Consider the following 72089-nt stretch of genomic DNA (forward strand, 5'->3'; position numbering starts at 1 on the left):
GGAGCTGCATGTAAGGGTGAACCCAAAGCCCTACAGAATCCCGGAAGCACACCGGGAGATAATCTCACAAGAGGTGAAGGGGATGCTGGAACTTGGGATAATAGAGGAATTAAAAAGTGGCTGGTCCAGTCCCATCGTCCTCGTACCGAAGCCCAGTGGCGAGTGGCGGTTTTGCAACAACTACAGCAAGCTCAATGAGGTCTTCAGTGTTGACGCGTACCCGATGCCCCGTGTGGATGAACTTATTGATCGACTGGGGCCCGCTAGGTATATCACAATCACTATCTAACGAAGGGATACTGGCAGTTTCCCATGTCACAGAGCTCCAAAGAAATGACGTTCTAATGGACTGGTTCCATTGCACCAGGATGCCGTTTGGTCTGCAGGGGGCCCCAGCCACCTTCCAGAGGGCAATGGATCGGATCTTGGTGCCACATAGGAAGTATGCCGCAGCTTATTTGGATGACATTGTCATCTTCAGCCATGAATGGAGTTTGCATCTCCCAAAAGTACAGGCCATCCTCGAGGCCTGGAGGAAAACGGGTTTTACAATAAACCTGAAGAAATGTGCCATAGAGAAGGAGGAGGCCATCTACTTGGGCTACATCGTTGGGAGAGGTGTAATCAAGCCAAAATTGAATAAAATAGAGGCGATTCAGGAGTGGCCACAACCGCTTTCCAACAAGTAAGTTAGGGCATTTCTTGGGAGTGTGGGGTATTACTGGCGGCTTATCCAGAACTTCGCCATGATTGCCGCATCGTTAACGGACCTCCTCGGGGGCACCAGGCCAACTGTGGTAAAATGGGCTCCTGACACAGAGAGGGCATTTCAGGAACTCAAGTAGGCTCTGTGTAGGCATCTGGTTCTAGTCGCACCAGACTATAAGAATTTGTGTTCCAGACCGATGCTTCAGAGGCTGGTTTAGGAGCGTTGTTCTCACAGGAAATAAAGAAGAGAAGATCATCCCATCCTATATCTGAGCCAAAAACTCTCTTCTTGCGATAAGAATTATGCAATTGTAGAGGAGTACTTGGTCATAAAATGGGGTGTAAAAACACTAAAGTACTACCTTCTGGACCGTAGATTCAAATTAGTGTCAGACCATGCCCCGCTGAGATGGTTGAGTGAGAAAAAGGGTAAGAACGCCAGGGTGACTAGGGGTTTCTTAGCCCTTCAGGGCTTCTCATTTCATGTAGAACACAGGCCAGGGATGTTACATGGTAATGCGGATGCCCTCCCGAATTCCATGTCTAGTGTCTGATGGTGCCAAAACCCCGACTTTTGGCAGAGGGAGGAATATGTGACATAGTCAATGGTTTTGTAGAGGAAGGGAGGTAGGTGTCACTGCGCATGCAGCAATCAGTGATGTGAAACCAGAGTGTTTTGTGTTTCCAGAACACTAGGTGCTGAAAGGCCATGTACAGAGTTTAATGGGCCGGTTTCATGTGAGCACCCGCAGTGCGGGAGGGAGGGTGTTCATTGTACCCCTTTTCCCTGCAGGCGTTTGAGGACTTGCAGTGATGTCATGAATGACCACATGACTAGCACATGACATGATATACCTGAACCTGTGGTTCAGTCTGTATGTGGCTGTCGGGAGAAGCTGTACTTCCCACAGAAGTGAGGACTGAGAGTGGGTTTCCCTAACAGGGTACGAGAGGACCCCGCACCAAGGAGGACTGAACTGTATGCTATTATTTTTGTTTTGTTCTTCTGTTGTGCCCGGAGGGCTGTGTTTTGTTTTCAACACCGTGGCTTATGTTGCATACAATAAACTCACTGGTGTTTTATGTGCACGTGCTCCTGAGTCTACCTGAAGGCTTCCTCCAAGCATGACAATCCCTCACAGGTGGTATTATTCAGTCACTATATGATGATATTATTCAGCCACTATTTGCTTGTGACGGTGTAAGTCGGTCAGTATGGCTTTATTCAGTCCTTGCCCAATTCTATAAGAGAACTTTAACGTAGAGGTGTTGTGTGTACCCATAGGGATGCGATTATCCTGGCTCGGTCCGCCGCTGTCTTGGGTGTTCGGAGTTTAGTGATTATCCTGGCCTGGTCGGACGCTGTCTTGCGTGTTTGGAGTTTAGCGATTATCCTAGCCCGATCTGATGCTGTCTTGGGTGTTTGGAGTTTAGCGATTATCCTGGCCCGGTCCGACGCTGTCTTGGGTGTTTGGAGTTTAGCGATTACCCTGGCCTGGTCTGACGCTGTCTTGGGTGTTCTGAGTTTAGCGATTAGCCTGGCCTGATCTGACGCTGTCTTGGGTGTTTGGAGTTTAGCGATTATCTTGGTCCGGTCCGCTGCTGTCTCGGGGGTTCTGAGTTTAGCGATTATCCTGGCTTGGTCCGCTGCTGTCTCGGGGGTTAAGCTTAGCGATTATCCTGGCCCGTCCCACTGCTGTCTCGGGTGTTTGGAGTTTAGCGATTATCCTGGCCCAGTCTGCCACTGTCTCGGGGTTCAGAGTTTAGCGATTATCCTGGCCCAGTCTGCCGCTGTCTTGGGTGTTTAGAGTTTAGCGATTATCCTGGCCTGGTCTGACGCTGTCTTGGGTGTTCGGAGTTTAGTGATTATCCTGGCCCAGTCTGCCACTGTCTCGGGGGTTCAGAGTTTAGCAATTATCCTGGCCCAGTCTGCCGCTGTCTCGGGGTTCAGAGTTTAGCAATTATCCTGGCTCGGTCTGCCGCTGTCTAGTGTGTTCGGAGTATAACGATTATCCTGGCTCAGTCCGCTGCTGTTTCAGGAGTTTAGCGATTATCCTGGCCGGGTCCGCTGCTGTTTCGGGTGTTCTGGGTTTAGCGATCATCCTGGCCTGGTCCGCTGCTGTCTCGGGGGTTCTGAGTTTAGGGATTATCCTGGCTTGGTCCGCCGCTGTTTCAGGTGTTCGGAATTTAGGGATTATCCTGGCTCGGTCCGCCTCTGTTTCGGGGGTTCTGAGTAGTGATGAGCGAATATACTCGTTACTCAAGATTTCCTGAGCATGCTCGGGTGTCCTCCGAGAATTTTTTAGTGCTCGGAGATTTAGTTTTCATTGCCTCAGCTGAATGATTTACATCTGTTAGCCAGCATAAGTACATCTGGGGGTTGCCTGGTTGCTAGGGAATCCCCACATGTAATCAAACAGGCTAACAGATGTAAATCATTCAGCTGCGGCGAAAAAACGAAATCTCCGAGCACTAAAAAATACTCGGAGGACACCCGAGCGTGCTCGGAAATCTCGAATAACGAGTATATTCGCTCATCACTAGTTCTGAGTTTAGCGATTATCCTGGCCCGGTCCGCCGCTGTCTCGGGTGTTCGGAGTTTAGCGATTATCCTGGCTCGGTCCGCCACTGTCTCGGGTGTTCGGAGTTTAGCCTCTGAACCATAAACTTTTGATTACAATCACAAAAACCTGAGCGCTCACTGACACGCTGCTGTAACCACTGGATAAAAGTTCATGCCAATTACAGACTGTGCCTGGAGCATGGACACAACACGCTGCTGCCAGATTTACGATTTCACGTATGTAGCGTTAATTCCACAGCACTGTACAGACATCATCATCGCTGTCCCCATTGGGGCTCACATTCTAAATCCCCCATCAGTGAGTCCTTAGTGTGGGAGGAAACCCACGCAAACCCAGGAAGAACATACACTCCTGGCAGATGTTGTGTTGGTATTGCACCCAGGACCCCAGCACTGCAGGATAATAGTGCTAATCACTGAACCCCCTGCTGCATAATTATGGCTCTCAGTCAACAATCACTGGCTGCAAGAAGCAGCAGGTGACCCCTGGAGGAACTCTTGGTGGACATTATACCTCTAGCGTGCTCCAAGAGCTGCAGGCTGGAGTCTGCTCTACTATATGAATCCAGCAACATCCCAAGCCACTCACATCAGCAGTGACCAAGACACTACGACTTGCGCCCTGGGGGAGATACGTGCATGATCGGCAGGTGTAGTGCATGTGCTCTATTCTCAGTCATTGGACAGGCATCTCAGTAGGTGTGCGGGTCGTAACCGCATCAGCAACGGTCACTTCTGAGGCTGAAGAGAGGCTATGGATGATAACCCCTTGGTCATCCAGTCTGCACACAGGTAATGCAGGCCTGTCTTTCTGTACAGGGCTGGCTGCAGGACAGCCAGGTGTTATAGAAGCCCAACATCTGCAGGCCAAGCTTCTCAGGAGCTACAAGACACCCATCACCCTCCCCTGGGATCTGGACATCTCCTAAAAAAACTGGCAGAGCTGCACAGACTGCTCATTCAGTGATTCCCACTTCTGGCAATATTCCATGGAAGGAGTGGAAGTCAGAACAATGTTATATACATTCCAAGACAATTCTTCTGGCCAGGCCAACCAATGGCAACCGCAGCCCACATCAGCATACCCTGAGCACAGGAAACTGGTCACTGGCTGCGCGGGATACTGGGGTCCCATTGGTTGGTGCCGGGAGGCAGTGGCGGGGTGTGAGATGCTGCTACATTGTTTTGTGTATTGGTAAACAGATGTGGAGTATTAACCCTAAACTGGCGCCAATCTGTGTCGAAGTGTGGAGATGCTTCCAAGCAGCCAGGATGACCATGTGCAATGGGAAATCGGGGCGTCTGTACCCCTGTATTAGGATATTTCCTCCTCACTATCCAGTACAACCTTCTCCTAGGGAACACTACAAGTAGCAGGCAACTCAATGCATTCAATAGTTAAAAGTGACAGATCATGCAATGTTAGACCTACATGTGAGGTTACCAACACCTTCAGCCATTATCCTGGGAAAGAAGTAGACGACTGTTGGCATTTGCTGGTCTGCCAGTCCTTCCGGTCCATGCTTGGATGATGGTAATTTCTTCTGAACTCTAGAAGTCAGCTGACCCAGCCAAGAGCGACTGAGAATTCACAGAAGAATCTTTAAGTTCATCAAAGCATGTACTCAAGAGTTCTTATGAATCCTGGCATGGATTTCCAAGTTATACTTCTTGTGCAAAACTTCTCATCAGGATTGGCTTAAACTCACTGCTCCTTAGATTTCCTCAGTCCACAAAGTCCTAATAATGGTCGTAGTCTGGGACAACGGGCTGATAAAGTCACCGCGAGGTTCATGTCTCAGTCTGTTCCAGATTATCAGGAAAGTCAGTGTAGATCATTAGAACTATTGTAGTAGTCATGAAAACCAAGAAGGTGCTTAGATGTTTAGGACTTGTACTTAGAGGTGGCTACTTCTAGTTCACACCAGTTTTCCGATTTGGAAGTGCCAGTCAGTATTTTATTTGTAGATTAACCCTCTGATCTCCAGCGTGTGGCGGTTTCCATTACAGTAGGATCCTACCTACCTATAAATTCAGGCTTTAGCCTATGAGAGGTATTCACACTAGATACGTAGGTTCCCAACAAACCGGAGATTGCCTTGTCGTTGGCTGCTGGGCATGCATGAATCGGCCAAATTATGTGCCAAGTATCTCCATTGTTTCTTATTCTCTAGAGCAGTAATGCTATTCATATATTACATATTTACGTGCTTTAGCACTACAGAGTGCAACTATTTGAATGCTTATTTTGACCACAATAAAATGAGACTTATTCAGGAATGGGATCTGCTTTGATCATCTGAATATCCATCACATCAATGATATAGGAATAATGCATTAAATGGAGTTTTATAACAGGAAGATGTTGCTCTGTCCGCTCCACACAGTGACCTGGTATGGCAGACCCTCTAGGAGGGATGCACAATGGAAAGATAAAACCACCCACCTGACTGTCCTGTAATCCAACATTATGTTAGTGTGACGTTTACTGTTACAAAACATCCTGATGGCATTGTTACAAAGGAATTTCTAAACTACTGAAAATTCCAGGGAGCACTGTTGGGGGGATAATCCAGAAGTGGAAAGAACATCATTTCACCATAAACCAGCCCTGACCAGAGGCTTCCAACAAGAATTCAGAGGAGTGAAAGGAATTATCAGAAGAGTTGTACAAGAGCCAATGACCACCTGTGGAGAGATACAGAAAGGCCTGGAATCAGCAGGTACAATTGTTATAAGGGTAGGTGCACACGGTCAGTAATCGGCAGCGCTTTGGACGCAGCACAATTCCGCTGTCGGCTTTTGAACGCAGGTGACGCTGCATGTGTTCATTGAACCGTGCTGATTCACCGCGTCCAATACATTTTACGGGTGACATTTATCTTGCGGAGACTGAGCTTCTCCACAAGATAAATAGACATGCTGCAGTCTGGGAAGAAGCACCGCATGTCCGTCTCTGCAGGGAAGCCGCGGGCGTCTGTGTATGTATAGTGGGCATGGAATTTCTTGAAATCCCATCCACTATGCTGTAACATCTAGACGCTGAGGGTTGGACACTGCAGATGTACCATGTGCACGTACCCTAAGTAATGCACTCAACCTCCATGGCCTGTATGAACATGCAAAACTCTGCAGCGGCGCAAAAAGGATGTTCAAGAATGTTTAACGTTTGTTCAACATTTAGACAAGCCTGTGAAATAATGAGAGAATATAGTCTGGTCAGATGAGACCAAAATTGAACTCTTTGGATGCCTTAATATACACCATGTTAAAACACCAAACCTGCAGTGAAGTTTGTAGGTGGGAACATCATGGTGTGGGGCTTTTTTTTCTGAATACGGCACTGGCAAACTTCATATAATTGAAAGCAGGATGAACGCATATGTATGTAACAAGGCATTCTTGATAAAAATCTGCTGCCATCTTCCAGGTGGATGAAGATGAAACGTGGGTGCACATTTCAGAAAGACAATGATCCCAAACACACAGCCAAGGAAACTCTCAATTGGTTTAAAAAAAGAGAAACTAAATCTGCTAGAATGGCCGAGTCGATCACCGGACCTGAATCCAAGAGAAAATGTATGGAAGGAACTAAAGGTCAAAGCTCATAGCAGCCACAGACGTTTCAGGATATGAAGAATGTTTGGGTGACAGAATGAGCAAGAATCACACCTGAGCAATGCCTGCGACCAGTTTCTCCATTTACAGCAGGTGTATTGTATTTGTCTCCAACAAAGGCTTTTGTATGAATTAAATTTCAGTAAGTGTGTTCAATACTTAGTCATTTCTCATTATTACACAATTTATGGACATCTATGGTGATTTCTGTCCAGTGTGGATTGGCTGGGTTGGTACCAACATCGGTGAGAATTTCATGTCAATAGCACCTTTAGAAATATATTTATATAGAAAATGGACATGTTCGATATTTATATTTTACTATTTACTTCACTATTCAGGATCAGGGAAAACAAATAGCAACCAGTATGTGGTTATTACACAACAAATAAATGAAAAAAGTAAAATCTCCTGTGAAAAGGTAATTATTATAGCGCCATTTATTCCATGGCGCTTTACATGTGAGGAGGGGTATACATAATAAAAACAGGTAAAATAATCTTGAACAATACAAGTCACAACTGGTACAGGAGGAGAGAGGACCCTGTCCGCGAGGGCTCACAATCTACAAGGGATGGGTGAGGATACAGGAGAGAGGACCCTGCCCGCGAGGGCTCACAATCTACAAGGGATGGGTGAGGATACAGTAGGAGAGAGGACCCTGCCCGCGAAGGCTCACAGTCTACAAGGGATGGGTGAGAATACAGGAGGAGAGAGGACCCTGCCCGCGAGGGCTCACAATCTACAAGGGATGGGTGAGGATACAGGAGAGAGGACCCTGCCCGCGAGGGCTCACAATCTACAAGGGATGGGTGAGGATACAGTAGGAGAGAGGACCCTGCCCGCGAAGGCTCACAGTCTACAAGGGATGGGTGAGAATACAGGAGGAGAGGATAGAGCTGGTCATGCAGCGGTTTGGTCAATCGGTGGTTACTGCAGGTTATAGGCTTGTCGGAAGAGGTGGGTCTTCAGGTTTTTTTTGAAGGTTTCGATGGTAGGCGAGAGTCTGATGTGTTGTGGTAGAGAGTTCCAGAGTAGGGGGGATACGCGAGAGAAATCTTGTATGCGATTGTGGGAAGAGGAGATAAGATGGGAGTAGAGAAGGAGATCTTGTGAGGATCAGAGGTTGCGTGTAGATAAGTACCGGGAGACGAGGTCACAGATGTTTGGAGGAGACAGGATGTGGATGGCTTTGTACGTCATGGTTGGGGTTTTGTACTGGAGTCTCTGGGTAATGGGGAGCCAGTGAAGGGATTGACAGAGGGGAGAGGCCGGGGAATAGCGGGGGGACAGGTGGATTAGTCGGGCAGCAGAGTTTAGAATAGATTGGAGGGGTGCGAGAGTGTTCGAGGGGAGGCCACAGAGCAGGTAATGAAAAGTATCGGGGGATGAATACAAAGCAAAAATCAGGAGGCAGTTAAAGCTTCTTTCAAAAAAATCTGAAAAGTTATAAATTATGAACACCTCTTGCAGTTTGCAAAGGACTTGGAAGAAAACGTCTAGAAAGACGATGTGTGGTAGACAACGTACAGTAGGTGCCGTATCCTGTGACTGTCCGGCCCAATGCAGAACGTTAGATGCCGTATCCTGTGACTGTCCGGCCCAATGGAGAACGTTCAGCTGAAATAGAGAAGAGCCATTCACCTCCGGCCTCCACTGATAGAACCGTCCTCAGATTACAGCGCTCACATGTCTGGGGCCTGCAGACCATCACAGACGAGGCTGGGAAGGGTGAAGTCAATGCAGCGAGCGATCACTTTTACTGTCGATCGCCTATTATGCTGATCCCATCATGATACTTGTGGGAATCACGTCCACTTGTATAAGTCGGCTCTGCTAGAGGGAACAAAACACAATTGTACCACATCAATGCATTTATTGCAACCATTGAAGACTTTATGGCCTGGTTTTCCCGGAGCGTAAATGCTGCGTTTTCAACTACAGTATTAGTGTTGAAAGTCTGCTGCATTTAATAGTGCAAATTGGATGTGATTTCATGAACACTAGCTCGAGCCCCGTGTGTCTGAATTATGTTTTTTGAAGACTATGTATAAAAAAAATAATAAATAATAAAAAAAGCTGCCTGTGCTTTGCTATTAGAAAGGTTCCCATATAACAGAATTTGTAACTTTTGCTGATCGGCCCCCTGTGCATACAAGGGATGACTATGGCCTGCGGGTCTCGGTGCTTACTAACAGTAAAACTTCATTTACGTGTCTCACTAAGGACACCGGGTGCATTTATCTGCAGTGTACGCTGGTAATTACATGTATTATTCATTGTAATATTGCAAAGAGGTAAGAGAAAAAAACCACAGTAGACACACACCATATGTCACGCCATAGGCCTTATAGACAGTCTATACACAGAGGGAGGGTGCAGCAAGCGTGTATAGGCATATAGAGAGATCGTAGTATGACAGAACCAGTCAACAGAAAGGAACATTCCTTTAAATTCATCAAAATTCACACAATTTTACCAAGAAATTTGAACTCATAGGAAGCTTCCAATTGCCGACAGCTTCTCCTCTCTCCCGAGCCATTAAATCTTTATTATTCTCTTTTCCTCACTGCTCGGTCACACAGCATCTGCAGTTTATTCAGTGTTTTTGGTTGTAGGGTGAATCTGCGACGTCCTCTCTCTATCCAGCTTCGCCAGCAAATGACAGCTACATTTCCCACTTCTGCTTTTATACTGGCTCCGACATTCTCTGCTGATTGGCTGTGATGAGATTGCTGCAAGGCATGATGGGGAAGCTCCCAACGTCACGTGACCCATCATCTGGTGCAATCTTCTGCAATGTGTAAAATGGCATTGCCTGTTTTAGGTGATTCACACAAAGCAAACCTATAGTTTCAGGAAGAATTTGCTTTGCACCTCCGTACCCGTCCCCTCTAGGACACAAGCCATGAGCGAGCTCCCATGTAGGATACATATTTGGGTTCTCTCCTGGCTTCTATAGACAGGGAACAGCAGATAAACTGAGAGTTCACAGCCTTGTGGGAATGTTTAGGTAGAGGAAGGGCTGCCGGCCAAGTCCCGGCTCTTCTATACACAACAACTTTATCTTTGATTTATGGAATATAAATTACAAGGATTCTTTGAAGGCAGCGTCTTCATTACATGAGCAGAGCACATAAAGGAGACGGACACAGTCAATGTGGGAAAGCTGCTCGCGAGCCATTTCAATAACGTGGTTGTCATAACAATTCAATTACAACAGATGTTCCCTGCTCCGATCTACACGCAGCTTCACATTAGATCTGGCGAAACGTCGCTCCCACTGGGGCCAATCCACGACACTTGTGTTTAAATAAAATCTTATGGATATTAATCATCCAGCGCCTAAAATGAAGATGTGAACAAAAGTCCTGAAAATTCAATACTCTTCAGGTTCCAGCAAATTATTTACATCCAGAGCAAAACCCTTCATGACCTTGTCCTATTACACAGTCTGCAGATACCCCGGCGATCCTGCTGGGACTGAGGCACAAGTCACGGTGCACTGATCCGTCCCCCCAGACTGGAGAGCGGTCTGATGGGGTCACCTCAGGGTTCATCGCACAAGATTAATAAAAACAAAGGAAACAAGGGTATTTTTAACATTATCTTTATACTTTCTTTTAAAAAATAAATATGTTTCTACATAATATTTAATCTGCAAAGAAAGAAGTGTTAATGACTGCGTCTCACAACGATAACAAATGATAGCACCAATAAATAAAACACATTACAATTAAAAAAAAAAATGTTAGGCAGAATTAACTTTTTTGTGTTTTTGAATTTATTTACAAAAAGAAGGAAACCTGTAGTGTGTATGCGTAATGCTCGATATACAGATGTGAACCCTGGGCTGGCAGAGGCCGTGTGTACAGACGTCATGGTCACTAATGGCTTATACTGGTGACCGACGCCACGCTAAATGGTCAACGTGCAGCTTCACAGTCAGCGGAGGAAGCACGCAGGGGGCGCCTGATGGAAACTAAAGCTGGGATATGGGGTCTTCAGCCAAACTACGGTACACAAGGCAGCACAATGGAGATCTATGGTAAGAACGGTCGGGTTCATCGTTTTGCTCTATGAAACATGACTTTTTATTGAAGTGGACCAGCCACCCGAGCACAGGATGGAGGAACAAATATCGAACCGAAATGGGAAAAAAAAACAAAAAAAACCAAACACTAGAGTTACCAAAGGTATCACGTGCCTCGGTGACGAGAGCACCCCCATCGTGTAGTCGATGCCACCACTTTTAGGGGACATGGATCTACTTTAAAGCTCTGGATGGTTGTGGCCGTCCCCTCTGTATTCCAGTGCCTGTGACCGCCCTGCTTTACACTGCACATGACCATTTATCTTTGCCCACAGTAATGCAGGGCAGTGTCCTGCTCACCTGCACTTGAAAGCAATTACCTAAATGGAACAACACAGAGCAAGGGACTACAGAAAACGCACACCCTCATTGTATGCACTACTGTTCATCGTCACACTCCAGTGGAAAGACTAAGAAGTCAGCATTAAATATTACATCCGATAATCTGACCCTGCGCCCCTGCAGAGCGATGCACAGAGGATGGTTCTGCAGTGCAGCGCGCGCCGCTCTGGAGGGTCAGCCTGGACACCTTCCTTTCACCAATTCTGAGATTGAATCACGACAAAGCTCCGCATCTCAAATACGGGACAAAGGGATAAACCCAACACGTCCGGAAGGGCAAGGCTTTCTATGTGCACAGGAGAGTCAACAAAACCCATGAATATGTTGGATTCACATGTGCAAAATAGTAAAATCATGATCACCACTGCCCCAATATACACAGTCCACACAATAAATACTTAGACAGGCCAAGATACCTATACAGCAGGGGCAACACAGACTGGAAGCTGGACTAGAAATTCTGACTGAGGGCAACTGCACAGCGAGAGCAGAGCCCCCCACAGCGAGAGAAGAGCTCCCCCCACAGGGAAAGCAGAGCCCCACCCACAGCAAGAACAGAGCCCCCACAGCGAGAGCAGAGCCCCCCACAGCGAGAGCAAAGCCCCCCACAGCTCGAGCAGAGGCCCCCCACAGCGAGAGCAGTGCCCCACACAGCGAGAGCAGTGCCCCCACAGCGAGAGCAGTGCCCCAACCACAGCGAGAGCAAAGGCCTGCACAGCGAGAGCAGTGCCCCCACAGCGAGAGCAGTGCCCCCCACAGCGAGAGCAAAGCCCCACCCACAGCGAGAGCAAAGCCCCCACAGCGAGAGCAAAGCCCCCACAGCGAGAGCAAAGCCCCCACAGCGAGAGCAAAGCCCCCACAGCGAGAGCAAAGCCCCCACAGCGAGAGCAGAGCCCCCACAGCGAGAGCAGAGCCCCCACAGCGAGAGCAGAGCCCCCACAGCGAGAGCAGAGCCCCCGATGCTTGGACAGACATCCGTTTGCTACATGTGATTTGTTTTGCAGTTGTGTGCACGGTCACATAACAGTATGCAATAAATACAAAAAATACTGCCATACAAACGTTACTGCTGCATACAGCTGGTTTTGCAGTCATGGGGACACGTCCGGGCGAGGGACTAACAAGACATTGCCCTATATCATGGGTTCCACAGAACAGGCAGCCGAGACAAGGAAGAGATCTGGACAAGCAGCTATTGTGAGCAGAGGGCCTTCACCGCAGGCCAGATGGGAGCCTTCATCTAGAGGGTAGATGGCTCCGGAGCGGTGGTGCATCTCCAGCACTTTCAGTCTACCCGTCTCCACCCTAGAGAAGGATGCGTGACTAGGACTATCCTTCTGATCCCATAGCCTCTAAACACCCATTATAAAAGCATGAACCCAGATCCAGCAGACTCCAATATCTGAGCAGAAGGGTGATGGACAGGAGGAGGCCTCATCATGACAAGTGATGTCCTCTGTCCCACCCTCCATGCCCAACAACTCGCCTCCTGCACCAGTGAAGGTAGCAATGGCCTGAAAAGAACATATTAAAGAAAACCACCAAGGAGAACAGATAAAAACATTGGACAATTAATGTATTTGTAATTGTATAAATTATCTTAAATAGAACAAAAGAAATACTGTACCCTCCTCCGCTGTCTGAATACAGGGGGCATTAAATAAGTGGACGAGCGGCTCTGCATCCATGTATACACATACACACACTACAGGGCTCCCCTGTCCAAGCTGTGGCTCATTACAGACCCTTGCCCCCACCCATGATCCACCTAGCCAGGGCCATCAGATGACTTGCCATGTGCTTTAGGTCCTACAAAGGCACTTATTGTACGTGCGAGTCCATGTCTGAATTTGGCACTAGAGTAAGGGCCCCGCTCTATGCGTCGTCTTCATACGAGATGACCAGCATCCGAGATGCTCTGCCTTACACTGGATAATGGCACCGACCACCGCGCATATTCATCCACACAGGTAACTTTACGGCAACCCCCTACCCCCCAGTGAAAAGGCTTCCTAGACATCATTGCAGTGTACACAGGGATTTCATCTAACACAGTCTAGCAGCAAAGGAGCCAAGTCCCTCATGCAGGGATCAACCCTTTATTTGTGTCATGCGCTGATCAGTTAATCTTTCATCGGCACTGAAGTCCTTTAACCAGAAAACAGCTCAGGGTCTCGGGGTGAAGGAGCAAGAGCCTCAGTCACTTCTAGGCTGCAAGGCACGTGGAACCTTAGAACAGGTGTGTGTGTGTCTGTATACATGAGATACATAGGCAAGGCTACAGTGAACGCGCTTCTACAGATTCTAGTGACTCCACCAGCTCCAGGACTCACGGTGTTAGGAGGACATACTGGGTTTCTCAGACATGCTAAGCCAGTCCTGGTTCGAGGAGTTGGGTGGGGAAACCATTCACCCACTGGAAGGCAGTCTCACTCAACATATACAAGTCCAAGTCATATAACAGCAAGCTGCACTCATTGAGCGATTCATACTCTTAATATAGTCATTTCCACTCATTATGAGTGAGTCTTCCTCACTGGGGTGAGTAATTAACTCAATGTACAAGAGTTCACGTCATTTGCCGACTGCTCACTGGGAGAATACAAGTCCCAATGGATTCTAGTGATTACCGCCAGGTCTGCACACCGTCTGGAAGCATTCCTCTCTTGTGACCTCCTTGATTTTGGTCCAGACTCAGAAAAAAAAAATCAAGATCTCGCAAAAGTCTTTTAGTGTTGTATTAAGACCACAGAGATACAACTGGCACCGGCTCAGAATAGGCCTGACAAAACGGAGCCAATGGGTCACATCATTTGGGAAGGGCATAGAGTAAAAATGTCCATAGGAAATAGACTGTTTTTCCTTTTCCCAAAAGCCTTTCCATTTCTGAATAGAGAACATACCAAAAATCAATACACACACACCAGCCGACAGTAGATGCCAAAAGATAAAGTTCCTCCAGGGCAGAAACTGTGCACGATGGGCAATGACGCCGTCTCTGGCCAACCTCTGGCACCGGTTAGTCTCCGACCCCTCAATGAGTCTATCTGCAGAGGGCACAGGGAAAGTTTGGTGAAGGATCGAGTTTTGCAGCTGTAGGACTCCAGAACATCTCAGCGGGGCTTCTTTGACCTTTGATCTGATTTTGTTTTGTTTTTTTGCCTCTTGTGTACTGGTTCAGCAGAAACTTATAATAGAATATGATCCAGAATAATTATTAGAGGTTAGCATCAGCTGAGTAGCCATCCCTCACGTACGTAAGTGAAAAAAAAAAAAAGTTTCGGTTGGCGTTTAAAGTCCGGTAAATTGTTATTTTGTTAAGAAAAATCCAATATATATATATATATACATACACAAATATATGTATATATTTATATATCTATAGTTAATTATAATATATAAGAATCCAAAAGAGTTATGACCCCGCTGTTCTGGCTCTCGATGTGTAGCAGCATCAATTTTGAAAAAGGAGAAGGAGAAATGGCGTTTACTGAATAATACGGCTATTCTTTCCCTCCGGGGGGACGCGGAATGCATGAGAACCAAAGTGCTGTGCCGAGTTTCGATCCTTCATTTTCACTCCATTTTGTCTCTTTCTAGAGACGCTCTCCTCGTTTCACCGCCGCGGTTTTTCACATCTTTGGGAGAAACAAAATAAGAGTTTAATTTTCAGCAACAACACAGAAATATTGAAAAACTTTAGGAATTACATTCAGAGAGGACAAGAAGCCACATCTACACCACGACATACATCTAGCTACTTGTGGTACACTTCTGCTCTGACGTTACTCGAAAAATATCATGGGGCAACACAGAAACATTAATCATTTTTGCACAAGGTGTAGCCAGTGTTGCATAAAGGAGAGACGAGAAGCCATTAGTCACGGTGGAGACGTAACCAAGTAAGCACTAGTAGAAGTGACTCGTCTGAAGAGAGGGCTCCAGAAAGCCAAGGCAGCCACTCAGAGGTTCCCACGTTACGCCGATGCTTCCTGGCCGACATGTAGACATATGACGTAACCTTACCCTCATCCTAAAAGCTGGACGGACAACACAGAAGCATTCAGGTGACATATACAGTTGTTATTTGGGGTCACTTACTTTGCTGTAAGGGGTGGCAGAGCGCATGTTAGTGAGCGAGGTCAGCAGAATAGGGGGCCGCATATGGCTGGTGGGCGCTAGGCTTCTTGCCTCTCCTAGTGAAAGACAACAAACTGCTCTAAATGGCTCCTCAGGGAAAACGGTGTCAAGATTTAGCTAGACATTGAAGGAGCAGATGCTGCACATCAATGCCCTACACTACGATGTACATGGGTAGGGGTACAGTGGGTAATTGATGGACACGGACGTACAGCAGGGAGGAGAAGGTCACGTCTTCCCCTTCATACCACATGACCTTGCATGGCGGCTCTATTATCCACCCTTAATATCTTGAGAGGCCGCCGGCTGCACACAAGTAGGGAGGCTTGCTCCAGGAATGGTCCATGAAGCTACAAGAACATGCCGTCACATACATGGGGGGCTCAGGGTTACTGCTGCGAGCCCCCCGAGAGATTAACTGAGCAGGCATTAAGCCTCCCTGCAGGTATGGCAGCCGTCATGGGGGCGCATGTGTGACTGATGTGCACAGATAGGAAGCAAACACAGAAAAGAACAGTGAAGGCAGCACTGTCCTCCAGGACGTCAGCCAGCGATGAGCAGAAGAAGCAGCTCTAACTTTACAGATTTCTCCCACATGTAAGATGAACCAACCTGCAAGTCCTTTCGTTTAACTCAAGCTGCTTCGTTTTGCAACGTGAGTCTGTGTTTTTACAGGAGCATTTACAGGTCTGGGGGTCTTGGATAAACAAGTGTTTTCTCCTCTCTGTGTCTGTGCAAGGCTCACAATGACTGCAAAAAGCAAAAGGAAAAAGAGTTCTAAGCTACAGCGCAACAGCAAGAGAAACGTCAACATGCAAAACTCCTGAACACATTACAAGCAATCCCTCCATCCCCGCAGACCTCTAGAGCGACCACCAGCCCCCGGCATGTCCACGTTCAGGAGAAGGTGGTCGCCCTGACTTGTGACAGTACGGAGCGGTGCCACCATAGCATATGGTAACACAACCCAACAGGTTCAGTGTAGACATCTGGCCGCCCTCAGAAATACAGATACAGCTGGTGGGGTCCGCGTCTCCACCTCATGGTCGCTCACCCGCCACCTTCCTGCGTTAGGATCATTATTCAGGGTAAGAGCAAGCAGACAGCACAGCGTTAGGAAGCCACACGCTGCATTTGGAAGGAGACAAGGGCATTTAGGGTGTAATGTACGGTGTTAGCAGCGGTAAGGAACCATCTTCAGGATTAGGCTAAATGAAGAAAGAAGTTTGGGTACAAATTATCTGTAATTAATTCTGCCCTCCAAATGCAGGACGTTAGTGTTAAGAGTATAAAGAAGACAAGCAAAGAGAGTAAGCAGCCGCGAGTGATGACCCCACACAGTACGGTATATATCTCTCCATGTGAGCAGGAGATGAACACAAATGGCTGCCCACCTGCGGCATGCCGCCCCCCTCTGCCCACCTGCGGCATGCCGCCCCCCTCTGCCCACCTGCGGCATGCCACCCCCTTCTGCCCACCTGTGGCATGCCGCCCCCCTCTGCCCAATATTAACGGTAAGCATAGGGTTGTGTGTGCCAGATGAACAGTTTTAGTGTCATTTTCCTGTGGGGCAATAAGTCAGCCATTTCAGTTCTTCTCTGCGGGTTGGTTACAAGAGTCTGTACTAAATGTACTGCAGTCTCACTACAGGACCCAAGGTGAAGCGCACACAGTAAAACTCATGTAGACAAAACTAGAGGAGATGCCCGACCTCGTAGACAAAACACACTCACAGGAGTGGAGCCATCACCTTGACATTTTCAAGATCAGACCCCCCCCAGAGTAAAAAAGAAAAACCCCACCGCCTTTCCCACCGAATCCTTGTTTGGACTAATATTAAAGGGATCCCTCAACTAATCTCGTTAATATTTATGGCGAGCTGCGGACGACACTTTCACTTTGGCTCCAAGAGAGACTGCTGCATTCACAGAAGTGGTAATACTGAGCCGCGGTCACACCACAGTAAGCAGGCGGCATTGTGACTGCACCGCTAGCACAGGACGGGGTTACACATTGGGATTTTTCACTGCAACATGTATAGTCACAATAAAAAGAAAAAAAAAAGGGTTCTTTTCAGCAAAGCAAATATCAATATAATTCGGGTAGGCGCCAATGCAAGTGCCCCACCACCAGTGCTGCCACAAGCCACCACCATGAGCCGACCCAATGTAATCATGAGATCTGACGAGACAGTGGAGCAGAAGAGAAGACGTCAGCTGTGGAGATTCAGACACCATATAATCACTGCCGGCGACAGGAGGTCCAGCAGGCGGAGACCCCGGATACACAGAAAGCTGGAGTCTCATGATGACATTCAGACAGGCCAAGATGCCGCCCCACCACCACCTCCAATTACATCACAAGTGGGAGATTCTCAGGTTTTATTGACCCCCAATCCAGAAGCCACACGAGCAGATTAATGGGATTAACTAGGCCAAGTTCATACTAAGTGTTTTTTCTGCGTTTTTTTTTCTGCAGCAAAACCTGAGTGCTTGGCAGGAAATAAGCTGCGGCAAAAACGAAAATGCTGCATTTTTCATGGCGTTTTTTTCCGTTCGATTCAATGGGTGAAAAAAGTTGAAAGAAGTGACATGCTGCAAAAAACACCGCAAAGAACAAAATACGGATCATAAAAAACCAAGCTGTGTGCATGAGATTTCTGAAATCCCATAGAGAGATCTACTGCTGAAAATTGGCATAAAAAAAAAAAGCAGCAAAGACGCCCAGTGTGAACATCGCCTTAATGCAATGAGGTGACAATGCCGGGATTCTTATAGGTGGCTGGGATTTAGTGAGCACACGATACAAACGTACAAACGGTGCGATTTGTACCGGATTTTCTTGCGCTTTCGTTTATGGCCCTTCCCTTGTTTTGCTTTTCTGGAAGAAAAAAAATAAAACAGAGCGAGAGACAGAGAAAGGGCAAAAAACGAGAGAAACTAGAGCAAAATCAGGGGACTATGTGCAGAGCAGAGCGGTGTCATGACACAACGCAGCGGCCAGCGAAGAGCCGGAGCTGCCATCACGTCTCCAGTCTTCGTGCACTATGAAGCAGAGGCGAGACGAAGCCACTGGACACGGCCATTACATCTGTGGTCAGCGCTGCATACAGAGGCCCAGAAAGGCGACAGATCTGTGCAGGCATGCTCATTATTATTAGTCGCGGGTCTGCACACGTCTATTCACAGTAACAAAGATGAGGACATCATCAGATTGGCAGGAACCTAACACTTGTCAAGTCTCTAAAGTTTCCCAACTGAGAGGCACGGACATGCATCTATTACCCCGGGACGCAGCCGCCTGCAGAGCATTCCTCCAACTCCAGGGACGATTTCAGGTAACATGCGAGAGAAGAAGATGATCAAAACACAAATCTGGTGCAATAGTTAATGAGCGCCCCATCTCTCACAATGGCAGATGGGTCAGGTGCCTGCTGCTAGAAGCACTTCACTATGACTAGGCCCTCGTCACACGGGATAGCTGCCGTTAGCACGCGGAGCGGCGGTGATCGCAGACAGCACAGGGCAGCTTTATCAGTGTGCACACGTTGGCGGTGAGAAGGGAACTGGGTTACCCCATTTATCTTGGGCTCGGCTATCTCCTTCCGCCTCATTATGTGCTGCACGGACAGCAGAGGTGACCTTTCCTACACGTGGCTGGATATTAATAGTAAGCTTAATAGGAAAAACATCTCTCTCCAAGGGGCCTTTCTACAGCAGAGCATCATGGGATATGCCCTCCAGTCATTCCATTTCTTTTCAGAGCCTTACTCCACGTCCCAGCAGGTATCTGTGCACTTCCAGTCTCTATGATGAAGACCCCTACATTTATGAGACCTGGGGTCTCTACTAACCAATACACACTTGCTCTAAGACTGTGCCATCACCACATCATCCAACAGGTGCGCACCCGAAATATAATGGACTGAAAACAAAAAGGCAGTGACCAGCAGAAAAGCAAGCAGACAAAGCAGCGGTAAAAGCAGCAGTGGCCCACCTAGCCCTTCATCTCTGAAATGCATTTGGTGTTATTGGATTAGTAGATCTCCCCGGACGGGGTGATACCTGCAGCGCCGGCGGTCACAGTGTGGCCTACGCAGGTGTGAACAGGTTAACAGCTCGCCTCCTGGACCATGCAGGGGGACGAGTGCCAGCTGACAGGTCCTGACAGAGTCTGAACGCCTCACCTTCTCCCCCGGGCTCCTGTCTCACCCCCTCCTATACGTCTATACATAGTCAGGAATGCATTTTAGTTATGGGGTCTGGCGGACAGTCGCTCATAGAGCTGGGAGCTGGGAACACAGCAGACTGAGGTGAGGAAACTTTAGGCACTAGGACGAGTGTATGAGCAGTGCATCCGGGGTTACACTATACATTTGTGCAGAGAGATGAGCACATGCGAATAATCTAGGTCATGCTCCACTCACAGGTTAGGAGTACTGGACTCATAATCCATCATCACCGCAAAAGCTGAATGTCCCCGAGGCATGAAGGGCCGCGGAGCCCTCCATCAGCACAGTTAGAGGCAGAAACGCCAGGTTCGCCACGTCTACCACACATTGTCCACTGAGGAGCATCAGCGGCAATAACGTCGTATCAATGCCGAGCCCTCCAGTATGATAGATTAACCCTTGCAGGAGTCCTTACTGACACGTCCAGTTGCCTCCTGCTGCAGGAGAAGACATGGGTGGAATCGCACACACAAAAAAAAGCACCACTTACTTTTCCTGTTTGCCTTTAATTTCTTTCTTTTGTCTGCAAAATAAAAAATAATAATTGAATGTATTTTCAGGCAGCTGTGTTTGGTGCAGGAGAAGTAGACACGGGGAGCAGGGGAGTCTCACCTGCACTCACAGCGGCTGTGCTGCTGGAAGCTCTTCTCCACATACAGCTGACTCAGGTGAGGCCTCATCCTCAAGATCTGCAAGAAAGAAGCGGAAGACGACTGAACATTACATCAACACCTGCCTGTGATCCGTAGGAGACATGTGGAGGTCTAGAAGAACATGGAGCCCACGTGAAACAATAGAACAGTGGCTCCCAACGTGGGAGCCTCGCAGGCTGACGCTCCCTAAGGATCTGGCCCTGGCTGTAGGAACGTGGCATGACGCAGATGCATGCAAGCTGACCATCACGTACAAATACGCAGTCATGGCCCAGTTACCCAAGAATGTTAATCTGTGCGTCTCAGTAAAAGTTTATCAGAAGCTGGAATGGAATTACGTGCAGCAGGCCATGCGTTGTGAAACATGCCAGGAAAGGGGATGACGGGCCGGCACCTACCTGCATGGTGACATTGTACCACTCCGTGGGGACACACTCGAAATTCTCATCGCTGCAGCATCCAGCACACCTCTTAAGGAGAACGCAAGAAGGCTTGAAGATGAACTCCACCTCGTCAGGATACTCCTGGTAGATATCCACCAAGGTATCTCGCTCCTGACACATGCTGCGCTCGTAGACCTTTATAAATGGCACAACTGGAGAGGAAAGACAAGGTGGTCAGCACGGCAGCCATACCATTATGTATACCACAATGCGTCAGAGCCATCCCTCAGGAGACGACAAGGTGAGTAAGGCAATAGGATCGCAAGTGGCTGCTCGGCCATTGAGGGTGGACCGGGGAGAAATAACAGCCTTATGTGAATGGTGGCTGCGGCATCAGGTCCCCAAACATAGGAGAAATGGGCGGATAGCTTGGGGTTGCATTTACAGCCCATTCATTCTAAGCAATCACAGTAAGGCTATGTGCACACGCAGGAAAAGAGGTGCACAAAATCCGCATCTCCTGGCAGAATCCGCAGCTGCGGATTTGCTGCGGTTTTAGTGCGTTTTTAGTCTGGAATTGATGCAGATTTTGTGCGGATTTTCTGCAGTTTTTACCACTGCGGATTTCTATTAATGGAGGGGTGCAGAAACGCTGCAGAACTGCACAAAAGAAGGGACATGCACTTCTTTGAAATCTGCAGCGTTTCTGCGCTGATTTTTCTGCACAGCGTTTTTTTCCACATTGATTTACATAGTACTGTAAATCACAGTGCAGTTCTGCACTAAATCTGCATCGTGTGCACATAGCCATAGAGAGAACATTTTCCGACACCCAGAATTTAGGCTCATTTTCCAGAACAGATCCACGCTAATTTCCAGTCGATTCTTGCTATGTGTGAGGGAGCTAATTAGCCGCCATATCTCCTCGACAAGTGGACAAAGCCTCCCAGTCAGCAGGGCTTGGAGCCACATGGTGCCCAGATTAGCAGGAAACATTCCCCTGCAGTTTCTGCACCCCGGATGATTGTTTCATTGGCCTCGAGGATTAGAAATAAAAGCTCTTAAAAATCCCCCCCCACCGGCATCCCAGCCAGGGACTGGTAGCAGTGCTGAGACTTTCCAGCTGCCGCACCCCTCTTACGACACACCATTACCCCCTTTACAGGCAGATTCTGGAAAGTTAAACACTTGTTGCAAAACAAACTGATTTACTCCCCTGGGCTCGGTCACGTAAGATGTAATAGTACTCTACACCGCAGCATATTACAACATGGAATAAGCCTTCACGCCGCTTCCATCATAGTCCGTTACACAGTCCCTACATTGGAGGACAAGGTCCTGGAGATACGGCCACCAACATCTGGAGCCGCTGCGCTCCACCGAGTCTGTCAGAAGAGTCCTCAGCTAACTTCCAGAGACGACCCCCCAGTAGTGGTCCAACAGGAGAGACCACCAGAGCAGCTGCCGAGAGCCAGTCCTAACCCCCCTTCTCCCTCTCCTAAGACAAACTGTAGAACAGCCCTACCCCCACTCAGGTTCTTGTATGGGCATGGAAATATTTCCTTGGAAGCCATATAATCAAATATTTCCCCTCCCCATTAATGTCATCCCAGCAGGCACTGCGGCCTCCATGCTGCTCAGTGCTCCTCACAGAAATCGAAGAGGAGCAGAAGAAAGGTCCCGCTTCCAGCATGTAGCCCTCTGAACTGGTGAGGCATCTGGGATTCTACCTTTACAGTATGAAGGGTTAATGGGAGGCGAGCATGCCTCCATGTGGAACGTGCTCACCGTTGCACCATGTTTGCGCTTATTCGGAGCAGTGGCTCGTGGGTTGATAACCTTCGCTGATAAGTCCGGCTGCTGCCATCACGGAAACTTGCCCTCTTATCACATATACTGAAAACGGGAGGGCCGGCTTCACACACACCGCCAGCTCGGAAAAATCGGTTTCATTTTAGCACAACAATTAAGATATGGTAAAAACCGCTATACCAATAGGCAAGTTACCAGACCTGACCCCTGCTGACTGCAGGCAGGGAAACAATGAAGACGCTCAAGGGTGCCGAGACCTAGGCTGGCCCTGTGACTACGTAACCAAGCGCCTGCTGCACGATCCCCACGTATCATGAGCTTAAAATAAATGGGCTGACTAATCTCCAACCAGCCGCAGTCTAGATGAGAAAGGAAATCACAATGAGACACATCCAGGCAGCAGCCAGAAAGGAACCAGAAGGCAACAACGCATCTGTGCATGAAGATCCAGGGCAAATGGACCACCTCATGAGTCAAGGGGACAGGCGGCCCGGCCTCACACCAGGACCTCCTGGATCAGCCATGGGATTATTCCAGGGCTTCATCAGGCTCTCCAGCCTTAAACCATCGTCAGGACCAGGACCTGAGTATCCGCCCTGAGCCTCTACCAAGAGATGGAGCTCAATACTCGCTCACAGTTATCACAACCGCATTTATAGGAAAAGGCGCCCACACCGCATCCTGCAAAAATCATCTCAACAACTTTATTTTAGGTTTGTAAATAAATAGAAACTGCCCAAAATATAAATACATCTTCCTACTATGGCGAGGCACAATGCTGTGCAGGAAGAGGCCACCGCCATTGCTCCAGACTCTCCATACAAAGGATCGCTCATAAGAGGCCACCGCCATTGCTCCAGACTCTCCATACACAGGATCGCTCATAAGAGGCCACCGCCATTGCTCCAGACTCTCCATACACAAGATCGCTCATAAGAGGCCACCGCCATTGCTCCAGACTCTCCATACACAGGATCGCTCATAAGAGGCCACCGCCATTGCTCCAGACTCTCCATACACAGGATCGCTCATAAGAGGCCACCGCCATTGCTCCAGACTCTCCATACACAAGATCGCTCATAAGAGGCCACCGCCATTGCTCCAGACTCTCCATACACAAGATCGCTCATAAGGCCACCGCCATTGCTCCAGACTCTCCATACACAGGATCACTCATAAGAGGCCACCGCCATTGCTCCAGACTCTCCATACACAAGATCGCTCATAAGAGGCCACCGCCATTGCTCCAGACTCTCCATACACAAGATCGCTCATAAGAGGCCACCGCCATTGCTCCAGACTCTCCATACACAAGATCGCTCATAAGAGGCCACCGCCATTGCTCCAGACTCTCCATACACAGGATCACTCATAAGAGGCCACCGCCATTGCTCCAGACTCTCCATACACAGGATCGCTCATAAGAGGCCACCGCCATTGCTCCAGACTCTCCATACACAGGATCGCTCATAAGAGGCCACCGCCATTGCTCCAGACTCTCCATACACAAGATCGCTCATAAGAGGCCACCGCCATTGCTCCAGACTCTCCATACAAAGGATCGCTCATAAGAGGCCACCGCCATTGCTCCAGACTCTCCATACACAGGATCGCTCATAAGAGGCCACCGCCATTGCTCCAGACTCTCCATACACAAGATCGCTCATAAGAGGCCACCGCCATTGCTCCAGACTCTCCATACACAAGATCGCTCATAAGAGGCCACCGCCATTGCTCCAGACTCTCCATACACAGGATCACTCATAAGAGGCCACCGCCATTGCTCCAGACTCTCCATACACAAGATCGCTCATAAGAGGCCACCGCCATTGCTCCAGACTCTCCATACACAGGATCGCTCATAAGGCCACCGCCATTGCTCCAGACTCTCCATACACAAGATCGCTCATAAGAGGCCACCGCCATTGCTCCAGACTCTCCATACACAAGATCGCTCATAAGAGGCCACCGCCATTGCTCCAGACTCTCCATACACAGGATCGCTCATAAGAGGCCACCGCCATTGCTCCAGACTCTCCATACACAAGATCGCTCATAAGAGGCCACCGCCATTGCTCCAGACTCTCCATACACAAGATCGCTCATAAGAGGCCACCGCCATTGCTCCAGACTCTCCATACACAAGATCGCTCATAAGAGGCCACCGCCATTGCTCCAGACTCTCCATACACAGGATCACTCATAAGAGGCCACCGCCATTGCTCCAGACTCTCCATACACAAGATCGCTCATAAGAGGCCACCGCCATTGCTCCACTCTCCATACACAAGATCGCTCATAAGAGGCCACCGCCATTGCTCCACTCTCCATACACAGGATCACTCATAAGAGGCCACCGCCATTGCTCCACTCTCCATACACAGGATCACTCATAAGAGGCCACCGCCATTGCTCCAGACTCTCCATACACAGGATCACTCAGCCACCGCCATTGCTCCAGACTCTCCATACACAAGATCGCTCATAAGAGGCCACCGCCATTGCTCCAGACTCTCCATACACAGGATCAGTCATAAGAGGCCACCGCCATTGCTCCAGACTCTCCATACACAGGATCACTCATAAGAGGCCACCGCCATTGCTCCAGACTCTCCATACACAGGATCGCTATTAAGAGGCCACCGCCATTGCTCCAGACTCTCCATACACAGGATCACTCATAAGAGGCCACCGCCATTGCTCCAGACTCTCCATACACAAGATCGCTCATAAGAGGCCACCGCCATTGCTCCAGACTCTCCATACACAGGATCGCTCATAAAAGGCCACCCCCATTGCTCCAGACTCTCCATACACAGGATCGCTCATAAGGCCACCGCCTTTGCTCCAGACTCTCCATACACAGGATCGCTCATAAGAGGCCACCGCCATTGCTCCAGACTCTCCATACACAGGATCGCTCATAAGAGGCCACCGCCATTGCTCCAGACTCTCCATACACAGTATCGCTCATAAGAGGCCACCGCCATTGCTCCAGACTCTCCATACACAAGATCGCTCATAAGAGGCCACCGCCATTGCTCCAGACTCTCCATACACAAGATCGCTCATAAGAGGCCACCGCCATTGCTCCAGATTCTCCATACACAAGATCGCTCATAAGAGGCCACCGCCATTGCTCCAGACTCTCCATACACACGATCGCTCATAAGAGGCCACCGCCATTGCTCCAGACTCTCCATACATAGGATCACTCATAAGAGGCCACCGCCATTGCTCCAGACTCTCCATACACAGGATAGCTCATCACAGGCCACCGCCATTGCTCCAGACTCTCCATACACAAGATCGCTCATGAGAGGCCACCGCCATTGCTCCAGACTCTCCATACACAGGATCGCTCATAAGAGGCCACTGCTCCAGACTCTCCATACCCAAGATCGCTCATAAGAGGCCACCGCCATTGCTCCAGACTCTCCATACACAGGATCACTATTAAGAGGCCACCGCCATTGCTCCAGACTCTCCATACACAGGATCGCTCATAAGGCCACCGCCATTGCTCCCGACTCTCCATACACAGGATCGCTCATAAGGCCACCGCCATTGCTCCAGACTCTCCATACACAGGATCGCTCATAAGAGGCCACAGCCATTGCTCCAGACTCTCCATACACAAGATCGCTCATAAGAGGCCACCGCCATTGCTCCAGACTCTCCATACACAGGATCGCTCATAAGGCCACCGCCATAGCTCCAGACTCTCCATACACAAGATCGCTCATAAGAGGCCACCGCCATTGCTCCAGACTCTCCATACACAGGATCGCTCATAAGAGGCCACAGCCATTGCTCCAGACTCTCCATACACAAGATCGCTCATAAGAGGCCACCGCCATTGCTCCAGACTCTCCATACACAGGATCGCTCATAAGGCCACCGCCATAGCTCCAGACTCTCCATACACAAGATCGCTCATAAGAGGCCACCGCCATTGCTCCAGACTCTCCATACACAGTATCGCTCATAAAAGGCCACCGCCATTGCTCCAGACTCTCCATATACAAGATCGCTCATAAGAGGCCACCGCCATTGCTCCCGACTCTCCATACACAGGATCGCTCATAAGGCCACCGCCATTGCTCCAGACTCTCCATACACAGGATCGCTCATAAGGCCACCGCCATAGCTCCAGACTCTCCATACACAGGATCACTCACAAGAGGCCACCGCCATTGCTCCAGACTCTCCATACACAAGATCGCTCATAAAAGGCCACCACCATTGCTCCAGACTCTCCATACACAGGATCACTATTAAGAGGCCACCGCCATTGCTCCAGACTCTCCATACACAGGATCGCTTATGAAAAGGCCACCGCCATTGCTCCAGACTCTCCATACACAGGATCACTATTAAGAGGCCACCGCCATTGCTCCAGACTCTCCATACACAGGATCGCTCATAAGGCCACCGCCATTGCTCCAGACTCTCCATACACAGGATCGCTTATAAAAAGGCCACCGCCATTGCTCCAGACTCTCCATACACAGGATCGCTCATAAGAGGCCACCGCCATTGCTCCAGACTCTCCATACACAGGATCACTCATAAGAGGCCACCGCCATTGCTCCAGACTCTCCATACACAGTATCGCTCATAAAAGGCCACCACCATTGCTCCAGACTCTCCATACACAGGATCGCTCATAAGAGGCCACCGCCATTGCTCCAGACTCTCCATACACAAGATCGCTCATAAGAGGCCACCGCCATTGCTCCAGACTCTCCATACACAAGATCGCTCATAAGAGGCCACCGCCATTGCTCCAGATTCTCCATACACAAGATCGCTCATAAGAGGCCACCGCCATTGCTCCAGACTCTCCATACACAGGATAGCTCATCACAGGCCACCGCCATTGCTCCAGACTCTCCATACACAGGATCGCTCATAAGAGGCCACCGCTCCAGACTCTCCATACCCAAGATCGCTCATAAGAGGCCACCGCCATTGCTCCAGACTCTCCATACACAGGATCACTATTAAGAGGCCACCGCCATTGCTCCAGACTCTCCATACACAGGATCACTCATAAGAGGCCACCGCCATTGCTCCAGACTCTCCATACATAGGATCACTCATAAGGCCACCGCCATTGCTCCAGACTCTCCATACACAGGATCACTCATAAGGCCACCGCCATTGCTCCCGACTCTCCATACACAGGATCGCTCATAAGGCCACCGCCATTGCTCCCGACTCTCCATACACAGGATCGCTCATAAGGCCACCGCCATTGCTCCAGACTCTCCATACACAGGATCGCTCATAAGAGGCCACAGCCATTGCTCCAGACTCTCCATACACAGGATCACTCACAAGGCCACCGCCATAGCTCCAGACTCTCCATACACAAGATCGCTCATAAGGCCACCGCCATTGCTCCCGACTCTCCATACACAGGATCGCTCATAAGGCCACCGCCATTGCTCCAGACTCTCCATACACAGGATCGCTCATAAGGCCACCGCCATTGCTCCAGACTCTCCATACACAGTATCGCTCATAAAAGGCCACCGCCATTGCTCCAGACTCTCCATACACAGGATCGCTCATAAGGCCACCGCCATTGCTCCAGACTCTCCATACACAGTATCGCTCATAAAAGGCCACCGCCATTGCTCCAGACTCTCCATACACAGGATCGCTCATAAGGCCACCGCCATTGCTCCAGACTCTCCATACACAGGATCGCTTATAAAAAGGCCACCGCCATTGCTCCAGACTCTCCATACACAGGATCACTATTAAGAGGCCACCGCCATTGCTCCAGACTCTCCATACACAGGATCGCTCATAAGGCCACCGCCATTGCTCCAGACTCTCCATACACAGGATCGCTCATAAGGCCACCGCCATTGCTCCAGACTTTCCATACACAGGATCGCTCATAAGGCCACCGCCATTGCTCCAGACTCTCCATACACAGGATCACTCATAAGAGGCCACCGCCACTGCTCCAGACTCTCCATACACAGTATCGCTCATAAGAGGCCACCGCCATTGCTCCAGACTCTCCATACACAGTATCGCTCATAAGAGGCCACCGCCATTGCTCCCGACTCTCCATACACAGGATCGCTCATAAGAGGCCACCGCCATTGCTCCAGACTCTCCATACATAGGATCGTTCATAAGGCCACCGCCATTGCTCCAGACTCTCCATACACAGGATCGCTCATAAGGCCACCGCCATTGCTCCAGACTCTCCATACATAGGATCGCTCATAAGGCCACCGCCATTGCTCCAGACTCTCCATACATAGGATCGTTCATAAGGCCACCGCCATTGCTCCAGACTCTCCATACACAGGATCACTCAGCTTAGGGATCCTCTATCCTCCGAGAGCCGCCAATAATATCATCTGGCCAGGTGCCCATCACTCCGCTGTCGCCTGAACTCCAACCACCTGATCTTAGGTTCCGGAAAATCTATCGGGGATGGTTGGGAGGACACTATGCACATTAAGCAGTTGGTTGATCTCGCTGAAACTGGCAGATTTGGCCAACTTGTCTAATGTGTATGAGGGCTTTACACTAGAATAGGATCTGACAACCACACCGTACCATAGAAGTGCATGTGTCTCATGATCCCCAGCGCTAAGAAACATCTGTACAGATCCTGGATCAGAAACTGGTCCAGAAAAAAAAAAAAATGAATAAAAAAAATGCATCTATTAGGAACCGTCCTTACCTTCTGTGGGTTTCTGCTCTTTTTCTTGCGTGGGGGCTGCCAGAGAAAACTGCAGGAAACAGAAAGAAAAGAAAACTATGAGGACACTGATTAGATAACATGAAAGAAACTAAAGGGCAATCTCAGAAGTCAGACAAGTTTTAGTTGGAAAGTGGCAGAGCGTCCCAGCCCAGATCACGGCGTGCACAGATCACGGCGTGCAGCATCACAGGGCACATCTGATTCCTAGAAAGGACCCAGAGGGTGCCATGAGGCCGGGGCAATAACGTTATTTAGGAGAATGTTATCCTCCTGTGGCCTGTCCACTATTTACACAGAAAGCAGGATCCTCCCCATACACGGCAATGTTATTGAAGGGTGTAGCCGCAGCTGGGCAAACTGCAGGACTGTGAGGCTGAGGGCACGTATGTGAGAAGTGTCTCCCGCCATCACACGGCTGCGGCACGGTGTGGGGCAGGGCAGCATCCGGTTTCCTCCCCGTCCTCTGTGGCCTTTAGAGCTCATGTTTTATTTGATTTTGGGCTTGTCTTAGTTTTCCTATGTCCTCATGATCCCGCAGGTGCCAGCTCTGATCTGTAGCTACACAGGTTTATGCCGCTGCAGCGATACTCTGCTACAACTGTGTGTCTGAGAGTAGAGATGTAATCTACAACACAGGAAACCATTAGGCCAGAACAATAGGAAACCATCATCATGGCAATGGATAGTCAATGACTTCCCTGCCTTTCATGGCTTCCGCTGAGGACTGCCTCCCCTGTCAGTATACTGTCATGGTGGAATCCAGAAACCATTAGGCCAGAACAATAGGAAACCATCATCATGGCAATGGATAGTCAATGACTTCCCTGCCTTTCATGGCTTCCGCTGAGGACTGCCTCCCCTGTCAGTACACGGTCATGGTGGAATCCAGAAAGCGAGGTGACCGGTGTCAGAGGTAAATCTCCAGCAGTCAAATGGAAAACTTCTAGGAGCAGAACACTCCCTCATGTGTCCCATCAGCCCTGCCGTCCTGTGTGCCTCATATCTGAAGGTCAGTCCATAGCAAAACAAACAGCAGCAGAGCCGTGTTGTGAGCTGCAGACATGTTACAGGCTCCGCTGGGTCTAAAGTCTACGATCCAATTACCCGAGCAGCACACAGGCTGAAACATTGCGTAACACAAGCAAAACGTCACCCTGGGTGTCCTGTGCCCGACTACCACCATATGATAATATATAATGTACAGTGGCGGCCTCCCGCACCCACAACACACAGGCTCAGCTTAGATTTTACTATGTCCAAGCAAATGACATGAAATCTAATAAAATACGGACAAATCTGCAATTCTGTACTGTGGACACTTCACCAGGACGATGAACTAGGCCCAGACCAGACTCAAGAGAACACTACAGGACACGCCGTAACATTACAACTATGGGGGCTGAGGCGGCCGGCGGAGGCCAGTCGTAGCATGCAAGGACGGTTGGCGAATGCCAGTCGTAGCATGCAAGGACGGTTGGCGGAGGCCATTCGTGGCATGCCAGGACGGTTGGCGGAGGCCAGTCGTAGCATGCAAGGACGGTTGGCGAAGGCCAGTCGTAGCATGCAAGGACGGTTGGCGGAGGCCATTCGTGGCATGCCAGGACGGTTGGCGGAGGCCAGTCGTAGCATGCGAGGACGGCCGGCGGAGGCCAGTCGTGGCATGCGAGGACGGCCGGCGGAGGCCAGTCGTGGCATGCGAGGACGGCCGGCGGAGGCCAGTCGTGGCATGCGAGGACGGCCGGCGGAGGCCAGTCGTGGCATGCGAGGAAGGTTGGCGGAGGCCAGTCGTGGCATGCGAGGAAAGATGGCGGAGGCCAGTCGTGGCATGCGAGGAAAGATGGCGGAGGCCAGTCGTGGCATGCGAGGAAAGATGGCGGAGGCCAGTCGTGGCATGCGAGAAAGGATGGCCGGCGGAGGCCTGTCGTGGCATGCGAGGATGGCCGGCGGAAGCCAGTCGTGGCATGTGAGGACGGTTGGCGGAGGCCAGTCGTGGCATGTGAGGACGGCTGGCGGAGGCCAGTCGTGGCATGTGAGGACGGCTGGCGGAGGCCAGTCGTGGCATGTGAGGACGGCCGGCGGAGGCCAGTCGTGGCATGTGAGGACGGCCGGCGGAGGCCAGTCGTGGCATGTGAGGACGGTTGGCGGAGGCCAGTTGTGGCATGTGAGGACGGTTGGCGGAGGCCAGTTGTGGCATGTGAGGACGGTTGGCGGAGGCCAGTCGTGGCATGTGAGGACGGTTGGCGGAGGCCAGTCGTGGCATGTGAGGACGGTTGGCGGAGGCCAGTCGTGGCATGTGAGGACAGCCGCCGGCCAGTCGTGGCATGTGAGGACGGTTGGCGGAGGCCAGTCGTGGCATGTGAGGACAGCCGCCGGCCAGTTGTGGAATGTGAGGACAGCCGGCGGAGGCCAGTCGTGGCATGTGAGGACAGCCGGCGGAGGCCAGTCGTGGCATGTGAGGACAGCCGGCGGAGGCCAGTCGTGGCATGTGAGGACAACCGGCGGAGGCCAGTCGTGGCATGTGAGGACAGTCAATGGAGGCCAGTCGTGGCATGTGAGGACGGCCGGTGGAGGCCAGTCGTGGCATGTGAGGACAGCCGGCGGAGGCCAGTCGTGGCATGTGAGGACAGCCGGCGGAGGCCAGCCACACAGAGGGACGTGTAATATGTAATTCCTATGTCTGCTGATACTAAGGAAGACCTCACAGGAGCGGTAACACTTCTGGAGCTTTTCTGGGTATTCATCACTAATCTCATCTAAAATTCTAATTGAAGAGAACAAGAATGAACGTGGACTATAGATGGGGTCCGCACTGGAGGGCTTCTGTCTAGAGACCAATGAAGTCACTGCCTGGAGCCAATACCACAACCAGGAGGCCTTGGTGCGAACCTTTCCCGGAACCGAACCTTCCCAGGAGGCCTTGGTGCGAACCTTTCCCGGGGCCAAACCTTCCCAGGAGGCCTTGGTGCGAACCTTTCCTGGGGCCGCAGCACAGGAAGGACCTTGACAGTCAGCAGTGATCTGAACTCGGTCACATTGTGATGCAGGCGATTAGCTAGCTGTGACATTAACTCTCCGCTGTCATTCCAGGATCACTGTGCCTGCACCTGTCTCCTGCCTGGAGGTCCGCTCAGGGATTAGTGCTCAGGAATACTGAAGAAGTCTCTCCAAGGACAGAATTAAACCTGAACAGTCACTGCAGGACCTGCCTGTCCTTGTAGCCATGGCAGGAACAGTAAGCCCTTCCAGAAGGGGCTGCGGCAGGACCCTGCTATGTGGGGTGACCTTTTCTCCTGCAGTTATGCTGGAGAACTGCTGACGCCAAAACTTAACGAAGCCTCGTCCCTGCACAGAGAGATGCCATCTCACCCCCAAACCATGCACATAGCACCTGACCGCTCAATGGCATCACAAAATGATGGGCGAAAGAGGCGTAGATGGTAGCCAGGGTTAAAACACGTACATGTAACACGGAGCAAGCTGAGGTGTGAGCAGCACGGCCACGCAATGTGTGCAAGCAGAGCAACATCTACCCGAGTCTCACGGTCACAGACAGAAAACACCCAAAATCCAGAGAAATCAGAAACTCTAGGTGGCTGTCACTGAGCAGCAGGCGACCCATCCGCTGCTGTCCTGATGTGTCACACTCCACGTGGAGCCGGACACTGACCAGTTATAGCAGAGCCGGCTTCAGCTCACTTGGCTCTTTTTTTTCCATTAAAGCTTTTTTTTTTTTTTTTAACAATATTTATCCGGTGATCCTGGGGATTTTATTTCTACATTGATTTCTCCCAGGGGAGATCCTCACGCTGTAGATTGCTTCCCCTCAACTTTCGTGGGTGTAATACATGGATTTGGAGGGTGGGAGGACAAAGAATTAATGTCAGGATTAAATGAACTACAAGTGCAGCAAGACCCGAGCTCGGCCACAACAGGACAATTTAGCAGCTATATGCATAGAAATCCCGCAGATTTCCCCTGTATACTGTCAGGTTTGGATTCTGCCCAGATTTTCCAGCTCTCGCTGTGAACAACGACTCTTCATAGCTGCCGATATGGCGGTTCTGAAGAAAACCAGAGCTGGATTCCCCTGGAAGAGGCGGACGTGCAGAGATGGGTCGCCTCAAACTCCGGCACAACTTGTTGGAAAGACAGTGAGAGAATGAGAGGAGAGCGAAGCCAGAACACGTCCGCGCCAAGGGCAAACGCACAACATGACCTTGTGGATCCTGGCACTAGGTCACTAACAGTCACCATTGGGTGGACAGGAGCTGGTGGGTCATAAACAGGAACCACTATTCTACATAGTACACAGCTCTAGGAACAAAAGGAGCAGCCGGACACCATTGCAGAACTAGGGGGTCACTGCCCGGGGCCCTCCACGCGTCTCACTAGCTACTGCACTTCAGTCCTTTACTGACTCTGCAAGGAAGTGAAGCAGTTAATGCAGCTCACTCCGCCTGTCTTGCCACAATCTCGCCTTCCTCATTAGTTGAGCTTTGTAACTGTAAATGCTTGGAAAAACAATTAGGCTTACTTGTAAAAACTGCTTGTGAGCCACAAGGACCCTTCCCAAAACCTCAGCAGAGCAAGAGAAGAAAGGGAAAGCCTCGTGATGTGTCAGAGCTGGGACATGTGGAACTCACAGTGTGGACTGAGGCCTAGTGACTGCTGGCAGATGAGGGGAGCCGGGCCCAGTCACATGAAAGAGATTTAAAGGCCTCTCGTCTGTGTCAGGGCTGGAAAAAAGTGTACGTGCAGCATGAGCCGCCTGGTGAGCCGGCCTACCGGTCTGTCGTCAGCATGAAGAGGGGACCAGTGAGAAGGGGAAACTTCAGGGGCCCATTAGCAGTCCAGTCACACGCTGCCCGGCCGGGTATCTATGACAATGTGGCAGACTGGGAGCCGGGCCCTCTCCCCTGGTCACACTGGATGTGACACAGAGTATATACAGGCACTGATGACTGCTGCCAGACAGCACCGACATCACATCTGCTGGCCCCCAGGAGCCCCATCCAGGAGCCCCATCCAGGAGCCCCGCTGCCTGAACTTCATGGCACTGGTGGGATTACGTGACAGGACTCCAGGACGGTGCCAGCTGCTGGGCACACGTGCTGCTGTACAGAGGAGAGAATAGTCACAGCACCGCCATATACCATGGCCAAGTTCACACAATTCACAGCCCCACAGAGGGAAACAGTCAGCTGCAAGTTCAGTGGCCGCCTGCAGATCACCTGAGCCCGGCGACCCAGTATTGTGGGCATTTATGGAAAGTGCTATGTGCTCCAATATCACATGTGCTGTACACGGCGGGGTCAGGAGAGCAGTGACATGTGGGCGCGGAGGGCACCGGCACCCAGTACAGCACCAGCCTGCTCCCCTCAGCACAGCCCAGCACCAGCCTGCTCCCCTCAGCCCAGCACCAGCCTGCTCCCCTCAGCCCAGCACCAGCCTGCTCCCCTCAGCACAGCCTGCTCCCCTCAGCACAGCACCAGCCTGCTCCCCACAGCACAGCACCAGCCTGCTCCCCTCAGCACAGCCCAGCACCAGCCTGCTCCCCTCAGCCCAGCACCAGCCTGCTCCCCACAGCACAGCACCAGCCTGCTCCCCACAGCACAGCACCAGCCTGCTCCCCTCAGCCCAGCACCAGCACCAGCCTGCTCCCCTCAGCCCAGCACCAGCCTGCTCCCCACAGCCCAGCACCAGCCTGCTCCCCTCAGCACAGCCCAGCACCAGCCTGCTCCCCTCAGCACAGCACCAGCCTGCTCCCCTCAGCACAGCCCAGCACCAGCCTGCTCCCCTCAGCCCAGCACCAGCCTGCTCCCCACAGCCCAGCACCAGCCTGCTCCCCTCAGCACAGCCCAGCACCAGCCTGCTCCCCTCAGCACAGCACCAGCCTGCTCCCCTCAGCACAGCCCAGCACCAGCCTGCTCCCCTCAGCACAGCCCAGCACCAGCCTGCTCCCCTCAGCACAGCACCAGCCTGCTCCCCTCAGCACAGCACCAGCCTGCTCCCCACAGCACAGCACCAGCCTGCTCCCCACAGCACAGCACCAGCCTGCTCCCCACAGCACAGCACCAGCCTTCTCCCCACAGCCCAGCACCAGCCTGCTCCCCACAGCACAGCACCAGCCTGCTCCCCACAGCCCAGCACCAGCCTGCTCCCCACAGCACAGCACCAGCCTGCTCCCCACAGCACAGCACCAGCCTGCTCCCCACAGCACAGCACCAGCCTGCTCCCCTCTGCACAGCCCAGCACCAGCCTGCTCCCCACAGCCCAGCACCAGCCTGCTCCCCTCTGCACAGCACCAGCCTGCTCCCCACAGCCCAGCACCAGCCTGCTCCCCACAGCCCAGCACCAGCCTGCTCCCTCAGCACAGCACAGCACCAGCCTGCTCCCCTCTGCACAGCACAGCACCAGCCTGCTCCCCTCTGCACAGCACAGCACCAGCCTGCTCCCCTCTGCACAGCACAGCACCAGCCTGCTCCCCTCTGCACAGCACAGCACGCTCCCCTCTGCACAGCACAGCACCAGCCTGCTCCCCTCTGCACAGCACAGCACCAGCCTGCTCCCTCAGCACCCAGCCTGCTCCCCACAGCACAGCTCAGCACAGCACCAGCCTGCTCCCCTCAGCTCCGCACAGCCAGATGCCCAGCACCAGCCTGCTCCCCTCAGCACAGCACCAGCCTGCTCCCCTCAGCACAGCTCAGCACCAGCCTGCTCCCCTCAGCACAGCTCAGCACCAGCCTGCTCCTCTCAGCACAGCTCAGCACCAGCCTGCTCCCCTCAGCACAGCTCAGCACAGCACCAGCCTGCTCCTCTCAGCACAGCTCAGCACCAGCCTGCTCCCCTCAGCACAGCTCAGCACAGCACCAGCCTGCTCCCCTCAGCACAGCTCAGCACAGCTCAGCACCAGCCTGCTCCCCTCAGCACAGCTCAGCTCAGCACAGCACCAGCCTGCTCCCCTCAGCTCAGCACAGCACCAGCCTGCTCCCTCAGCCCTGCGCCTCTTACCTGGGCAGAGGAGATATAGACCAGTAAGCCCCAGTATATCCAAGAGAACAGAAAGTACATGGTTCCCAGTCCAATCCGCAGAGGAGCCGTGTGCTGTAGCCGAGGACCCCCCACTCCCAGGTGTGCCGCCGGTCGGTCTTCAGAGCCCGGGAGCCGGGGTCATTCCAGGAGCAATTCCGCACTACACACAGAACGGAAAGTTGGAGCCAAGCAAGTTTCAATCCATGTTTGCAGTAATCCGATGCGGGAGCAGAGAGCCGACCCCCGGTGCACCCCACTCTCCAGCGATCGGTGTCAGGAGCCGGATTAGCGCTGCCCCGGCGGCTTCTCGGAGCTGTGTGTCATCCGGAGCAAGAACCAGCGATAGACTAAAGAGCGAGCGCCCGCCCCGGGGAGGGGCGACCAATATAAGCCCCGGCGAGGAGACCCCAACTCACACAGGGCTGTGTGCGCCCCCCGAGCCCGCCAGCGGCCGCTCCAGCGACACAGCAGCTGCGCCGAGACGACCCCCGCTCTCAGCACCGCTCCACGAGCTCGGGCTGCTCCTCCATGCTGCAGTCAGCCGTCCGCGCGTATACAGCCCCGCCGCCTGCGGCCGCCAGAGGGCGCACAATACACGGCGCATCCCACAGCAGATCCCAGAGCAGATCCCACGGCAGACCACATAACAGATCCCAGAGCAGATCTCATCCCACGGCAGATCCCATCCCACGGCAGATCCTAGAGCAGGTCCATAGCAGATCCCACGGCAGATCCCAGAGCAGGTCCATAGCAGATCCAACGGCAGATCACATAACAGATCCCACGGCACATCACATAACAGATCCCACGGCAAATCTAATCCAACGGCACATCCCAACGCAAATCACACAGCAGATGCAGAGATCTACATAAGGCAAAAACCAGAGGGAGTGTGACATGTACCCTGCACCTCCAGCACTGAGCGAGCTTCACCTGCAGTCCTATGTAACACCACAGATAACACAGTGATCACTCTCTGAGTACAGATAATGTAGTAGATGTCACCTGCAGTCCTATGTAACACCACAGATAGCACAGTGATAACTCTCTGAGTACAGATAATGGAGTAGATGTCACCTGCAGTCCTATGTAACACCGCAGATAACACAGTGATATCTCTCTGAGTACAGATAATGTAGTAGATGTCACCTGCAGTCCTATGTAACACCACAGATAACACAGTGATAACTCTCTGAGTACAGATAATGTAGATGTCACCTGCAGTCCTATGTAACACCACAGATAACACAGTGATCACTCTCTGAGTACAGATAATGTAGTAGATGTCACCTGCAGTCCTATGTAACACCACAGATAACACAGTGATATCTCTGAGTACAGATAATGTAGTAGATGTCACCTGCAGTCCTATGTAACACCGCAGATAACACAGTGATATCTCTCTGAGTACAGATAATGTAGTAGATGTCACCTGCAGTCCTATGTAACACCACAGATAACACAGTGATATCTCTGAGTACAGATAATGTAGTAGATGTCACCTGCAGTCCTATGTAACACCACAGATAACACAGTGATCACTCTCTGAGTACAGATAATGGAGTAGATGTCACCTGCAGTCCTATGTAACACCGCAGATAACACAGTGATATCTCTGAGTACAGATAATGTAGTAGATGTCACCTGCAGTCCTATGTAACAGCACAGATAACACAGTGATATCTCTCTGAGCACAGATAATGTAGTAGAGGTCATCTGCAGTCCTATGTAACACCACAGACGACACAGTGATAAACCTCTGAGTACAGATAATGTAGTAGATGTCACCTGCAGTCCTATGTAACACCACAGATAACACAGTGATATCTCTGAGTACAGATAATGTAGTAGATGTCACCTGCAGTCCTATGTAACACCACAGATAACACAGTGATATCTCTCTGAGTACAGATAATGTAGTAGATGTCACCTGCAGTCCTATGTAACACCACAGATAACACAGTGATATCTCTCTGAGTACAGATAATGTAGTAGATGTCACCTGCAGTCCTATGTAACACCACAGATAACACAGTGATATCTCTGAGTACAGATAATGTAGTAGATGTCACCTGCAGTCCTATGTAACACCACAGATAACACAGTGATAATTCTCTGAGTACAGATAATGTAGTAGATGTCACCTGCAGTCCTATGCAACACCACAGATAACACAGTGATAACTCTCTGAGTACAGATAATGTAGTAGATGTCACCTGCAGTCCTATGTAACACCACAGATAACACAGTGATAACTCTCTGAGTACAGATAATGTAGTAGATGTCACCTGCAGTCCTATGTAACACCACATATAACAGTGATAACTCTCTGAGTACAGATAATGTAGTAGATGTCACCTGCAGTCCTATGTAACACCACAGATAACACAGTGATAACTCTCTGAGTACAGATAATGTAGTAGATGTCACCCGCAGTCCTATGTAACACTACAGATAACACAGTGATATCTCTCCGAGTACAGATAATGTAGTAGATGTCACCTGCAGTCCTATGTAACACCACAGATAACACAGTGATAACTCTCTGAGTACAGATAATGTAGTAGATGTCACCTGCAGTCCTATGTAACACCACAGATAACACAGTGATGACTCTCTGAGTACAGATAATGTAGTAGATGTCACCTGCAGTCCTATGTAACACCACACATAACAGTGATATCTCTCTGAGTACAGATAATGTAGTAGACGTCACCTGCAGTCCTATGTAACACCACAGATAACACAGTGATCACTCTCTGAGTACAGATAATGGAATAGATGTCACCTGCAGTCCTATGTAACACCACAGATAACACAGTGATATCTCTGAGTACAGATAATGTAGTAGATGTCACCTGCAGTCCTATGTAACACCGCAGATAACACAGTGATATCTCTCTGAGTACAGATAATGTAGTAGATGTCACCTGCAGTCCTATGTAACACCACAGATAACACAGTGATATCTCTGAGTACAGATAATGTAGTAGATGTCACCTGCAGTCCTATGTAACAGCACAGATAACACAGTGATATCTCTCTGAGCACAGATAATGTAGTAGATGTCATCTGCAGTCCTATGTAACACCACAGACGACACAGTGATAAACCTCTGAGTACAGATAATGTAGTAGATGTCACCTGCAGTCCTATGTAACACCACAGATAACACAGTGATATCTCTGAGTACAGATAATGTAGTAGATGTCACCTGCAGTCCTATGTAACACCACAGATAACACAGTGATATCTCTCTGAGTACAGATAATGTAGTAGATGTCACCTGCAGTCCTATGTAACACCACAGATAACACAGCGATATCTCTCTGAGTACAGATAATGTAGTAGATGTCACCTGCAGTCCTATGTAACACCACAGATAACACAGTGATATCTCTGAGTACAGATAATGTAGTAGATGTCACCTGCAGTCCTATGTAACACCACAGATAACACAGTGATAATTCTCTGAGTACAGATAATGTAGTAGATGTCACCTGCAGTCCTATGCAACACCACAGATAACACAGTGATAACTCTCTGAGTACAGATAATGTAGTAGATGTCACCTGCAGTCCTATGTAACACCACAGATAACACAGTGATAACTCTCTGAGTACAGATAATGTAGTAGATGTCACCTGCAGTCCTATGTAACACCACATATAACAGTGATAACTCTCTGAGTACAGATAATGTAGTAGATGTCACCTGCAGTCCTATGTAACACCACAGATAACACAGTGATAACTCTCTGAGTACAGATAATGTAGTAGATGTCACCCGCAGTCCTATGTAACACTACAGATAACACAGTGATATCTCTCCGAGTACAGATAATGTAGTAGATGTCACCTGCAGTCCTATGTAACACCACAGATAACACAGTGATAACTCTCTGAGTACAGATAATGTAGTAGATGTCACCTGCAGTCCTATGTAACACCACAGATAACACAGTGATGACTCTCTGAGTACAGATAATGTAGTAGATGTCACCTGCAGTCCTATGTAACACCACACATAACAGTGATATCTCTCTGAGTACAGATAATGTAGTAGACGTCACCTGCAGTCCTATGTAACACCACAGATAACACAGTGATCACTCTCTGAGTACAGATAATGGAATAGATGTCACCTGCAGTCCTATGTAACACCACAGATAACACAGTGATCACTCTCTGAGTACAGATAATGTAGTAGATGTCACCTGCAGTCCTATGTAACACCGCAGATAACACAGTGATATCTCTCTGAGTACAGATAATGTAGTAGATGTCACCTGCAGTCCTATGTAACACCACAGATAACACAGTGATAACTCTCTGAGTACAGATAATGTAGATGTCACCTGCAGTCCTATGTAACACCACAGATAACACAGTGATCACTCTCTGAGTACAGATAATGTAGTAGATGTCACCTGCAGTCCTATGTAACACCACAGGTAACACAGTGATAACTCTCTGAGTACAGATAATGTAGTAGATGTCACCTGCAGTCCTATGTAACACCACAGATAACACAGTGATAACTCTATGAGTACAGATAATGTAGATGTCACCTGCAGTCCTATGTAACACCACAGATAACACAGTGAAAACTCTCTGAGTACAGATAACGGAGTAGACGTCCCCTGCAGTCCTATGTAACACCACAGGTAACACAGTGATAACTCTCTGAGTACAGATAATGTAGTAGATGTCACCTGCAGTCCTATGTAACACCACAGATAACACAGTGATAACTCTCTGAGTACAGATAATGTAGTAGATGTCACCTGCAGTCCTATGTAACACCACAGATAACACAGTGATAACTCTCTGAGCAGATAATGTAGATGTTACCTGCAGTCCTATGTAACACCACAGATAACACAGTGATAACTCTCTGAGTACAGATAATGTAGTAGATGTCACCTGCAGTCCTATGTAACACCACAGATAACACAGTGATCACTCTCTGAGTACAGATAATGTAGTAGATGTCACCTGCAGTCCTATGTAACACCGCAGATAACACAGTGATATCTCTCTGAGTACAGATAATGTAGTAGATGTCACCTGCAGTCCTATGTAACACCACAGATAACACAGTGATAACTCTCTGAGTACAGATAATGTAGATGTCACCTGCAGTCCTATGTAACACCACAGATAACACAGTGATAACTCTCTGAGTACAGATAATGTAGTAGATGTCACCTGCAGTCCTATGTAACACCACAGGTAACACAGTGATATCTCTGAGTACAGATAATGTAGTAGATGTCACCTGCAGTCCTATGTAACACCACAGATAACACAGTGATAATTCTCTGAGTACAGATAATGTAGTAGATGTCACCTGCAGTCCTATGCAACACCACAGATAACACAGTGATGACTCTCTGAGTACAGATAATGTAGTAGATGTCACCTGCAGTCCTATGTAACACCACATATAACAGTGATAACTCTCTGAGTACAGATAATGTAGTAGATGTCACCTGCAGTCCTATGTAACACCACAGATAACACAGTGATAACTCTCTGAGTACAGATAATGTAGTAGATGTCACCCGCAGTCCTATGTAACACTACAGATAACACAGTGATATCTCTCCGAGTACAGATAATGTAGTAGATGTCACCTGCAGTCCTATGTAACACCACAGATAACACAGTGATAACTCTCTGAGTACAGATAATGTAGTAGATGTCACCTGCAGTCCTATGTAACACCACAGATAACACAGTGATAACTCTCTGAGCAGATAATGTAGATGTTACCTGCAGTCCTATGTAACACCACAGATAACACAGTGATAACTCTCTGAGTACAGATAATGTAATAGATGTCACCTGCAGTCCTATGTAACACCACAGATAACACAGTGATAACTCTCTGAGTACAGAAAATGTAGATGTCACCTGCAGTCCTATGTAACACCACAGATAACACAGTGATAACTCTCTGAGTACAGATAATGTAGTAGATGTCACCTGCAGTCCTATGTAACACCACATATAACACAGTGATAACTCTATGAGTACAGATAATGTAGATGTCACCTGCAGTCCTATGTAACACCACAGATAACACAGTGATAACTCTCTGAGTACAGATAACGGAGTAGACGTCCCCTGCAGTCCTATGTAACACCACAGATAACACAGTGATAATTCTCTGAGTACAGATAATGTAGTAGATGTCACCTGCAGTCCTATGTAACACCACAGATAACAGTGATAACTCTCTGAGTACAGATAATGTAGTAGATGTCACCTGCAGTCCTATGTAACACCACAGATAACACAGTGATAACTCTCAGAGTACAGATAATGGAGTAGACGTCCCCTGCAGTCCCATGTAACACCACAGATAATACAGTGATAACTCTCCTAGTACAGATAATGTAGATGTCACCTGCAGTCCTATGTAACACCACAGATAACACAGTGATAACTCTCTGAGTACAGATAATGTAGATGTTACCTGCAGTCCTATAACACCACAGATAACACAGTGATATCTCTGAGTACAGATAATGTAGTAGATGTCACCTGCAGTCCTATGTAACACCACAGATAACACAGTGATATCTGAGTACAGATAACGGAGTAGACGTCCCCTGCAGTCCCATGTAACACCACAGATAACTCAGTGATAACTCTCTGAGTACAGATAATGTAGTAGATGTCACCTGCAGTCCTATGTAACACCACAGATAACACAGTGATCACTCTCTGAGTACAGATAATGTAGTAGATGTCACCTGCAGTCCTATGTAACACCACAGATAACACAGTGATAACTCTCTGAGCACAGATAATGTAGTAGATGTCACCTGCAGTCCTATGTAACACCACAGGTAACACAGTGATAACTCTCTGAGCACAGATAATGTAGTAGATGTCACCTGCAGTCCTATGTAACACCACAGATAACACAGTGATAACTCTCTGAGCAGATAATGTAGATGTCACCTGCAGTCCTATGTAACACCACAGATAACACAGTGATATCTCTCTGAGTACAGATAATGTAGTAGATGTCACCTGCAGTCCTATGTAACACCACAGATAACACAGTGATAACTCTCTGAGCAGATAATGTAGATGTTACCTGCAGTCCTATGTAACACCACAGATAACACAGTGATATCTCTCTGAGCACAGATAATGTAGTAGATGTTACCTGCAGTCCTATGTAACACCACAGATAACACAGTGATACCTCTCTGAGTACAGATAATGTAGTAGATGTCACCTGCAGTCCTATGTAACACCACAGATAACACAGTGATATCTCTCTGAGTACAGATAATGTAGTAGATGTCACCTGCAGTCCTATGTAACACCACAGATAACACAGTGATAACTCTCTGAGTACAGATAATGTAGATGTCACCTGCAGTCCTATGTAACACCACAGATAACACAGTGATAACTCTGAGTACAGATAATGCAGTAGATGTCACCTGCAGTCCTATGTAACACCACAGATAACACAGTGATAACTCTGAGTACAGATAATGTAGTAGATGTCCCCTGCAGTCCTATGTAACACCACAGATAACACAGTGATAACTCTGAGTACAGATAATGTAGTAGATGTCCCCTGCAGTCCTATGTAACACCACAGATAACACAGTGATAACTCTCTGAGTACAGATAATGTAGATGTTACCTGCAGTCCTATGTAACACCACAGATAACACAGTGATAACTCTCTGAGTACAGATAACGGAGTAGCCGTCCCCTGCAGTCCCATGTAACACCACAGATAACTCAGTGATAACTCTCAGAGTACAGATAATGTAGTAGACGTCCCCTGCAGTCCCATGTAACACCACAGATAACTCAGTGATAACTCTCTGAGTACAGATAACGGAGTAGCCGTCCCCTGCAGTCCCATGTAACACCACAGATAACTCAGTGATAACTCTCAGAGTACAGATAATGTAGTAGACGTCCCCTGCAGTCCCATGTAACACCACAGCTAACTCAGTGATAACTCTCTGAGTACAGATAACGGAGTAGACGTCCCCTGCAGTCCCATGTAACACCACAGATAACTCAGTGATAACTCTCAGAGTACAGATAATGTAGTAGACGTCCCCTGCAGTCCCATGTAACACCACAGATAACTCAGTGATAACTCTCTGAGTACAGATAACGGAGTAGACGTCCCCTGCAGTCCCATGTAACACCACAGCTAACTCAGTGATAACTCTCTGAGTACAGATAACGGAGTAGACGTCCCCTGCAGTCCCATGTAACACCACAGCTAACAGTGGGTTAGCATGCTGCAGCCGGTCACCTGCGCAGGGTTGCGGCGGTGGGGCTGTGCGTAGCTCTGTGCCGGCACCTACTGGACATACTGGGATCATTCATCTGCTTCTCTGCTCACGTTCTTAGCACATTTAATTTGGCAGAAGTTCCTGAACTAATAATGACGATAAGAAGAAAAGTCTCATATTTCGGAGGAGGAGACACGGTGGGGCAGACTGTCACCGATCCTTGCTTGCATAGGGCTGCTGTCACTCACTCCGCATCCTCTATTCACCCAATCCTCTGGACTAGCTCTTACAAATACTGGGCATCTTTTCCCTCCCTACGACCTTCCCAAATGTTTCTACAGAAGCGCGTCGTGCCATCATGTCTGCGGACACTGCGTCCTTATAGAGCAGAGCACAGTCCTCAAAAGAAATATTCACCATTAGAAAATCTCCGCTGCCTCCTCCAATTACATAGGACTGCACAGTGACTTACAACTCCTATACTGCCCACAGTGTGACCACACAGATTCAGAGACTTCAGAGGGAAGCTTTTCATGTTGCAGATTTTCTACAGCATTTCCGCACCTATTAGGTAAATTAGGTTCGGTTTCCTCAGTCCGAGGATAAAAATCAGACCTGCACAGCCCCCTAGAACATCAGACGACAAAACCATGGAAATCCGTGCACGGCAGACACAAGCTGAGCCAGTAACGTGGGAGATATACGGCCACCAAACTTATCACGGGGTTTCCAAAACATACTGGTCCTAAAAACTGTCAAAAACCGTGACGTGGTTTAGAGGCTTTACAACACGTGATATGGGAGTGTAAAGCCAGGAAGAAATAATGGAAAAAGAAAGAAAGAGTCTATGAAGCAGATGTATGATACAGGGTGGGTTACCGGTAAGGGCAGGGTCCCACGTTCACGAATTGCTGCAGGTCTGATGCTGAGTATTTATGCAGCGTAAATCCGCAGCCACCAAATGTTACAGCAGAGTGGACGGGATTTCTAGAGATCGCACGTGGAGACGGACATGTGGCGCCTTGCAGGACCACAGCAGGTCATTTTGTATTTCCACAAGAGAAATGACATGGATAGAAAGTATTGGACGTGATAAATCCGCATGGCTCAGTGATCACGTGCCGATTTACCTGCGCTCAATAGAACGCGCTTTGAACGGAGCGAACATAGACTGCATCCAAAGCGCTGCCACATCCGGAAGATGGGCGCACAGCCGGAGAAAGCTGCCGCAATGTGTCAGGTGCGATATACTTAGTCACAACCGCTGATCTGCAGGGACCCTTGGCCCATTCAGATAGAGGGTCTTACAGATGTCATACACAATTGGCTGAGCACAGGGCCTGCTCTGAGGAATCTGAATAGACACAAGAGCACTAGAAGCTGCCTGGTTAGTCTACGTTCACATTAGCGTCGCTGTTGCGTCGGCGATGCAGCGGCGACGCACGGAAAATCGCGCGCAAACGCGCGCGTTTTGCGACGCGTGCGTCGGTTTTTTGCCGAAATCGGACGCAAGAAAAATGCAACTTGTAGCGTTTTCTTGCGTCCGACGCTAGCGTCTAAAACGACGCACGTGTCGGAAAACGCGTGCAAAAAGACGCACGCGTCCCCTATGTTAAACATAGGGGCGTGTCGCCGCTGCGTCGCCGACGCAACAGCGACGCTAATGTGAACGTAGCCTTACATCGCAGGACCAGCTCTACCCATCAGTCCAGCAGAGACCACCTCTGTTTCCATCGACGTACCCCCAGCCCTGCAGGGCTCCAGCCCCCAGCAAGTGATTGTAGGTCAGTTCATAAATAACATGAGGTCGGAGCGATTCCAGCCACATGATTATCATGGCCCCAGGAGCCCAGTCCGCCACACGGCCATGCCAAGGATTGTGGAAGAAGCGCATGCTGCCCCTCCAAGGTTTATGGGTGTGATGGAAACAACCAAGCACCATGCGACATGATGTCGGGAAAATGCACCAAAAAGTGACCTGACCCCAACATGCGACTCCCAGGTACTACTGACCAGTCAGACTGCCCCTTGGAGAGGTGAAAGCGGCCCCATTCCCTGCAGTAGATGGCTCCTTAGGTGAAGTGTCACAGCAGATGGGTTATTTTTGCAGATATATTTTTAGGAAGCGTTATCTGCTCTGCCTGATAGGCCCAGGCCCTGCCAGACCCATTGGCCTTATCTCACCTTCTAGTTGGTAATCCACTTGGCATTAATGGCGGTGAGCGAGTTATGTGTCAGCCTGGCGATGGCTATCCTGGCCGCACTGATTAGATGTGAGAATGTGAAGGCTGGCAAGAGCCGGCGCCTTGTCCTCTGCGATGAGGATTCCACTGCACTGTCCACACATTATACACACTGCCAGATAAAGGACCTTTCCACCTCTGGAACCTCGCTGCTCTGTCCACACATTATACACACTGCCGGATAATGGACCTTTCCACCTCTGGAACCTCGCTGCACTGTCCACACATTATACACACTGCCGGATAAAGAACCTTTCCACCTCTGGAACCTCGCTGCTCTGTCCACACATTATACACACTGCCGGATAATGGACCTTTCCACCTCTGGAACCTCGCTGCTCTGTCCACACATTATACACACTGCCGGATAAAGGACCTTTCCACCTCTGGAACCTCGCTGCTCTGTCCACACATTCTACACACTGCCTGATAATGGACCTTTCCACCTCTGGAACCTCGCTGCTCTGTCCACACATTATACACACTGCAGGATAAAGGACCTTTCCACCTCTGGAACCTCGCTGCTCTGTCCACACATTCTACACACTGCCGGATAATGGACCTTTCCACCTCTGGAACCTCGCTGCTCTGTCCACACATTATACACACTGCCGGATAAAGGACCTTTCCACCTCTGGAACCTCGCTGCTCTGTCCACACATTATACACACTGCCGGATAATGGACCTTTCCACCTCTGGAACCTCGCTGCTCTGTCCACACATTATACACACTGCCGGATAATGGACCTTTCCACCTCTGGAACCTCGCTGCTCTGTCCACACATTATACACACTGCCGGATAAAGGACCTTTCCACCTCTGGAACCTCGCTGCTCTGTCCACACATTATACACACTGCCGGATAATGGACCTTTCCACCTCTGGAACCTCGCTGCTCTGTCCACACATTATACACACTGCCGGATAATGGACCTTTCCACCTCTGGAACCTCGCTGCACTGTCCACACATTACACACACTGCCGGATAAAGGACCTTTCCACCTCTGGAACCTCGCTGCACTATCCACACATTATACACACTGCCGGATAAAGGACCTTTCCACCTCTGGAACCTCGCTGCACTGTCCACACATTATACACGCTGCCGGATAAAGGACCTTTCCACCTCAGGAACCTCGCTGCACTGTCCACACATTATACACACTGCCGGATAAAGGACCTCTCCACCTCTGGAACCTCGCTGCACTGTCCACACACTGCCGGATAAAGGACCTTTCGACCTCTTGAACTTCGCTGCACTGTCCACACATTATACACATTGCCGGATAAAGGACCTTTCCACCTCTGGAACCTCGCTGCACTGTCCACACATTACACACACTGCCGGATGAAGGACCTTTCCACCTCTGGAACCTCGCTGCACTGTCCACACATTATACACACTGCCGGATAAAGGACCTTTCCACCTCTGGAACCTCGCTGCACTGTCCACACATTATACACACTGCCGGATAAAGGACCTTTCCACCTCTGGAACCTCGCTGCACTGTCCACACATTATACACACTGCCGGATAAAGGACGTTTCCACCTCTGGAACCTCGCTGCACTGTCCACACATTATACACACTGCTGGATAAAGGACCTTTCCACCTCTGGAACCTCGCTGCACTGTCCACACATTATACACACTGCCGGATAAAGGACCTTTCCACCTCTGGAACCTCGCTGCACTGTCCACACATTATACACACTGCTGGATAAAGGACCTTTCCACCTCTGGAACCTCGCTAGTCTTCAGACTGCTGATCACGGCACCATGTGCACATACTCTACTGTGCTTAGCAGTGCGCTGAGATTTTTCTTCCAGCTTCAGGTCTTGAAAAATGTGTTGGGAGGATGGGGGGGAAGGTAATGGCTGTCACCTGAGGAAAAAAGAAAGTGCACATCACCCCTGAAGAAATAAAGAACATGCACGTCACTCCTGAGGAAAAAGGAAAATGCACGTCACCCCTGAAGAAATAAAGAACATGCACGTCACTCCTGAGGAAAAACGAAAATGCACGTCACCCCTGAAGAAATAAAGAACATGCACGTCACTCCTGAGGAAAAAGGAAAATGCACGTCACCCCTGAAGAAATAAAGAACATGCATGTCACCCCTGAGGAAATAAAGAACATGCACGTCACCCCTGAGGAAAAAGGAAAATGCACGTCACCCCCGAGGAAATAAAGTGCACGTCACCCCTTAGGAAGAAGTGCACGTCACCCCCCCTGAGGAAAAAAAGAAACTGCACGTCACCGCCGAGGAAAAAAAAATATGCACGTCACCTCTGAAGAAATATAGAAAGTGCACATCACCCCTGAGGAAAAAATAAAGTGCACATCACCCCTGAAACAATAAAGAACATGCATGTCACCCCTGAGGAAATAAAGAACATGCACGTCACCCCTGAGGAAAAAGAAAAATGCACGTCACCCCCCGAGGAAATAAAGTGCACGTCACCCCTGAGGAAAAAGGAAAGTGCACGTCACCCCCGAGGAAATAAAGTGCACGTCACCCCTGAGGAAAAAGGAAAGTACACGTCACCCCTGAGAAAAAGTGCACATCACCCCTGAGGGAAAAAGAAAGTGCACGTCACCCCTGAGGAAAAAGGAAAGTGCACGTCACCCACGAAGAAAAAGGAAAGTGCAAGTCACCCACGAAGAAAAAGGAAAGTGCACATCACTCCTGAGGAAAAAATAAAGTGCACGTCACCCCTGAGGAAAAAGGAAAGTGCAAGTCACCCACGAAGAAAAAGGAAAGTGCACATCACCCCTGAGGAAAAAATAAAGTGCACATCACCCCTGAGGAAAAAATAAAGTGCACATCACCCCTGAGGAAAAAATAAAGTGCACATCACCCCTGAGGAAAAAGGAAAGTGCACATGGGGGATGGGAGAACTACAATACCCAGATAGATTAGCGAAATTAGGATTATTTAGTCTAGAAAAAAGACGGCTGAGGGGCGATCTAATAACCATGTATAAGTATATAAGGGGACAATACAAATATCTCGCTGAGGATCTGTTTATACCAAGGAAGGTGACGGGCACAAGGGGGCATTCTTTGCGTCTGGAGGAGAGAAGGTTTTTCCACCAACATAGAAGAGGATTCTTTACTGTTAGGGCAGTGAGAATCTGTAATTGCTTGCCTGAGGAGGTGGTGATGGCGAACTCAGTCGAGGGGTTCAAGAGAGGCCTGGATGTCTTCCTGGAGCAGAACAATATTGTATCATACAATTATTAGGTTCTGTAGAAGGACGTAGATCTGGGTATTTATTATGATGGAATATAGGCTGAACTGGATGGACAAATGTCTTTTTTCGGCCTTACTAACTATGTTACTATGTTACATCACCCCTGAGGAAAAAGGAAAGTGCAAGTCACCCACGAAGAAAAAGGAAAGTGCACGTCACCCCTGAGGAAATAAAGTGCACGTCACCCCCGAGGAAAAAGGAAAGTGCACGTCACCCCTGAGGGAAAAAGAAAGTGCACGTCACCCCTGAGGGAAAAGGAAAGTGCACGTCACCCCTGAGGAAATAAAGTGCACATCACCCCTGAGGAAAAAGGAAAGTGCACGTCACCCCCGAGAATAAAGTGCACGTCACCCGTGAGGAAATAAAGTGCACATCACCCCTGAGGGAAAAATAAAGTGCACGTCACCCCTGAGGGAAAAATAAAGTGCACGTCACCCCTGAGGGAAAAATAAAGTGCACGTCACCCCTGAGGGAAAAATAAAGTGCACGTCACCCCTGAGGGAAAAATAAAGTGCACGTCACCCCTGAAGAAATAAAGAAAGTGCACGTAACCCCTGATGAAATAAAGAACATGCACGTCACCCCTGAGGAAATAAAGAACATGCACGTCACCCCTAAAGAAATAAAGAACATGCATGTCACCCCTGAGGAAATAAAGAACATGCACGTCCCCCCCCCCGAGGAAAAAGAAAGTGCACGTCACCCCTGAGGGAACAAAGAAAGTGCACGTCACCCCTGAGGAAAAAAGAAAGTGCACATCACCCAAGGAAAAAGGAAAGTGCACGTCACCCCCCCCTGAGGAAAAAAAGTGCACGTCACCCCCAAGGAAATAAAGAAAGTGCACGTCACCCCTGAGGAAAAAGAGAAAGTGCACATCACCCCTGGGGAGTAAAGAAAGTGCATGTCACCCCTGAGCAAAAAAAGAAAGTGCATGTCACCCCTGAGTAAAAAAAGAAAGTGCATGTCACCCCTGAGCAAAAAAAGAAAGTGCATGTCACCCCTGGGGAGTAAAGAAAGTGCACGTCACCCCTGGGGAGTAAAGAAAGTGCACGTCACCCCTGAGCAAAAAAAGAAAGTGCATTGTGCGCTCTATGCCCATCCGCTAAGACGATGAAGTCCAGGTGGTCCGTGGTCATTACAAAGGCCAGCAAATTGGTAAAGTTGTCCAGGTGTACAGAAACAAATATGTGATCTACATTGAACGTGTGCAACGTGAGAAGGCCAACGGCACCACTGTTCACGTTGTATTCACCCCAGCAAGTTTGGAAGTTATATACGACAGAAAATATCCAAAATTGACACCACTCTAGAAACTGCACTCTTCAGTCCTCAAAACCACATTCAATTAGTTTAGTAAGTTTAGAAACGAAGGGATTATGGAAGGAAAAAAAAATAAACATTTAACTTTTGATCGCAAAAATTTTACATTAATCACCAATTTTTTTTTATTTTCACAAGAGAAAATGGACCCCAAAATTAGTTGTGCAATTTCCTAAGTACACCCAAACTACTGTTTGAGCACACAAAGGCTCAGAAAGGAAGGAGTGACGTTTTGGAACGCAGACTTTGATGGAATGGTCTGCTGACGTCATGTTGTGTTTAGAGAGCCCCTGATGTGTCTAAATAGTGGAAACCCCCCACAAACTACACCCCTCAAGGATTTTATCCAAGGGTATAGTGAGCCTTTTGAACCCATCGGTACTACACAGAAATTGATAACTTAAGTTGTCATAGTGAACATTTTCATTTTTATTTGCCAAAAAAATGTTCTTGGCCCCAAATTTGTAATGATCACAATGGATAACAGATGATAACGGATCCCAGAGTTACACAATTTCTCCTGAATGCAATGATATGTGGGCCCATGGCATGGCTAGGATAGAAAGAGCCCCATCCTCTGGAATTCTGTGCCCCAACACGTCCGACTATCAACCACATTCGGATCCTTCAGACGGAACCTGAAAACCCATCTCTTCAGGAAAGCCTACAGACTGCACTGACCCCGCTGCCTCCTCACCACCACCGGAGCTACCGCCTCACCACCACCGGAGCTACCGCCTCACCAACACCGGAGCTACCGCCTCACCAACACCGGAGCTACCGCCTCACCAACACCGGAGCTACCGCCTCACCAACACCGGAGCTACCGATTCACCAACACCGGAGCTAAAGCCTCACCACCACCGGAGCTACCGCCTCACCAATAGCGGAGCTACCGCCTCACCAACACCGGAGCTACCGCCTCACCAACACCGGAGCTACCGCCTCACCAACACCGGAGCTACCGCCTCACCAACACCGGAGCTACCGCCTCACCAACACCGGAGCTACCGCCTCACCAACACTGGAGCTACCGCCTCACCAACACTGGAGCTACCGCCTCACCAACACCGGAGCTACCGCCTCACCAACACCGGAGCTACCGCCTCACCAACACCGGAGCTACCGCCTCACCAACACCGGAGCTACCGCCTCACCAACACCGGAGCTACCGCCTCACCAACACCGGAGCTACCGCAACCCTCGACCTACTGTCTCCTTCCCCACCATCCTGTAGAATGCAAGCCCCCAAGGGCAGGGTCCTCGCCTCTCTGTATCAGTCCGTCATTGTTAGCTTACTGTAAGTGATATCTGTAATTTATATATAACCCCTTCTCATGTACAGCACCATGGAATCAATGGTGCTAGAGAAATAAGTAATAATAATATGCATTTTCACGAATGCATTACAGGTAAAGATAGGACACTGTATGTTACCTTCATTATTTATTAAACTGTTCCATAAGCATAGTATACGGACATACGCACAGTATACGGACATACGCACAGTATACGGACATACGCACAGTATACGGACATACGCATAGTATACGAGCATACGCACAGTATACGGACATAACGATGTCCTGCGGATGACAGTATGGGTGTTTTCGGGAGGTAAACCCTGCTCTCGATGACTCTGCTTGTCAGTGACTTCAGGTGGTTGCTGTCCTCAGCCGCTCCTAACCAGTATCTGGCATGTGACCTTGTCTTACTGCCAGGAGCTGGAGGCAGGAATGTGGCTAACCACGCGGCGGGCCGGCCCGTCACACCTTTCACACCTCACGCGGGAGGTCCGGCCCTCCTGGATCGCTGGACTACGCACCTTCCCACCAGTAATCACTCATCCTGCCCCACAATGACAGCTCCCTGCTTGGCCATTAATAACGCAGACATTTTGTCCACATGCCAGAAGTGATCATTATGTTTTCTGTAGGCAGAGCTACACGAGGGCTTGTGGTGTTTTTTGCAGGAAATGTTGCCCATATTTTTGGGAAAGGATGAATAACTACAATCCTGGCATTGTTTTTTTTATGTTATTTACCATGTGGTATATAAAATAACAGACTGTACTGTTTCAGGATAAAATAACTCTTAACACAGTTTGCTCCAAGTTGGCGTTGTGTTCTGGTCCATCCAGGGTGGGACAAGCTCAAGTTTCCATTAACACTTTTTTTGTGAGTAAATATGATTTTTTTTCAATCATTTTTTATTCCATTGTTAGGAAGGAGAGATAAAATTCACAAATGTTGCCACGTTTTTTATTCAATAAGGGAGACTTTTTTTTCAATAATAAAGCACTTTTGTAAGGGAAGGAATGTCTATTTTTCTCTACAATTGATTTTTTATTTTGACAATTCTTTTTAGTTCTACTCTTAAGACCTGACCACGAGATCCTCTAACACCCATACAATACACTACAGAATGCCTGAATCACGCCCAGTAGGCAGTGGTGGCGGACCCTCAGGCCTTTCTTAGGCCCCTGCTGCCATGGCAACATACCGTCAATCAGCAATTGTGTTGTGGGGCACTCATGGGCTTTCAGGGGGAGCCAACCATGGCATGTAAGGCAATGTTCACACAGGTATGAACGCCTCAAAAACCGCTTCAAAAAAGTCTCTTTTCTATTCATTTATAAGGGGATTTTTCTTTGCTGTTCATATGAGGTTTTTCTGCGTTTTTCTGTTTGTTTGTTTGTTTCTTCAGAGATATAGATGGACGCCAGATGGAAAAAAAAGTCCACGTTTCATCTTAAGGTATTCTGCCCAAAATAATTACTTGAAAAATCTTCAACCCCCCTTCCCAGGTGAGGAGAGCAGCAGCCAGTCCGTTCACGTGCAGATGGATGTGACAACTAGTGCAGGGTAAGGGCTCGTTCACACAGACGTCCGTATAGACCTGAGCTCAGCAGCCTCATAGGGCACATGGTCAGGAGAGCCACCGACAGCCCGCTCATCATGGCTATGTGCGGACATCTCAGCTCCGACTGAATTTTGGATTAATAGTTTTTGTGTTTTCATTGTAAGTTTTGAAAAATGTTTGTATTCTATGTTGAAGGGAAACTGCAATCCCCAAACGCTATCAACCAGCAGACATGGGGTTAATCGAGCTCCAATGCTGTCCAGCCACCTTAGTGAACGCGTGGCTATGGGGAGAATATGAACTTTATCCCTCCCGAGAGCGGCCGGCTTTCAGAGTGCTGGGGCTTACAGTCGCCGCTCCCTTTGTACTGAGCAGTGACTGGCCACACCTCTAAGACTGAAAGCCGGTGGCTCCTGGGAGGAATAAAGTTCATGGTTCTCCCAGCAGCTGGGCAGTGGTCTGCTCTGTCAGGCACCATTTCTGGAGGAGAATAGCGTCTTGTGACATGACAGCTTCCTGTTAGGTACAAAAAAACTGTCAGAGCGAAAATACCTTTTCACTGCAAATTGATGCATTATTATGCCTTGTTTCTTGACAATGCAATTTAAACACAGTCTGAAAATTATGGGGTGCGGCCATATTACGGTTTTGGCCACTATTTTGCAATTATTGCTACAAAATGGCATGACTGCATTGATTGGGATTCTGATTTTTCAGGTACAGCCAGCTTCACATCAGTTTTTTCCTCTTATGTGAAAAATGATCCATATTGTTTCCCAGTGCTTGACCCATTTTTAGACTATTTGTAAGATTTTACAATTTTCGTTGCATGTCTATGAAGAAAAAAAAGACATCAGAAAATGCACATTGATTATCATGGGTCCATGATCTATTCACAGTAAGACAGCGCACGTCCCAAGAAACTGATGTGTGAGATCGGCCTCAAGGTAAACATATTTAGTTCCCCATGATACTGTGAGGAGCACATTCTGTAAAATGTACGCGAGGGCTCATGCACAAGTCGGTTTTCACATTTGAGTTTGGTGCTTTTCATGGATAGAACTTGTAATTATTATAATCTACGGAGCAGTTCTCATGTTCGTGTATTTCTGCACAAAATCACAGAGAAACGTCTGCTCTTGATTGGAGTCTCAGAACGAAGTTGCCAATGCAAGCCTATGGGTCTGTGAATAATGTGGACAGCAGTCAGATGCCATTCAGGTGCAGTCCGGTTTTCATGGACTGCTGGAGAAACCTCCTGCAGTTTATTTTTTCATGCAAGAAAAACTGATGAAACCTGAACCAAACTGTGATGCTAAAAACTGACATTTGGCCAGGCTGAAATTCTGATAAGAAACATTGAGGAGACTTGGTTCTGTTTTTGCTGAACTCAGGGGTCACTTCAATCTTCTCCAGCCACAATACACTGCCCCAGGTTACTATTAGAGCTGCATTCTCTGCTCCGAAAACCCTATGTTCTTACCTAGAAATAGTATCCAGAAAATTTCAATTCTTAGAACTCGTGCACACAATAGATTTCCTTGGACAAGTGCTGTCCGAGGTTTTCGCAGATAGCACTTATATCTATGATGTTCTTTGGGACTGAGCACATGTCCAATTTTTATCTCAAACCAAGTGATCTGCAGAAAAAAATATAAATCGGAGATATGGTGGATCAAAATAGGCAATGCAAATCTCTGGGTCTGTGAAAAAAAAAAAAAAAATCGGACCTCACTCATGTGAGATCCAAGTGCGGTCCAATTTTCATGGACTGACAAGAGTGGAGGAACTTTTTCTTTTTCTCTTCACATCCAAGAAAAACAGGATGGAAATGTGATCAAAGTCTGATTAGACTTAATAGGATTGTTTTTCTTGCAGGTAGAAAAAACAATTGTGTGATACTGAAAAAATGTACTGATGTCTCTGGAGTTCAGGGGAATGTGGCGGGTGCTTGTAATTCCCACATCCCACCTACAGGAGGCACTGTCACTCATTTCAGTCCCGCTAAGCTGAGCGGCCATTGATCAGAGCGTGTGTAGCCTCCACTAACCGCTGGACGGCAGACCACAGAACTATAGGCCGAAAACAAGCCAAATCATTAGGGTGGCTGTCCATTGTACAGGAAATGTAGCCATTCCTACATTACAGACGCTCTACACGGCATGTCATTTCAATGGGAATACGCTGCCAGACACTGATGTATCCTTCAGTGCACCCCGGCATCACTGGCAGAAAGGAACCACCATGGAGACCTCCTCACACACAATCGTCCAGATCGTTGGCTGCTCCTGTACAAGTCCCCATTTTTGGCCTACAGGCCCCTCTATTCACCAGCAGCAGGTGCACAGGCTGCAGTATTCCTGGGATTTGCCCAATCTTGTAAGATAATTAGTACCTGCCTCGTGTGTGATAACTGTTAATTTAGATATATTTAGCAACACGTAATTGAATAAAATGGTGACATGGAGCGGGAGCAGGTCATGTTCTTGGGGCAGTAACCTCATTGCACACAAAGCAGTTGTTGTAACGTTATCACGTCAAGGACACTGTCACTGACCTGTTCTACATACATTTCTAGAAGTGAATGGAGGCTTCCTATCTGGTCCATGATCAGTAGGGGGTCCAATGGGCAGCTGACAGCAGCCAAAGGGACGCAGCGCTGTCATAAAACCCTGCAGCTGTTTTCTTCACTCTGTGCAGATGATGCCACTTGGGGTGAACGTTTCTTACCCTACAGGAAAACGTCTGACATGTCCTTATACTGAGACTCGAAGTGTCCATCTTAGCATTGTGCCCCTTGGCCAGTAATTGGCTCTGCTCAGCTGATCCTCAGGGCGAGGAGAGTGTAGGAGCCCAGGCAATGCTCTCCGAGGATGACATTACAGCTTTTACGTCCCACTTTGATTTCGGCGACATTATGACATGTCAGACACTTGCTGAAATCATCCTGACACTTTCTAGAGTGAAGCTTTGGTCAATCTTCATTGTAGAAGATTCAGCTCATTTACACACTTGGTCGTTGGCATCTGGTCACATTGTAATGATCCTGTAACTCGCTCTGATGTTCGTTTCTGTGGTTTTGTTGCACTGTTTTGGCCAGGATGTCTGCAGTGGTAGCAAAACATTGACAAAACCACAAAAACGAACATTCCCTTATCCAGCAATGGAATCCGATGTCTCCACATCTGCAATCTTCTATTACCTGAGTGGCAACAGATATATACTGGCATATCGGGAAGTCGCTTCTAGTCTGCACATATTAACCCTTTGCTGCCTCAGATATCTTTTTTCTGCCTAATGATCCGGACCTTTTTGTAATGGTCTCCATCTTCTGAGACCCATCACTTTTTTGATCCCCTGATGCCCGTATATAGCTTATTTTTTGGATCATGACATATATTTTGTAGTGGCATGTTTTTGGGAGTTCTTATGAAACACTTATTAATCTTTTTTGGCTTTCAGGCTTTTTAATGACATCACGTCTGCACTACTGATCCCAGAGGGTTTATGCCATCTACCGGGGTAGGACTTCGGAGTTCACTGATTGTCTGCAGAGGTCATGTGATAAAGATGTGATGTCACCGCTGTGGCCAAAAAGGAGCAGCGAAGAGGCGTCACTGGAGCAGCAGAGGGAAAGTGATGATAATTGCTTTATTCTATCCCTTCTAACATACTGTTATTCACATTGAGGTAGCACAAAGCAGCACGACCACAAGAAAGGCCGTCAGCTTCACACCCTGAATATGACCTGGCATACAGCGGCCCTGTTCAAATCTGAAAAAACTTGGCACTCTATATGAATAATTATCATATGCAAAAGGTTTATTGATGTGCATCCAAAAAGGCAAGTCGAACGTTTTCGCTCCACATCCGGACCTTCATCAGAACAAATATAAGAGATATGGTGCAGGGAGAAACGTTAATCCTGTCTCTGTAAATTCCAATATTGGTAGGGTAGCCTGGATGCAGCAAGAAGTCCTGTCCACGTAGGCGCACGTGTGATGCGACCGGAGTCGCTGGGTAAATGGCGGCCCTGTGTCATGCTCAGCGGATGCCCTGAGAAGTGGCAGTGCTGTCAGAAACGTCTTGGGGATACAGTGTCCTTAGGTTTGTATTTTGAGGCGTCACCCTCCAGGATGATGGATGTGCACATTGCGTGTCAGGCTCCCAGTATGTACAACACAAGTGCTGGCATCTACTTACACTGCACACAATCAGATTTCATCCTGAGCCGACATTAAAGTTTCTCGTAAACCGGATAAATAAGCTCCTGAAACCGCAAGGATTTCTGATGTTTATTTGTTTCTGGGACTTATAAGGGAGGGCGAGCAATGCATCGCTAATAGGTTCTGTGCTAAATTACCCAGGCAGAGCAATAAACACGAGCAACAGGTACGATTACAGACATGTCTAATGATCAGGCCGGACACGAAGCGCCAAGTGAGGGTGCACGGCTCCTTCATGTTACCACACCGCAGTATCAATGACGACCTGCATGGCCTGTTGGAGAATTTGCTTTGAAGTGCCCCAATATTCAAGAGATATTTCCTACTTTGAATTTCTCAGAAAATCACCTAAAAAAAAATCTGCACGTTTTATGTGCTGATTTTGTGCTGGCTTTTCCTTCGAAGACTTATGTTTAGCACCAATTGTTTAACAAAATTAACCTGTTTACTTTAGGCACACAGGATTTATTTAGGGGTAGCAGCTTGGATCATGAATTTCACAGGATCTATTACAATTTGTCTGTAATACTATGCAGATCCTTGTAGATTGTGAGCCTTCGCGGGCAGGGTCCTCTCTCCCACTGGACCAGTCGTGACTTGTATTGTTTGTGATTACTGTACCTGTTTTTATATACCCCTCCTCACATGCAAAGCGCCATGGAATAAATGGCGATATAATAATAAATAATAATTTAACTCAAAGTTTGTAACACTGAAGAAGCCCCTCCTGGAGAGTGCAGCGTTACATATGTGGCCATAACGCTGTTCACACAGAGGGCTCAGAAGTAAAGGCAGCCTTAGCTTGGCTGTGTTATTATCATGCTTTGGTTATATAGCACCATCATATTCAGCAGCATTTTAGTCTCACAGTTTACAGTCCCGATCAGTTATTTGGAGTGTTGGAGTACACCGGGGAAACCCACACAAACCGAGAGAACATACAAACTCCCTGTAGCTGTTGTCCTTGGCGGGATTTGAATCTAGAACCCCAGCGATGCAAAGCAACAGTGCTAGCAACAGTGCTAGCCACTGAGATACCCTGCTGCCCGAAAGGGACTAATAGATAATACACTGGAACTATACACTTCACTTGGTCATTTTATTTCATGGTGGATTTGATATTAATCCAAAAGTGATCGGCTATGGGCAAGAGTCCCCCAAGGCACAGATATGCCCATGGTCTGTGGCGTGCAGACTGTTTAGCCCATATGGTGCAGGGCTGATGGATGGTTCATCTCACACAGTATCCCATGGTGCATCCCGATGAAGATGGTGAAACGGACGTTGGGGTGCTTAAGAGACACCTCACATCAGAGGTCATGGCTACATAGGGCAGTTAGTTTTTGCTTGGCATGTATGATACATTTCACAGTGGTTCATGGGATAATCCTTCAAAAAGAGCCTGAAGACCGACCTCTTCCGACAAGCCTACAACCTGCAGTAACCACCGATCGATCAAACCGCTGCACGACCAGCTCTACCCTCACCTACTGTATCCTCACCCATCCCTTGTAGATTGTGAGCCCTCGGGGGCAGGGTCCTCTCTCCTCCTGTATCCTCACCCATCCCTTGTAGATTGTGAGCCCTCGGGGGCAGGGTCCTCTCTCCTCCTGTATCCTCACCCATCCCTTGTAGATTGTGAGCCCTCGGGGGCAGGGTCCTCTCTCCTCCTGTATCCTCACCCATCCCTTGTAGATTGTGAGCCCTCGCGGGCAGGGTCCTCTCTCCTCCTGTATCCTCACCCATCCCTTGTAGATTGTGAGCCCTCGGGGGCAGGGTCCTCTCTCCTCCTGTATCCTCACCCATCCCTTGTAGATTGTGAGCCCTCGGGGGCAGGGTCCTCTCTCCTCCTGTATCCTCACCCATCCCTTGTAGATTGTGAGCCCTCGGGGGCAGGGTCCTCTCTCCTCCTGTACCAGTTATGACTTGTGTTGTTTAAGATTATTGTACTTGTTTTTATTATGTATACCCCTCCTCACATGTAAAGCGCCATGGAATAAATGGCGCTATAACAATAAATAATAATAATCTCATTCACGTGTATAAATGAATGTGTAAGTTTATACTCGGTGACATCCTTTGTATTACTTCTTTCAGGCTACCTTGTTGGGGTCCCTGACTCCTTTTCACAGTCTCTGGAGGATTATCTGTACAGCTTTAATAATATATAACAGAACCATTTTATACAGTGTGAATTGTCGTAATGCTTTTGATGAATGACTTGGGAATAAGGGGGTAGTTCCCCCCAGCAATCCTGTCAGGTCCTGAGAACCAGCACTGTACAATGTGACAGCAGCCTAACCAGCCAGGCCAGTACATCCTCTAGGTCCCAGTGCCAGTACAACCTCTGTCCCAGTGCCAGGCCAGTACATCCTCTGTCCCAGTGCCAGGCCAGTACATCCTCTGTCCCAGTGCCAGTACAACCTCTGTCCCAGTGCCAGGCCAGCACATCCTCTGTCCCAGTGCCAGGCCAGCACATCCTCTGTCACAGTCCCACACATCCTCTGTCCCAGTGCCAGGCCAGTACATCCTCTGTCCCAGTGCCAGGCCAGTACATCCTCTGTCCCAGTGCCAGGCCAGTACATCCTCTGTCCCAGTGCCAGGCCAGTACATCCTCTGTCCCAGTGCCAGGCCAGTACATCCTCTGTCCCAGTGCCAGGCCAGTACATCCTCTGTCCCAGTGCCAGGCCAGTACATCCTCTGTCCCAGTGCCAGGCCAGTACATCCTCTGTCCCAGTGCCAGGCCAGTACATCCTCTGTCCCAGTGCCAGGCCAGTACATCCTCTGTCCCAGTGCCAGGCCAGTACATCCTCTGTCCCAGTGCCAGGCCAGTACATCCTCTGTCCCAGTGCCAGGCCAGTACATCCTCTGTCCCAGTGCCAGGCCAGTACATCCTCTGTCCCAGTGCCAGGCCAGTACATCCTCTGTCCCAGTGCCAGGCCAGTACATCCTCTGTCCCAGTGCCAGGCCAGTACATCCTCTGTTCCAGTGCCAGGCCAGTACATCCTCTGTCCCAGTGCCAGGCCAGTACATCCTCTGTCCCAGTGCCAGGCCAGTACATCCTCTGTCCCAGTGCCAGGCCAGTACATCCTCTGTCCCAGTGCCAGGCCAGTACATCCTCTGTCCCAGTGCCAGGCCAGTACATCCTCTGTCCCAGTGCCAGGCCAGTACATCCTCTGTCCCAGTGCCAGGCCAGTACATCCTCTGTCCCAGTGCCAGGCCAGTACATCCTCTGTCCCAGTGCCAGGCCAGTACATCCTCTGTCCCAGTGCCAGGCCAGTACATCCTCTGTCCCAGTGCCAGGCCAGTACATCCTCTGTCCCAGTGCCAGGCCAGTACATCCTCTGTTCCAGTGCCAGGCCAGTACATCCTCTGTCCCAGTGCCAGGCCAGTACATCCTCTGTCCCAGTGCCAGGCCAGTACATCCTCTGTCCCAGTGCCAGGCCAGTACATCCTCTGTCCCAGTGCCAGGCCAGTACATCCTCTGTCCCAGTGCCAGGCCAGTACATCCTCTGTCCCAGTGCCAGGCCAGTACATCCTCTGTCCCAGTGCCAGGCCAGTACATCCTCTGTCCCAGTGCCAGGCCAGTACATCCTCTGTTCCAGTGCCAGGCCAGTACATCCTCTGTCCCAGTGCCAGGCAAGTACATCCTCTGTCCCAGTGCCAGGCCAGTACAACCTCTGTCCCAGTGCCAGGCCAGTACATCCTCTGTCCCAGTGCCAGGCCAGTACATCCTCTGTCCCAGTGCCAGGCCAATACATCCTCTGTTCCAGTGAAAGGCCAGTAAATCCTCTGTCCCAGTGCCAGTACATCCTCTGTCCCAGTGCCAGGCCAGTACATCCTCTGTCCCAGTACCAGTTCACACTCCCACAGCGATCACTTTGATCCCTCCCTCTCCAAGATGAGCATAGAAAGCAAGTGGTGCGCCCTTGCTAGTGGACCTTATCGTATATCTGTCTGGGTAGTCATCTACAAAACAAGAAATGAAGACAGCACTCCACCAAAGCAGGTGCAAAATGTGAAAAGACTTGTATCCAGTACTATAACATGCCAGCAAGATAGAACCGTGTTCAGACTGAGTGTAAATACATATAGGCAATAATGACATCATCAGGGAACAGAAAAGCAAACTACATCATCATGAGTCAAAGCCAAGTGTCACAACGCCGGTCAATGTTCACCAATGTAAGCAGGGTGGGCCGAATGACATAACCACGAACGCGGTGCTGTCATGTAGGGCAAATACAGCTGGGTCTGAGGGGCAGACATGCCAACACTGCACACATGGGAAGATGGTGCTCCAACAGAGACAGGGAAGAATGGAGAGATCACATGGTGACCCAGAGACACTACGACAGGCCTGCATTTGTCGGGGGAAAGGATTCTGCAGAATATGAAGTCAGTAGTGATGAGCAAGTATACTTGTTGCTCGGGTGGTCTCCGAGTATTTGTGACTGCTCGGAGATTTCGTTTTTGTTGACGCTGCTGCATGATTTACAGCTGCTAGCCAGGCTAAGTACATGCGGGGGTTGCCTGTTTGCTAGGGAATCCCCACATGTAATCAAGCTGCCTAATAGCCGCAAGTCATGCAGCTGTGGCAAAGAAAACTAAAGCTCGAAGCAGTCACAAACACTCAGAGACCACCCGAGCAACGAGTATATTCGCTCATGACTAGAAGTCAGTCACGGGCAATGACCTTAGTAAAAGCTGCAGATGCAAGCAGAGGAAGCTATAAGTCTGAGTGTAACAGCCGGGCAGCACAAAATATACTCATACAATACAGTATGTATGTAAAACGAAAAGTAGGTTACACTGACGGAAAATACGAGAATTAAGGTATGTGTCCACAGGTCGGATTAGCTGCGGACTGAACGCTGCGTACAACCGCAGCGTTCAACCCGCAGCGTCCAGATGTTACCGCATAGTGGAGTTGATTTTATGAAATCCCGTCTCCACTATGCGTGGTAACACGTATCAGGCGGCCCTGCGTTTACGGACATGCGGCACGTCTTTTTAGAACGCAGCATGTCTGTTTACCTTACAGCGACGCTCCGTCACCGCAAGGTAAATAACAGGGTCCTATGTATAGAGTGCGGCGATTCCGGTTGTGTGCAATGAACATATCGGAATCACCGCGCGAACAGAAGGGGGCTGCGCTTTGGGCTCAAAGATATTAGCATGGACAAACAGAAAAAAAAAAACGCACCAAAAAAAAAAAAAAAATGCACCAAAACCTGCGTTTTTGACGCAGCTTCTTTCCTGCCAAGATCAGGTTTTGATGCAGAAAAAAAAGCAGCAAAAAAGCCCTGTGTGAACTTACCCTAAAATATGCAGCAAAAAACATGCTGGAAAAACGCAACATGAGAACACTGCCTTAGGACTGTTTCACACGTCAGTAGCTCCGCTACGTGAGGTGACAGTTTCCTCACGTACCGGAGACACTGACTCAGGTAGACACATTGAAATCAATGTGTCTCTGCACATGTCAACGTGTTTTCACGAACCGTGTGTCTGTGTGCAAAACACGGAGACATGTCAGTGTTCATGGGAGCGCACGGATTACACGGACCCATTAAAGTCAATTACATCCATTACAGTGATGAATATGCAGCTCCACCCCTATGGGAGGTGGAGCCGCATATTCATGACTGTAATCGGCGGCACCACGTGACCGCTCATACAGGAGAAGGTGCGGCGAGGACAGGACGCTGCGAGGTAGCTGGGTGAGTATTTTATTAACAGCGGGGGGCGCACAGGGGGTGGGAGGGGACAGGGATCTTTATTTTAAACACGAAAAAAAAAAAAAAAAAAGGATTTTTCATAACTTCTCTCTAGCGAACGCTGCTGGAGAGAAGATATGAATGGCGGCTTCAGCACCACGTGGGGGGGGACAGTGCTTACTGTAGCGCTGTCTCCTGCACGGCACACGGACTGCACACGGACAGCGTCCGTGTGCGGTACTTGTTTTACACGGACCCATTGACTTTAATGGGTCCGTGTAATCCGTGCGCTCCCACGAACACTGACATGTCTCCGTGTTTTGCACACGGACACACGGTCCGTGAAAACACGCTGACATGTGCAGAGACACATTGATTTCAATGTGTCTACGTGAGTCAGTGTCTCCGGTACATGAGGAAACTGTCACCTCACATACCGGAGCCACTGACGTGTGAAACCGGCCTTATGAAGGCTTTTTGAGTTGTGGTGCAATCATTTTTAAAGAAAACACAACATGTCACGTATCACACAGCCGGGGCCGGATACAAGGCACGGATCACACAGCCAGGGCCGGGTACAAGGCACGGATCACACAGCCGGGGTCGGGTACAAGGCACGGATCACACAGCCGGGGCCGGATACAAGGCACAGATCACACAGCCGGGGCCGGATACAATGCACGGATCACACAGCCGGGGCCGGATACAATGCACGGATCACACAGCCGGGGCCGGATACAATGCACGGATCACACAGCCGGGGCCGGATACAAGGCACAGATCACACAGCCGGGGCCGGATACAAGGCACAGATCACACAGCCGGGGCCGGATACAAGGCACGGATCACACAGCCGGGGCCGGATACAAGGCACGGATCACACAGCCGGGGCCGGATACAATGCACAGATCACACAGCCGGGGCCGGATACAATACACGGATCACACAGCCGGGGCCGGATACAATACACGGATCACACAGCCGGGGTCGGGTACAAGGCACAGATTACACAGCCGGGGCCGGATACAAGGCACGGATCACACAGCCGGGGCCGGATACAAGGCACGGATCACACAGCCGGGGCCGGATACAAGGCACGGATCACACAGCCGGGGCCGGATACAAGGCACGGATCACACAGCCGGGGCCGGATACAATACACGGATCACACAGCCGGGGCCGGATACAAGGCACAGATCACACAGCCGGGGCCGGATACAATACACAGATCACACAGCCGGGGTCGGGTACAAGGCACAGATTACACAGCCGGGGCCGGATACAAGGCACGGATCACACAGCCGGGGCCGGATACAATGCACGGATCACACAGCCGGGGCCGGATACAAGGCACGGATCACACAGCCGGGGCCGGATACAAGGCACGGATCACACAGCCGGGGCCGGATACAATACACGGATCACACAGCCGGGGCCGGATACAAGGCACGGATCACACAGCCGGGGCCGGATACAAGGCACGGATCACACAGCCGGGGTCGGATACAATACACGGATCACACAGCCGGGGCCGGATACAAGGCACGGATCACACAGCCGGGGCCGGATACAATGCACGGATCACACAGCCGGGGCCGGATACAATACACGGATCACACAGCCGGGGCCGGATACAATACACGGATCACACAGCAGCACATCTGCTCTCCTTCATCTCCACAGCTGCAAATTTACAACACACTGACAACCCCCGAGGTGCCACAGTCTGACAACCCCCGAGGTGCCACAGTCTGACAACCCCCAGAGGTGCCACAGTCTGACAACCCCCAGAGGTGCCACAGTCTGACAACCCCCAGAGGTGCCACAGTCTGACAACCCCCAGAGGTGCCACAGTCTGACAACCCCCAGAGGTGCCACAGTCTGACAACCCCCAGAGGTGCCACAGTCTGACAACCCCCAGAGGGGCCACAGTCTGACAACCCCCAGAGGTGCCACAGTCTGACAACCCCCAGAGGGGCCACAGTCTGACCACCCCCGAGGGGCCACAGTCTGACCACCCCCGAGGGGCCACAGTCTGACCACCCCCGAGGGGCCACAGTCTGACCACCCCCGAGGGGCCACAGTCTGACAACCCCCGAGGGGCCACAGTCTGACAACCCCCGAGGGGCCACAGTCTGACAACCCCCGAGGTGCCACAGTCTGACAACCCCCGAGGGGCCACAGTCTGACAACCCCCGAGGGGCCACAGTCTGACCACCCCCGAGGGGCCACAGCCTGACAACCCCCGAGGGGCCACAGCCTGACAACCCCCGAGGGGCCACAGTCTGACAACCCCCGAGGGGCCACAGTCTGACAACCCCCGAGGGGCCACAGTCTGACAACCCCCGAGGGGCCACAGTCTGACAACCCCCGAAGGGCCACAGTCTGACAACCCCCGAGGGGCCACAGTCTGACAACCCCCGAGGGGCCACAGTCTGACCACCCCCGAGGGGCCACAGTCTGACCACCCCCGAGGGGCCACAGTCTGACCACCCCCGAGGGGCCACAGTCTGACAACCCCCGAGGGGCCACAGTCTGACAACCCCCGAGGGGCCACAGTCTGACAACCCCCGAGGGGCCACAGTCTGACAACCCCCGAGGGGCCACAGTCTGACCACCCCCGAGGGGCCACAGTCTGACAACCCCCGAGGGGCCACAGTCTGACAACCCCCGAGGGGCCACAGTCTGACAACCCCCGAGGGGCCACAGTCTGACAACCCCCGAGGGGCCACAGTCTGACAACCCCCGAGGGGCCACAGTCTGACCACCCCCGAGGGGCCACAGCCTGACAACCCCCGAGGGGCCACAGTCTGACAACCCCCGAGGGGCCACAGTCTGACAACCCCCGAGGGGCCACAGTCTGACAACCCCCGAGGGGCCACAGTCTGACCACCCCCGAGGGGCCACAGTCTGACAACCCCCGAGGGGCCACAGTCTGACCACCCCCGAGGTGCCACAGTCTGACCACCCCCGAGGGGCCACAGTCTGACAACCCCCGAGGGGCCACAGTCTGACCACCCCCGAGGTGCCACAGTCTGACAACCCCCGAGGGGCCACAGCCTGACAACCCCCGAGGGGCCACAGTCTGACAACCCCCGAGGGGCCACAGTCTGACAACCCCCGAGGGGCCACAGTCTGACCACCCCCGAGGGGCCACAGTCTGACCACCCCCGAGGGGCCACAGTCTGACCACCCCCGAGGTGCCACAGTCTGACCACCCCCAGAGGTGCCACAGTCTGACAACCCCCGAGGGGCCACAGTCTGACACGCAGAGTGTCCTCCTCAGGCGCCATTAGGAGGCAGCTGTGAGGGCTCGGGGCCGCCCCGTCGTGTGTGGAGACCTCATGACGCCACAGTCCGGTCAGCTCTTCATACACTGACTCCCGGTAACACCGCGCCTGCCCCCAGAGAGCGCCCGGCCCGTCCTACCTGCCTGCTGCGAGCGGCCGCTCCTCCGGGGACATCCGTCGTCTTCTCCTCACTGAGGCGCTGCGCTCCGCCACCAGGTCCCGCCCTCAGCAGAGAGACGAGACGGAGACGCTGATAGGTGAGAAGGTAAAAAGGCGGGAACGAGCGACCAATAGCAGTGCACGATCTGAGGACAGACTCCGCCTTCTGTATAACTCGGCTTTCTGATTGGCTGCGCTGAAGAAACGGGAATGGAGCAGGAGACCCTGGCTCAGGCGCGGACCGGCTGGCGGCCATATTACCTGAGAGGATTTGTGTGCGGCTCCTCGGGCCGCGCTGGGGCCACACAGGGCAGATCACAGGTATCACTGCACACCTATGGGCGCTGCTGTGCGGCCACCTGTCAGTGACACATTCCCTTTAAGAGCAGCCAGGATTGTGTGTACATCCCGGTGATGTAACTAAGGATCCTGGGAATTCTGCCACTTCCTCATCACAGGGGAATATGGCTGCGCTCTGCAGCACGCGGCTCCTCGGGGGAGGGGCCTGCCAGCGTTTCCCTCCACCTCTCCGTTGTCATGGCTTCCAGCTTTACCCCGTGACTGGGCCAATGTGGCCGCCGGAACCAAACCAGGCCGAGGGCAAGCCGCCACACCCAGCATGGGGAAACAATGCAAGTGCACGGGAGGTCCGGGGCCTGAGGAACCATGCGGGTGCACAGGAGGTCCGGGGCCTGAGGAACCATGCGGGTGCACAGGAGGTCCGGGGCCTGAGGAACCATGCGGGTGCACGGGAGGTCCGGGGCCTGAGGAACCATGCGGGTGCACGGGAGGTCCGGGGCCTGAGGAACCATGCGAGTGCACGGGAGGTCCGGGGCCTGAGGAACCATGCGGGTGGACAGGAGGACCGGGGCCTGAGGAACCATGCGGGTGCACGGGAGGTCCGGGGCCTGAGGAACCATGCGGGTGCACGGGAGGTCCGGGGCCTGAGGAACCATGCGAGTGCACGGGAGGTCCGGGGCCTGAGGAACCATGCGGGTGCACGGGAGGTCCGGCGCCTGAGGAACCATGCGGGTGCACGGGAGGTCTGGGGCCTGAGGAACCATGCGGGTGCACAGGAGGTCCGGGGCCTGAGGAACCATGCGGGTGCACGGGAGGTCCGGTGCCTGAGGAACCATGCGGGTGCACGGGAGGTCCGGGGCCTGAGGAACCATGCGGGTGCACGGGAGGTCCGGGGCCTGAGGAACCATGCGAGTGCACGGGAGGTCCGGGGCCTGAGGAACCATGCGGGTGCACGGGAGGTCTGGGGCCTGAGGAACCATGCGGGTGCACGGGAGGTCCGGGGCCTGAGGAACCATGCGGGTGCACGGGAGGTCCGGGGCCTGAGGAACCATGCGGGTGCACGGGAGGTCCGGCGCCTGAGGAACCATGCGGGTGCACGGGAGGTCCGGCGCCTGAGGAACCATGCGGGTGCACGGGAGGTCCGGCGCCTGAGGAACCATGCGGGTGCACGGGAGGTCCGGGGCCTGAGGAACCATGCGGGTGCACGGGAGGTCCGGGGCCTGAGGAACCATGCGGGTGCACGGGAGGTCCGGGGCCTGAGGAACCATGCGGGTGCACGGGAGGTCCGGGGCCTGAGGAACCATGCGGGTGCACGGGAGGTCCGGGGCCTGAGGAACCATGCGGGTGCACGGGAGGTCCGAGGCCTGAGGAACCATGCGGGTGCACGGGAGATCCGGGGCCTGAGGAACCATGCGGGTGCACGGGAGGTCTGGGGCCTGAGGAACCATGCGGGTGCACGGGAGGTCCGGGGCCTGAGGAACCATGCGGGTGCACGGGAGGTCCGGGGCCTGAGGAACCATGCGGGTGCACGGGAGGTCCGGCGCCTGAGGAACCATGCGGGTGCACGGGAGGTCCGGGGCCTGAGGAACCATGCGGGTGCACGGGAGGTCCGGGGCCTGAGGAACCATGCGGGTGCACGGGAGGTCCGGGGCCTGAGGAACCATGCGGGTGCACGGGAGGTCCGGGGCCTGAGGAACCATGCGGGTGCACGGGAGGTCCGGCGCCTGAGGAACCATGCGGGTGCACGTGAGGTCCGGGGCCTGAGGAACCATGCGGGTGCACGGGAGGTCCGGGGCCTGAGGAACCATGCGGGTGGACAGGAGGTCTGGGGCCTGAGGAACCATGCGGGTGGACTGGAGGACCGGGGCCTGAGGAACCATGCGGGTGGACGGGAGGAACGGGGCCTGAGGAACCATGCGGGTGGACGGGAGGTCCGGGGCCTGAGGAACCATGCGGGTGGACGGGAGGTGCGGGGCCTGAGGAACCATGCGGGTGGACGGGAGGTCCGGGGCCTGAGGAACCATGTGGGTGGACGGGAGGTCCGGGGCCTGAGGAACCATGTGGGTGGACGGGAGGTCCGGGGCCTGAGGAACCATGTGGGTGCACGGGAGGTCCGGGGCCTGAGGAACCATCCGGGTGGACGGGAGGTCCGGGGCCTGAGGAACCATGCGAGCGCACGGGAGGTCCGGGGCCTGAGGAACCATGCGGGTGGACGGGAGGTCTGGGGCCTGAGGAACCATGCGGGTGCACGGGAGGTCCGGGGCCTGAGGAACCATGCGAGCGCACGGGAGGTCCGGGGCTTGAGGAACCATGCGGGTGGACGGGGCGACTCGTTCTGGAAAGCCGTCTGTTCCTCAGCACCAGGGGGAGTAACAGAGAAGGGCCAAGTGCTGTGTCCGCCCCACTGTGTACGCCTCTATACATATACTAGCTATTGAACCCGTTCTACGCCCGGGTGGCGAGCATTTATATTGGTATATGGTCTCCATCATGTGCTGCTGCCATCCTGCGCCCGTTCTGTCATGTGCTGCTGCCATCCTGCGCCCGTTCTGTCATGTGCTGCTGCCATCCTGCGCCCGTTCTGTCATGTGCTGCTGCCATCCTGCGCCCGTTCTGTCATGCGCTGCTGCCATCCTGCGCCCGTTCTGTCATGCGCTGCTGCCATCCTGCGCCCGTTCTGTCATGCGCTGCTACCATCCTGCGCCCGTTCTGTCATGCGCTGCTGCCATCCTGCGCCCGTTCTGTCATGTGCTGCTCCCATCCTGCGCCCGTTCTGTCATGTGCTGCTCCCATCCTGCGCCCCCGTTCTGTCATGCGCTGCTGCCATCCTGCGCCCGTTCTGTCATGTGCTGCTCCCATCCTGCTGCCATCCTGCGCCCGTTATGTCATGCGCTGCTGCCATCCTGCGCCCGTTCTGTCATGTGCTGCTGCCATCCTGCGCCCGTTCTGTCATGTGCTGCTGCCATCCTGCGCCCGTTCTGTCATGTGCTGCTGCCATCCTGCGCCCGTTCTGTCATGCGCTGCTGCCATCCTTCGCCCGTTCTGTCATGTGCTGCTGCCATCCTGCGCCCGTTCTGTCATGTGCTGCTGCCATCCTGCGCCCGTTCTGTCATGTGCTGCTGCCATCCTGCGCCCGTTCTGTCATGTGCTGCTGCCATCCTGCGCCCGTTCTGTCATGCGCTGCTGCCATCCTGCGCCCGTTCTGTCATGCGCTGCTGCCATCCTGTGCCCGTTTTGTCATGTGCTGCTGCCATCCTGCGCCCGTTCTGTCATGTGCTGCTCCCATCCTGCGCCCCCGTTCTGTCATGCGCAGCTGCCATCCTGCGCCCGTTCTGTCATGTGCTGCTGCCATCCTGCGCCCGTTCTGTCATGTGCTGATCCCATCCTGCGCCCGTTATGTCATGCGCTGCTGCCATCCTGCGCCCGTTCTGTCATGTGCTGCTGCCATCCTGCGCCCGTTCTGTCATGTGCTGCTGCCATCCTGCGCCACTATTGTATTATATGCCCCCGTATGCTGCTGCCATATAAAAAAAAAAAAATACCATACTCACCTATCATCCGGCTCCACTGCAGGTGTGTCTTCAATAAAATGGCGCCGGAAAGCGCGGACTGCGCAGGCGCCGATTCCGGCAGCAGGAATCGGCGCCTGCGCAGTACGCGCTTTCCGGCGCCATTTTATTGAAGACACTGCCGGAAAGCGCGTACTGCGCAGGCGCCGATTCCGGCACCAGGAGGAGAAAGAGAATGGCGGCGGAAATGCCGTAAGTAACAAATGGCTGTGGCATGAAGTGCCACAGCCTCATGGCACAGCAATTTGTTACTTACGCCAGTTCCGGCGCCATTGTCTTGCTTCTCCTGGTACTGGAATCGGCGCCTGCGCAGTACGCGCTTTCCGGCGCCATTTTATTGAAGACACTGCAGTGTGTCTTCAATAAAATGGCGCCGGAAAGCGCGTACTGCGCAGGCGCCGATTCCGGCACCAGGAGGAGAAAGAGAATGGCGGCGGAAATGCCGTATGTAACAAATGGCTGTGGCATGAAGTGCCACAGCCTCATGGCACAGCAATTTGTTACTAACGCCAGTTC

At 50.8% G+C, this 72089-nt stretch overlaps 1 protein-coding gene and 1 long non-coding RNA gene across 9 annotated transcripts; one reads left to right on the forward strand and one right to left on the reverse strand.

Annotated features, from left to right (window-relative positions):
* Nucleotides 1-5915: 5915 nt before the first annotated feature.
* Nucleotides 5916-8918, forward strand: LOC138680502 (uncharacterized). The gene is made up of 3 exons (XR_011321622.1): nt 5916-6015; nt 6723-7052; nt 8384-8918. It is a non-coding gene; the product is annotated as an uncharacterized lncRNA (long non-coding RNA).
* Nucleotides 8919-10504: 1586 nt separating this feature from the next.
* VEGFA (vascular endothelial growth factor A) lies at nt 10505-36870 on the reverse strand. Of its 8 annotated transcripts, none has more exons than XM_069768264.1 (9): nt 36315-36870; nt 29283-29331; nt 20768-20964; nt 20329-20405; nt 20207-20239; nt 18300-18365; nt 16098-16235; nt 15447-15541; nt 10505-14983 (listed from the first exon to the last, which is right to left on the reverse strand). In XM_069768264.1, exons 1-8 carry the CDS (start codon nt 36372-36374, stop codon nt 15475-15477), a joined length of 687 nt encoding a protein of 228 aa, XP_069624365.1. In that variant the 5' UTR covers nt 36375-36870; the 3' UTR covers nt 10505-14983; nt 15447-15474. The 8 variants fall into 8 exon arrangements, with proteins under 8 accessions (XP_069624365.1, XP_069624366.1, XP_069624371.1 ...); XM_069768265.1 differs by having other exon boundaries at nt 18318-18365; nt 36315-36869; XM_069768270.1 differs by lacking the exon at nt 16098-16235 and having other exon boundaries at nt 18318-18365; nt 36315-36868.
* Nucleotides 36871-72089: the final 35219 nt, after the last annotated feature.

Source organism: Ranitomeya imitator, chromosome 5 (genome assembly GCF_032444005.1).
Source record: "Ranitomeya imitator isolate aRanImi1 chromosome 5, aRanImi1.pri, whole genome shotgun sequence".
In the NCBI taxonomy this organism is placed as follows: Eukaryota; Metazoa; Chordata; class Amphibia; order Anura; family Dendrobatidae; genus Ranitomeya; species Ranitomeya imitator.

Coding starts and splice junctions, on each gene's coding strand:
- VEGFA (XM_069768264.1), bottom strand. CDS start 36,374: ATGTACTTTCTGTTCTCTTGGATATACTGGGGCTTACTGGTCTATATC. Junction 29,332..36,314: donor TCTATATCTCCTCTGCCCAG/GTAAGAGGCGCA, acceptor TGTTTCCTGCAG/TTTTCTCTGGCAGCCCCCAC. Junction 20,965..29,282: donor AGAGCAGAAACCCACAGAAG/GTAAGGACGGTT, acceptor TTTCCTCTCCAG/TTGTGCCATTTATAAAGGTC.